The 72,089-nt window shown below is 34.5% G+C and overlaps 5 protein-coding genes and 1 pseudogene across 7 annotated transcripts; 4 read left to right on the forward strand and 2 right to left on the reverse strand.

The window, feature by feature from the left end:
* Positions 1–8,390: 8,390 nt before the first annotated feature.
* On the forward strand, positions 8,391–8,588 carry LOC126706833 (40S ribosomal protein S28-1-like). Its single transcript, XM_050406388.1, has one exon. The coding sequence runs from the start codon at positions 8,391–8,393 to the stop codon at positions 8,586–8,588; it is 198 nt and encodes a 65-aa protein (XP_050262345.1).
* Positions 8,589–11,029: 2,441 nt separating this feature from the next.
* LOC126714056 (pentatricopeptide repeat-containing protein At1g66345, mitochondrial) lies at positions 11,030–18,851 on the reverse strand. Its single transcript, XM_050414045.1, has 3 exons — positions 18,539–18,851; positions 13,334–13,482; positions 11,030–13,255 (listed from the first exon to the last, which is right to left on the reverse strand). Exon 3 carries the CDS (start codon positions 13,207–13,209, stop codon positions 11,557–11,559), a length of 1,653 nt encoding a protein of 550 aa, XP_050270002.1. The 5' UTR covers positions 13,210–13,255; positions 13,334–13,482; positions 18,539–18,851; the 3' UTR covers positions 11,030–11,556.
* LOC126700712 (pentatricopeptide repeat-containing protein At5g15280, mitochondrial-like) lies at positions 13,845–17,411 on the forward strand (annotated as a pseudogene).
* Positions 18,852–26,834: 7,983 nt separating the features above from the next.
* LOC126700723 (probable transcription factor At5g28040) lies at positions 26,835–27,641 on the forward strand. The gene has a single exon (XM_050398919.1). It carries the CDS (start codon positions 26,835–26,837, stop codon positions 27,639–27,641), a length of 807 nt encoding a protein of 268 aa, XP_050254876.1.
* A 6,182-nt stretch (positions 27,642–33,823) lies between these two features.
* Positions 33,824–39,455, reverse strand: LOC126714057 (uncharacterized). 3 transcript variants are annotated; one of them, XM_050414046.1, is made up of 4 exons: positions 39,213–39,455; positions 37,807–37,907; positions 35,391–35,472; positions 33,824–34,203 (listed from the first exon to the last, which is right to left on the reverse strand). In XM_050414046.1, exons 1-4 carry the CDS (start codon positions 39,252–39,254, stop codon positions 34,159–34,161), a joined length of 270 nt encoding a protein of 89 aa, XP_050270003.1. In that variant the 5' UTR covers positions 39,255–39,455; the 3' UTR covers positions 33,824–34,158. The 3 variants fall into 3 exon arrangements, with proteins under 3 accessions (XP_050270003.1, XP_050270005.1, XP_050270004.1); XM_050414048.1 differs by having other exon boundaries at positions 33,824–35,272; XM_050414047.1 differs by having other exon boundaries at positions 33,824–35,472.
* A 15,738-nt stretch (positions 39,456–55,193) lies between these two features.
* On the forward strand, positions 55,194–62,199 carry LOC126714058 (uncharacterized). Its single transcript, XM_050414049.1, has 10 exons — positions 55,194–55,879; positions 56,013–56,150; positions 56,609–56,797; positions 59,732–59,869; positions 59,997–60,118; positions 60,258–60,390; positions 60,475–60,604; positions 60,713–60,792; positions 60,901–61,035; positions 61,552–62,199. The coding sequence occupies exons 1-10, from the start codon at positions 55,343–55,345 to the stop codon at positions 61,774–61,776; spliced, it is 1,827 nt and encodes a 608-aa protein (XP_050270006.1). The 5' UTR covers positions 55,194–55,342; the 3' UTR covers positions 61,777–62,199.
* Positions 62,200–72,089: the final 9,890 nt, after the last annotated feature.

Consider the following 72,089-nt stretch of genomic DNA (forward strand, 5'->3'; position numbering starts at 1 on the left):
GGCATCCATCTCTTACTGAGGTAGGTCATGAAACAATCGGTCAAGAGAGGGCATGGGGTGAACCTTCCCAAAATGACCATATCTACAAACACCCGTGACTGTGCGTTACCATCGTTGGAGAGAAGGAACTTCCTAATCACCTGCCTCTTGGTAAAAACCTTCCCAGTCCAGGCATTAAGAGCGTGTGTGATCTCCTCCCACACATGGTCATTGGTAGCATGGCGATACATATTCCCAAGCAAAAATTGTCCAAATACAAGATTACATAACTCATCTACACAGTCGTCATCCCACCTTCTCAAGTCCACAGTCATCTTAAAGAACAACACACACATCTTATACGCAATCATATTACAAGTACAATACAGAAATCCCAATATTGTTAGAGGAACAAATATTGAGCATAGGATCCATATTCACAATTTCCAAATGATAAATGAAAGTGACAATTGGTAGGCTTGTATCAGATATGTATGACATTCATGTACGTATAGTACGACTATATTTATCTATATGTATCTACTTTAAGTATAGTCACATTCATCTAAGTACATTGATGACAGAAGAATTACAAATCCATAAGGCAACTATATTTATGTATCTACAAAGCTTAAATTGTATTGTAGTCAAGGGTACAACAATTTATCAAAACTTCTCTGGGCATAAAGTCATGTGTCTATATTCCAGATGGCATACAAAGTCATGCTTCTAAAGTCATGCAACTGCTACAAGTATATCAGCAACTTTTATCATATGAACAATGATGATATTTGCATCCACAGTATACAATTACAAAGTACATTGTCCATACCTCTAAAGAAATGATGATAAACCGATTACAATCCCAAAAAACTCATTTAAAATTATGAACCGATGGCAATTAGGTACATTATAAATTAAAATGATGTGTCAAAGAAAGAAGTACTAATTAGTCAAATAATTTTTGTACAGCCCCAGCAAGGTGATAGAGCAAAATTTATGAAAAGATCCACACATTGACAAGCATGACAGATGGCAGTAGTTGCGTTTTTAATTTGGATATGTTAAAGGTCCTAAACTCCTAAGCTCAATCCAATGTATCATAAAACTCTCAACATGAAGACCCAAAAAATGTATCACAAAACTCTAAAAAAATAAAGACCCAAAACTCTCAAATTGTAGCACAAAACTCTCAGCATGAAGACCCAAAGCTCTAATAAATTTACAGCAAACATCTCTGGCTTTATCAAAGTGAAGACCCAAAACTGAGACCCAAAAAAATTTCACAACAATTTCAGCTAACCCAAAAAGGGGTACCATCAAAGTCATGAAAATGCTATAACAATCACCATTCCACAACCACAACCACCATTCCAGTTTAGAAACAACAACAACACCGCCCTCATCCATAACAATCTGTACAAAATGAGAACGAGTTCTATATGGGATTCACAAGGTTAGACAAACCATCCCACCACAAAGAACAAATCCCAAAAAAAAAAAAAAAAAAAAAAAAAGACTAAAACTAGAACTAAAACTAAAACTGGAGTTCTCACACAAACACCATGGACAAGGTAGACAAGTGAAATATCCCCAAAAAATTTTCTAAAAAATCAAAAGCATAATTCCATAGGTCCAAGGGAAATTCATGTTTAAGAAAAGGAAGAGAGAGTGGTGGATCTACCTTACTGTGAGTAGACAAACCACGAATGAAGTGGTGTGGTGGTCTCGATTTGGTGGTGTCGTCGCCAGAGTTCACAGTGCCTGAGGTTGAGCGGCGTTTGAGATCTTCTTCGTCGGATGGGTTGTCGTGGGAAGGGTGAAGGACGAAGAACGAAAGGCAGATTGGAGAAGAAAGGCCGTGAATGGGGTGTGAGATTGGAGAAGAAGAAATGCACTGAAGGGTTCGGTGTGGGTGATGTTGCTCTGAAGAAATGTACTGAAGGATTTGCTCTTCAATGGCTTTTGTGTGAAAGGGAGAGGCACGTGAGTAGTAGCCGTTGGGTGGAGTGTTGAAGAGAGCAAAAGTTCTAAGGTGGATTGGACAACTCTCTGCCATGGGCCCATGTGTTTCTCAGGAAATTACCAAACCACCACTGTTACTCAGTTTCCATAACTCAAAAACACCAAAAAATTGTTTCTGGTTTCCATTACTCATCACTCAATTTAGTGAGAATTGAGTGATGAAAACAAAAACTTAGAACAAATCCAAACAGGTGTCTGTACCGTGGGACCCACCAGTTTTGAGTTATGGGGGATGAAAACTTAGTGATGAGTTGTGAAAACAACCAAATCCAAACAGCCCCTTAGCCACCAGATCCCTATAGAGGACAACTGTCTAGGAGAATATATAAACTTAGAAAGTTGAGGGGCAAAACAATGAAAATCGGCTAGAAAGACATTTTAGTATAAACTAAACTAAGCTGACAATATATTAATTTTCTATATATTTAGTTCCATTCACAAAAAGAGAGAGAGAGAGAGAGAGAGAGTCATCATATTCAAGAACAAGGCAACGTTGTCAAAGCTCATGTCATGGGAACAAATATTGTTGGAGCGGTGCTTCCATGCATGGTTGATGAGCTCTTTAAAAAATGAGTGTGAACTGTGGAGCATGGTTTTCAAATCTGGACCATTCAATGAATTGTAAAAGAAAGAGGTTCAAAGATTTTAAGGTCGAACTAAGGTCAAACTGAAGTCGAACCGTAATGACGTCATAATTAATTTAACAAATATTTAAATATAAATTAATATAAATACAAAATTTAACTAAAATAGTCCCTAAATAAATATAAAGATCTATATTTCAAATGTATTATTGATATGATAAATAAAAAAAATTAAATCAAAAGCAACAAGTATATAAGTACATAACAATGTCAAAATTGATTTACTGATTATATATTGATTTTTACTTAAATCACTAACCCTACCAAATAGTAAACCATTGTTATCAATTTGAAATCTAATATAAAATATTATTAAAATATTAAGGAGGATAGTTGATGAAGCTTAAAGCTACTGTGGTAGTAGTGCCATATACTATGTGACAGTGGGACACTAGTACTGTAATGCATGAATAGAATGAATATCAACAAAGATAAAAACTAATTATATAATAAATATATTAATCTCATTAGAAAAATGAATAAATAAATATTTAAATAGTTATGTGATCTGACGTTTGTGGTACACACGATGGGCGAGACTCTTAAGTCTCAAAGCATTTTTTACTAAGACTATGTATTACAGCTTTATCAAACAAAACAAAGATGTCTCAGCAAAATGAAAACAAAACAGTGAGAGGAAGGGAGAAAGATAGAAAAAGCCACAACCATTACTACCACTAGTTTGGACTTTGGAGAGATCCGATCGCCGGTCGTCAACTGGAGGTTGCAACGAACGACAAAGGCAGAAGCTAACTGGTAATTAGCGACTTGTGGAGGTAGATTATCGAAGATTTAGTTAGATCTTATGTTGGAAAATCTGGTTTTGCATCTCATACAAAACACACAGCGGAAGCAACAATCATGGATCTACTTCATTCATGAGAGATAACATGTAATCTTGAATTCTATAACAAAAAATAGAAAGCGTACCTTGATGCTGTGAAATTCAAAACCAAGACTTGAGAATACCTGTAATCTTCATCTCAATTCCACATGGTGTCCAAGAAGTGTGGTCTCTCAATCAATCTTTTGTACGTTGATTCTTAAAGGAAAATTCTTCTTCTTCTTCTTGTAGAGAAAAAACTTTTTTTTTTTTTTTCCTATCATACGTACATACTAACTACCTTAGTAGTTACTTTATTTAATAACTCTTATTAAATAAAAATTGATTATCTAATTGGGTTAGCCTTTTGGGCCTACCCAATTGGACTTTAGTTTGTGGCTTGAGATGGGACCAAAGGGAACAAATAAGACTCTAGCTCCAATGGGTCTTGGGTTTTTCTGTCAACTCTTAACAAGTCTAAAATTACCATTAATTATATTCAATGCCATCATAAGAATATAATTGCACCCTAGGCCTTATTAATAAATTATGTCACAAGACTTTATTATACATACAACCCCTTCATTAAAATATTCATAGTAATACAAAATCATGAATGTTGACTGCCACTTTGAAGATTACTACATCTTAATCCTTGAGTACCCGTTTTAATTCTTTATGTTATTCATCATATATTTATGAAATCCAATTTCATAAATATATACTTTAATAACTCATTATTAAAGTGGTTGGGCCAAACACTCTGAATAACCAAACTCATTAAACTTATCTTAAGGGAATATTTTATATCTTTATTAAGAGATTATGAATTCCATCTTGAGAATATATGTTCCATCAACATTAAATACGATTGCCTAACATACTGAGGTTTTGATCGTGACTTATAGATCTCACTCCTGATATATCAAAGCAACCTACACCTCATGATCAGGTTCATTATTCTCTCAGGATTTAGAATTGATGTAAATAGAAGCCGTGAAATTTATTATTCATTTGACAGTCGTTAGGAGAATAATAAATCTCACAACGGTCCAATTCAATATGTCTTAACTCTTAAAACATATCAACTAGAAGTCTCCACTTCCATGATCAAGACAAATCATCTTAATTGATATGTTATAGTCTTTGCAGATGAAATACCCAATTTCATCACCAACTACGAACTAAAATTTTGAATTTACAAAGAACTTGTGATTTATATCTTCTGTGACTAAATCACATAAATCACATACTATGCATCTCATGGACTAAGATAATGTCTCATTAGTTCATTTATAAATAGTCTCATATAATTAAACAATTTAATTATTTATGACATGCCAATAAATTGGATTTTAGGGCATAAACCCCAACATCTTATACTGCTATTTTCATTTTAGTTCTTTGTACTGATTGATTTTTCTTGGAGGTATTCTTAACAATGGTGATAAGGTGCTGTAAATACCTCCTTCTTCTTCATTTTTTTTTTTTTTTAAACTCTATCCTAAAGTGAACTGCCAGAACCGTCCACGGTTTTCAAACCCAAGCGGTTTAACCGCGGTTTGCACTGTTTACTATTTTTTTACAAAGAACGGTTTTTTAAGTTTAAAGAATCGTCCTAATGAACAGTTCACGGTTAACCTTCAAAATCATGCTGTGGAGTGTGGACTATTGATGTGAAGGGTTATGAATTTTAGTGCTTTTAAAAACAAATATTTTATTCAATTAAAAAAAAATACATTCTTCTTGCATTTGGAGATACAAGATTTCAATTTTTGTATAGATTTTATTAAGAGGAAAAGTTATTAATTTTTATAGCTACATTAATATATACATGAGATATAAAATTTAACGGAGATACAAATTTTTTTGCATATATATATATATATATATATAATAAAATTAAAAGTAAAACTTAAATACAGAATTTTAGGTATAATACATTAGATTCTCCAACTTAATTTAAATACTTGAATTGAGTAAATTTAATTATAATATCCTTGGAAAAAATATAAATATTTGTATTTTACTGGCCAATGCAACTAAGTGTTTGAATTTAATGTGTTTTTTGTATCAAAGTTTTATTCTAAAATAATTATATAAAAAAAATTTTTACCCTAAAATTAAATTTTTTAAAAATTAAAAAATAATAGAAAAAAGTAAACCCAAAAAAAAAAAAATAACATAAATGCAAAAACACCCCATTTGTAATATTTATATCCGCCAAATTGACCTCAGTGATTTACTTTCATTAGCTCTTATGGATCCAAGCCCATAATTAAAGTTATTATAAGAATTGAAAAACCTCATAAGGTATTTTTGCAATTGGTCCGCAAGCCCAGTAGTGCCTTTTCATTTTAGCCAAAAAAAAAAAAAAAAGAGAGAGGTTTTTTTCCAACCCTAGCAGAGTTGCACCTCCAAAGCCAAACTTACAAACGTTAGGGCTTTAGTCTCTCGTCTCCTCTCCTCTCCTAAGGAATGGAAGCTCTTCAACATAATCTCTGTCGTCTGTGTTAACCAGGTACGACCTTGTTTCTTTTTTTTTTCTAGTTTATCTATCATCACCATATTATTATTCGCCTTTCAATTCTATTATTCTATACCAGTTTTTTTTTTTTTTCCTCTCAGATATATCATTGCCCTTCAAAACTTATGAAAAGTCTTTATACGTGTGACATTGTTATTGGGTCTTTTGTTTTTTTGTTTCCATTGCATTTTGTTTCATCCCTTAACACCAAAACTGTATATATATATTTTCTTCTTTCTTTTACGAGAAATTACCTGTCGGATCAAGATAATATTTTCCTCTTCTTTTTTTTCTGCTGTAAATATGCTTTTTATCTAGCTATATGTGTTTGCTTCATGCTGTGTTTGATTTTATGAATATAGTTGCTTTGTAGGGCAATCAAAAAACCATGATTGAAGTTATTTTGAAAACCACATTACCTATATGCAAAAAATAGGTAGAACAACCTAGCATTGCGAATTACATGAAAAAAAAAATGGCAATATAGACTGATTAATAGCCAAAGGATAAACGTCTGAGGCCTGTAGGAATGCAACAGTAAAAATATTTTTTATCCTTTTTTTTTGTGTTTCCTCCATAGTTTTATCAGATTTTGTCACTTTTTCTTTTTTAATTGATAAGTTTTACACCCACTAAGCGGAGTGCATGACCCTCACCTTCTATTGATTGAGATTCTTTTTTTTTTTTTAATAAATATTTTATTAAAGATTTTGTGCTTAATTGATTGACATATCCTGGTGTTTTTAACGAAGATATAATGTAGACATTAAGAATCTCACCTCCCAAATATTGATGTATCAATAAGATTTTAGAGATGAATGACACTTTTGTTGCTGGAGGGAGTAGAAAATAACAAACTGTAGAGGTTTGATGTTGTACTGTTTTTTCAGGACAGTGTTGTCTCACACTCCCATTTCACACCATCCATACACACCTGATGTCCACAAATTGTGGACATTCATTGAAATAACAATTTTCATTTTTCTTTTTTATAAGTGAATATCCCATGGAATGGGCTTTTACATGTATCCATCCTCCCTTTGTGTAGCCTTGTACTAGCCAACCCAGATGTTGCTACAAAAAAATGAGTTCTAAATAGCATGTTACATTCGTGCAACATGTTTTGTTTTGGGAGTGTCATTTTAGTTAGTGAATGTGGGTTGTGATTTAATGCAACATTTGGGGGTTAGATGCCTGATGTCAGTTCCAGGATTATCAAATATTAACGGCACTTATTTACTTTCATGACAGAAAGCAAATGTTTATAATTAGGTACCTTAATAATAATTTGGTGGTTGATTCTTTCAATCTCTAATGTTTACACTTCAAATCAATGCTTTGACGCACAATTTGTTGTTAGTGCTAGCTTTTATGTGGATTGGTTTTGCAGATGGCGATGATGTTAGTTTTACTCTTCATAGTTGTTTTAATTGAACAGGTTACTTGGTATAGCAGTGGTCTCATAGTCTTTTTAGTGTTAAGATCAATGTTGATTTAACTCATAAAAAAAATAATAAATAAAAGATTATTGTTGATAGCATTCAATAGAGAAATGAATTGACAGCCAAAGTAAACCACCTTGTCAGTTGAGGAACTTCCAGTGACAAACTCATATACATTAGTTTGGTTACATTAAGACATTAGTTTGGTTTTCTTTATAGTATTAATAATTTAGGAATTAAAAAACAAAATATGTGATCCTGTCAAATGCTGAGGATACCTATATATGTGTGTGCACGCGCACGTGTGTGTGTTAAATCAATGTAAAGGACAAGAGCCTTGATCATTGAGATTTCTTTTTATCGAATTTAGGCATTGGTTTGTTTTCTTCATGGTATTGATGATAGTGGGATAATAACAAGTCAAAAGATATGAGCCTACCAAAAGCTAAGGATTATTTATTTGTGAAATCCATTTAGAGGACAAAATCATTGGTCATTCTAGACAGCTAAGTTTAATCTAGCATTTGAAGATGATGCTTTAATTATTTCATTAACATTTATATGATCATATTGTCATATCTCAATGATTAAATGTGATCATCTTTCTACTGCCTCACTGTTCTGAAGTAGTCCTCTTCTGTTTTCATGACCCAACATTTTACAAGTGGTAGCTGTTGCAATATTTTCCCATTGCTTGTATCTAATGTGTATGTAAAATTTGTTGATCTAGTTTTTTGTCTTTGTTTGGTAAGTTACACCTACACTAATGGATTTTTAACATACAACCTCACTCTCCTTACCATTATTAAGGGAGAAGGAAGTGTCAATTGAACCATAGCTCATTGGCAGTTTTTTGTGTCTTATCTACCTTTTTAAAAAAAATGTTATGTCTTTCTAATGCATTAGATTTTGATAGTTACATGTTCTCATTTTTGGCAATTAGTGGCAAAATGAATTCTGACGTGAAGTATGCAACTATGATAAAGATTATAGGGAGGACAGGATCAAGAGGGCAGGTGACTCAGGTGAGAGTGCAGTTTATGGATGAAAGCAAGCGGCAAATTACAAGGAACGTCAAGGGACCGGTCAGGGAAGGGGACATCCTCGCCCTACTAGAGTCTGAGAGGGAAGCAAGAAGGTTGCGTTGAGGGGGCCCATATTTGGCCACCCAGTTATTTCAGATGTTTAGGCTAATGCCACCATTAGGTTGTCTGTCTTCAAATAAGATTTTGCATTGAACTCAATAGTTTTGGTATTTTACTTTCACATTTCATTTTGTTGACATTTCAATATTTCGATGGCACATTCCTAAATATCAATTACATTACCAAGTAAACTTGCAGCCTTAACTAATTATGAGCTTGGTATGATAGTTTTTCACCAAAGATTAATCTAAAGATGTGGCAAGAACAAGTTTAACACATTATATGAATGCATGCTTAGTTTATATGTATGAATTATGATCATTACGATAGCCAATACAGGTGAGTTGTCGTAAAGATATGATCTGATGTATTGGATACAATGGAAACTGCGTTGTGATAGTGACTTTCCTTTAAAAAAAATGTTGTAGTCTAGCTATTATGTTCTTTGCAGAGATGAATCTGAGTGCAATAAGAAGGTGCTGTGAATCTTTGTTATGATATCCTATAATGGGAGGGAGATTTTGTGTCATTTGGTGAAAATAAAAGCTCCCTGTCAATACCAGGCCATTAAACCTGGGCATTGCTTGCTACACACTTGTTAGTGTGCATCATCCGTACACTATGCATTTTATGTGTCAACTGTGGACATACTTAAAAAATGTGGACGTGCATAGAATTATGAATATTGTGTGTCTAGAGTGTATATTAATAAATATGTATGAATATTTTCCCTCTAAACCTGCCAGATTATATAGAACTGTTAGAGAGGTGGATGGCCACCTTGGTAGGTTAGGTTTTTTAAGATGGTCATCAGCGATGGAATTGAAAAGATGGAAATATTTTATGACATTCACATTGGTGGTTTGGCAATTGATTTGATGGTCAATATTACAGATGTTAATTTTTGTTCTTATAATGCGTCTAACTTATCAGCTTGTTTTTTAATTAGAATCATTGCTGTAGGCCGCAATTGGTACTCACCATTTCTTCATTGAGAATTATGCCACTGCTATCTAATTAATGTCCAAATTTTTCTCTAGAGGATCATAAAATAGGTTTGACTTAGTTCCAATATTTTTTTAACTAAAATCTCCTTTTGTTTTAATGAAAAATTGTCACATCACCCACTAACTAAATAAAATGTGGAGATTAAAACTCATTACTACTTGTCATTGTGTATTTAAAACAAAAAAAGACTCCTAGTTAAAAAGAAAGAAAGCCAATCCCCACAAAATAAGTTAGCATCAGCCGACCACATAAGTTTTGATTTTTGAAGTTTATTTTTTTGTGCAAAATGGTTGGAATGTGTGCATGTATCAAAGTGTCTAAACTCAGAAGCCCTGCCCTCGGTAAAAGTTCCTTTCTTTATAAACAAAAGCAAGAAACCTGGCATGGTCCGGCATCCTAGAAGAAAATATACAATGAGTTTGTTAGGGTTTTTTTTTTTTTTTTTTTTTTTTTTTTTGGGGTAATTGAAAAATGTTTACGAGACTACCAATGTGGCTTTCCTACCTGAACGTAACTATAGTAGTATTCTGTTAGGATATTTCATAGTAATATCTTCTCCTTTGGTTTTGATTCTTCTACATCCACTATTTCACATCTACTTTTATGTGTTAAAATGTGAACATTCGTATGTTAATTATGAATCCAGTCTAAAATAATGAAGGTAAATAAGTCTGAAATAATATTTTCTTTTTTTATATGGTGGTTGATAATTGGGATTAGGAAAATGCATGAATTTTATCCATAGAATTTTATTTATATAAATAAAAAATCAAAGATATGAAGAAAAAAAAGTACAAATAAATCACTGAAAATGTTGTATTTTCTGAACTTCTTTGTTTGATATAGTATTTTCTTTCGTAATTTGGAATACATGACAAACCCAGACGGCTCTACAAAATTTATTTGAACTGAACATATCATAAAGAATTCATTAGGTTCAGTTGGATTCGACCAAATTATGCACAATCATGATTTCAATTGTTAATCATTCTAAAAAACAAAAACAAAAACGATTTCAATTGTTAATGTATTATAATCATTTGTCTCCACACTCCAAAGCAAGGACAAAAAAATTGCACTAACCTTTGGTGTTTGACTTTGATGCGAATCATAAAAAGGCCCTCCATTTTTCTTATTCTAATTATTGGGAAACTATACACTCATCCATTATAATTACTGATTTCATGACTTCAACCTCCACCTACTCTTATAAGACAAAGAAACTGTAATTTACTAATGTGAAATTGTGAATTAGGACTCACAAAACTGTAAGCTGAGCTTTGACTTGAATAGAAGATAAGCAAATTGTAATTGTACTACATACCAAAAAGAAAATTGCAGCCATAATTATTTTCTATGTACCAAAAGTGTAATCCGTTTATACTTAGGGAAAGAGTAAACGCTTGCCCCCAACAACTACATTAAAACTTCTGCAGTAACAAAAACATATAACCAAAGCGTGTTTTATTTCTTCTTCTTTCTTCTTTTTTTTCAGGCCACTAAATCAATCAGTAAAGGATTACCATTTCTTAGTATCAAATTACATGATTAGCACCAATAGATAATAAGATCCATTGCCTTGCAAAACTGAATCCACTAAATTATGATAAAAGAATTACATGGACAGAGATCATAGAAAAGAGCAAAAAGTCATAGGATGATCAGCACCTATCTGGACTCAGAATCATCTATTTGTGTGTGTGCATATGTGTGGTCAGCAGACTCAGCACAAGCCCAATCAGGTACTGACAAAACCATCCTTCCTGCGTTTATTAGCGTTCTCTGTGTATGGAATCCTTTCCACCTGTAGTACTACATGAACAACTTGAGCTGGTGCAATTCGGATCCAGGTCAGCAGTATAGTTTAAGAATCGCTAAAGCTAGCTTTTTAAAGTCAATAGGAGTTACTCTGTATCCCGAGTGGACACTAGTCTTCAATGTTCTCTGCACTTTAACCAGAAAGCTACGAACAACTAGGCTTCAGTCCTTGTGAAAACATTTCATCCTGAAGGTGAAGAGCCCTTGTTCTATCACCTTTTTTAGAGTGGCTTGCAATCAATATCTCGTAAATGCACGCAGTTGGGGCCAGTGAACGTTCTTTCATAATCCTCAAATATTTTTCTGCTTCCTCCACTTTCCCAGATAGGCAAAGGCTCCTGATCATTGACACATAGACCAATAATCCAGGAGACAGTGATCTGTTTTCAATTTCATAGTAGAGTTTGACAACTTCATGAAACTCACCTTTTTTGCCATAACCCTCAATCAGATGAGAGTATGTAATCTCGTCAGGCAGGAATCCTTTATCTAACAAAATAGTTAACACTGCATTGGCCTGCTCCACATTCCCATTTTCACTGAGCTTTCCTACCATCTCATTGAAAGCCCAACAACTAGGAACAAGTCTCCTCTCCAACATTTTCTCACAATTCATTAAACTCTCTTCCAATTTTCCTGCTTTAGCACACCCCTCAATGAGAAGATCAAAACATTCACTATACGGCTTCAAACCCAGATCTTCCATCTCCTTCATTAGGCAATGTGCTTCTGCTATTCTTCCCTCTTTACAATGGACTCCTATAAACAAAGTATAGATGTAAGGATTTGCTTGGAAACCTCTATTTAGCATTTCTTCATACACTTTCCACGCTGATTCCAAATTCCCAAGTTTTACTTTAGCATGAATAATTAGTGAATAAGCAATTGTATCAAGAATCATACTCCTTTGCAACATTCTCTTCAATAATACCATACCATCTTCGATTCTTCCCTCCTCTAAAATCTTTAAGATTAAACTGGTATTAACAATCACTGAAGGAGAGCATCTCTTACCATGGATCTGGTCCAATATGTCGACATATTTCTGCAAATGCCCTTCCTTGCACAATGCACTTATCATGGTTCGGATTGTTACTTCATTTGGATACGTTCTATTTTGAATCATATGCTCATAAATCTTCCAAACTAGAGGGACTTGATCAGATTTTTGAACAACATGAATTAAAGTATTGAAACTTATAAGGCTTGAAGAGAAGCCATGTTCTTCCAAATAGCGGCAGACATCAAAAGCAATCTCAAACATTCTGAGTTTAGCATAAGCCTGTACTAACAAATCAGACACAAATGGAGTTGAAACTGTAATCTTGTAACTGCTAAGTAGAGAATCCACAACTGAAAATCTCAAATGGCTCCCTGCATTTTTTTTCAAAACTGATTCAAGCAATGCTCGAGCATCCGTAAGCAGTCGTGCTTGAACCAAAATATGAATTGTGATACAATAAGACCAATTCCCATGTTCAAACTTTTTCCTTTGTGCTGACCAATGGAAGAAAGCCAGAGCCCGTTTTGCATCAGTTGGTTCCTTTAATTCCAGCAGTACCTTCTCAACAATCAAATCATTTAAGCGAACAGAATCAAAATTTTGAGCCAGAATGTCCCAATTACAGCCCTTCCTGAATGAACCACATATGGAATTGACTACGGTATCAATGTTCGCTTCTGTACAACCATGAATGAATTTAGCTACCACTGACGGAGGACTATGAACACATAGGCTACTGGAATTATTGACTGATATGGAAACCAAGGATGGTATAATTCGACGCACTGAAAGCATGATTTTGCTATCATGGATTCAATTAAGAGGCAATTTTTTTATGTCTCTGCACATTACCAATGAAATCAATAAAGCATATAGGTAGTACATTCTAACATTGTCAATCTCAGGATAGTAATCTTACCTTGGGCAAACACCACTTAGATTCACAGCATCTGGCAAAAACTAACAGATAACCAAAACATCAAAGTTTGATTTCTGTTATGATGAAAAAGTAATGGCAAGACGGAGAATGCACTACAGTATTGCTCTTTCCTCTAATAGTACACAAACCTGCCAAAAACATTAAGTCAGAATCAAGATTCAAGCAACCAGTCAAAGATTTACCACAATGATTTTGGAAACATTATATGAATCATTCTCCTATTATTTGACATAGCCTCTACTAAACTACATCTTCCAAAGCAGAATTGTTAAATTTATTTATTCAATAAAAATATTTCACTATTAAGTAATTAATATGACTATCGACTTTTTTTTTTTACTAGTAACATGTTAGGGACTTTCGAGGTCATGACTCTCTCTCTCTCTCACACAAAAATACTATTGTGCATAGGAAATCCATCTAAAACAGGAATAGAAAAATGGTGAAATTGTCCACCAACAATATATAAACTCAATGAATGCGAACAGATATGAGTAAGGGACTGAAAGTTTCTTCTGAGTTTATCTCCAAGTGATTATAACAAAGGGCCCCTTGGCCTTCTCCATCATAAATCCAAAACTCTTAGGGTACACTACAAATTGGGCACAGAAGAAATTCATCAAATCTCACACCCCAAGAGGAATTGGTTTTTCTCCATATATTTTTTTTTAATGAATAAGAACTTTTATTTAAAAGACCAACATAACAAGAAGCAGCAACTAGCTGCAAACATCAACAAACAACAAAGCAAGAGCTACAACCTAGCAACAAATAACTAGGATCAAAAACTGATACAGGGATCCTCCACAAACAGAAAAGATCCTACTAAAATTTTAATTAGATTTCACATTTTTGCACCAGAAAAACCCTGTATATAATATCAGCAATCACAGCTTGCACCAGCATCACAAATTGTAGGAAATTTTTAAGTGGGCTAATGAACAGTATAAGGGTTTTAAGCATCTCCCTTGGCCATGTGAAGTCATGGCCTTGTTGCTTGTCCATGTGGGGATGCTTAGGGAAGCTGAATTCTTGCTTTGTAAAATTGAAAGTCAAGGAATTTCATTGGATAGTCACGAAATTTTCAGTAATTTGATTGAAGCTTATGTTGGTGGGGTGAATTAGAGAGAGATGTTATTGTGTATGCAAGGTTTAGCGCCATCCATGATGCGTTGTTGTGTTCTTGATATTTTGGTTTGAAGAAGAAAATTCAATTAGCGTATCAAGTTTGTTGGGACATGTTGGAGATGAATGTTAATTTTAGTGGTGCAGAGAAAGCTAGTTTGGAGAATGTCATTAGACTACTTTGTAGGGATGGAAAGATTGAAGAAGGAAGAAATCTTGTCAAGAGGGCTGTGGTTTCTAGTTTGGAGCCTAGTAGCCTAGTTATTAATGAAATTGCTCGTGGGTACTGTAAGAAGAAGGACTTTGAGGATCTGCTGAGTTTCTTTGCTGAGATGAAGTGTGCCCCAACTGTTATTGTAGCAATTCAGGCACAGAAAGGTCAGACTTGTTTTTGCGAGAATTGGAAGATTTAGGTTTCAATACTGATGAAATAACCTTTGGGATTTTGATTGGTTGGAATTGTCATGAAGGGAAACTGAAAAATGCCTTCGTCTATATGTCAGAAATGTTGACTAAATCCCTGAAACCTAATATATGTTCCTATAATGGTGGATCAGGGGACACTGCCTGAAGGTAGACAATTTGATGAAGTGAAAATGATAGTTTGCAAGATGGCTAGCCATGGTTTTCTTCAGCTCTCTTCATTGGAGGATCCACTTTCCAAAGCATTTATGGTCTTGGGGTTCAATCCATCAGCTGTGAGGTTGAAAAGGGACAATGATGCAGGATTTTCTAAAACAGAGTTTCTCTGTAATCTTGGGAATGGTCTCTACCTAGATACAGACCTGGATGAGTATGGTAAAACAGTCGCCAGGGTTCTTGAAGATTCCATGCTACCTGATTTTAACTCACTAGTAATGCAGAAATGCGATCATGGAAATTTTAGAGCTGCATTGGAACTGGTAAATGAAATGATTCGATGGGGACAAGAAATATCTTTGCCTGTTTTCTCAGTGTTAGTTAAAGGGCTTTGTTCATCCCAGAGTTGGTTAATCAGCTTGGCCAAGAAACTCTCAATTTGCTTGTCCAAGCATACAGCAAGAAAGGATTGACAAATGGTGGGAGGCTAATATTGGACAGGATACACCAACGGCATTTAATTGTCAAGAATGAGGCCTACACTGCTCTAATAATGAGTTTATGTAAGAAAGGGAACTTGAAGGACCCTCATGGTTGCTGGGAAATTGCTCAAAGAAACAAATGATTACCAGGGTTGGAGGATTGTAAAGCTCTTGTGGGGTGTCTTTGCCAGCGAGAAATGCTTGTGGAAGCATTACAGCTTCTAGAATGTATGCTAGTTTATAACCCTCACTTAGGGTTAGATATTTTCTCTGAATTCCTTGAAACGCATTGTGTTAGAGGTTTTACAGGAGTTGCACATTTATTGTTGGATGAAATTCTAAATTATGGTTGCATCTTGGATCACACGGCTTTTAGCCATGTTGTAAGAGGGTTGTGTAAGGAGAAAAATTTTTCAGTTGTCTTTACAATATTGGACAATATGCTGGGTTGAAATTTGGCTTCATCTTAGGATATTTCTGTTTTACTAATTCCCGAGCTGTGCAGGGCTGGCAGATATGAGAAATCCATTGCCTTAAAAGAGATTGGTTTAAGAGAGCAATCTTCATATTCATTTCCTTTACATTGTGCGCTAATGAAAGGGTTTTGTATGACAGGCAACATTCAAGAAGTATCCACACTATTCCAGGATATGTTTTTGAAGGGGCTACTTCCAGATGCAGAAATTTATAACATGCTGATAGGAGCATTGTCAAGTGAAAAACATGAGGAAAGTTGAGGAGCTACTTGGTATTATTATAAGAAAAAATTTAGGCCTCTCAATCTCAAGTTACCGGAATTTGGTGTGCTTGATGCTTTTGGAGGGTAGGGTCCTTCATGCATTGAGTCTGAAAGTGCTTATGCTTGGACAAAGATATTCAAATGACCTCATCATCTACAACATTTTGATATGCTCCCTTTTTGCAACAGGGAACAGTTCACTTGTAAATAAAATATTAGATGAATTGCAAGAGAAGGAACTGCAAGCCAATGAAATCACTTATAATTTCTGAGTGTAAAGATGTATCGAGTACAGTGCACTGGCTGTCTATGATGATTTCTAATGAAATTAGGCCTAGTAATCAGAGCTTGAGAGCAGTAATTAGCAGCTTGTGTAATGTTGGTGATATTGGAAAAGCATTGCAGTTGAGTCAAGAAATGGAATCAAGAGGTTGGGTTCATAATTCAAGCATCCAAAACACAATTGTTGGGGGCCTTCTTTCCCATCGTAAGCTTCAAGAAGCAGAAGATCTGTTGGACAGAATGGTAGAGAATGCCTAATTCCTGACAATATCAATTATGATAATCTAATTAAGTGATTTTGTTGGTATGGGAGACTGAACAAGGCTGTTGATCTTATGAACACGATGCTGAAGAAATGAAATGTTCCGAATTCTACTAGTTAGGATTCAGTAATTCAAGGTTTTTGTACCCAGAATAGATTGGATGAAGCTATGGATTTTTATACTGAAATGTTGTGTAAGAATCTTAAGTAGAGCATTAACACTTCGGGCATGCTCATCCATGCCTTCTGCCAAAATGGTAGAACTGCAGAAGCTGAAGATTTTCTAATTTCTATGCTTCAGGTTGGTGAAAGTCCAACGAGGGAGATGTACTCCACTGTAATTAATAGGTATCGCTTAGAAGACAATCTCAAGAAGGCATCAGAACTCATTCAAGTGATGCAACGAAGGGGTTATGAGTCAGACTTTGAGACACACTGGTCCCTTATAAGCAATTTAAGCAATTTCAGTGACAAGGACAATTGCAACAGCAACCAGGGCTTTCTGTCAAGGCTTCTTTCTGTAAGTGGATTTGCCAGGAAATGGGGTTCCAACGCCAAGGGGTAATTCAGCAAACATGAAACTGGAATTTTGAGGCTATTCATTTATTTTTTATGTTGTAAGTAGGTTGTGCTTACAAACCTCATACCAGTCTAAATTTTAAGATTGCATTCAGTGGTGCTGGTACTCGGATGTTATCTGAGGCTATTGCAAAGTAGGTGATCAAGTTCACCAGTCTTAATTGAAAGCTCTAACTTTATTCAGAAATGTTAAACGTCAATTTTCATTTTCCATTCCATGTCATGGCCAGAATGATCAGTTATCATGTCAATAGGCTGAGTTTTTTCTGAGGTGGTCAGCTTTGGTGAGACCCCAAAATTTGAACTCATAAAATAGTGCAGTATAGTTTTGAAACCTTCCTACAGCCACCTGGCATGGAACAGTGTATTATACTAATTTTTTAACAAAGACGAAATTCCTCATGTGTTCAGTGTTAGCTTTTGTTGCAATATGTTTTTCATTGTCATTGGTGATGATGCTATTGACAATAAAAAAAATCATTTGATATAGCTGCAATCTGTTTAGTCATTTCTTCGACCACCTAGCACACGTGCCTATATAAACATAGAAACTTCAATGAAATATGTTACTGAAGATCTTCTAGAGTTCTAGAGAACCAGCTTCGAAGCCTGTCAAGTTTCTAGGTTATAATCTATTCTAAAACAAAGTTCATAAGAGGTTATGTAAAGATTTACACTTTTACAACCAAAAAAAGAAAAGAAATAAACCCTGAAAGATAATTGTTACAGAGAAACCAAATCCTAAAGAAAATATGCAGAATTAAAATTGAACCCAATCAGCAAAAATTTCAAAACAATCAATTGCACAAATGGGTGTGCAAAAACTCAATTTTGGATTATACTAATTCACCAGACAGTTCTTTCAAACAATCGTTTCAGATGGTATGCATAGAAATCCAAAAGAAACAAGGCAAAAGCGGGCATGCATAAAAAGACAACTGAATTAATTGAACCCACCAAACAATAATGCAAAAAAAAAAAAAAAAACAATCGAATCCACAAGTGGGTATGCACAAATTTCAATTCCTGGATAAATTAACTCACAAGCCAGTTGTTTGAGGCAATCAAGTTCATATTTGGAATAAATGAATAAAAAGAAAACTAGATATTCATAGAGAGATGAAGTAGTCACTCACCAATCACCAACCAGTAAGGCAAGTTCTGAACAGTCTGACATCTGGCTAACAGAGAGCCAGAGCACACCAAATCCCCAAGAATTAGAAACACAAGAAGCAGAGTAATGTACCAACCAAAAGCAGAAACCAAGGAGGGAGCTTGTTACAGGCAATACCATACTCTCTCCATTTGCTATCATTGGCCACTTCAAGTAGAGTCAGCAGCTGCTGGTTGTTACCCAGAATGGATTTGACTTCAGAGGAGTAGACTAGGAATTTACTGCTGGCACCACAAACAACCACACCTTTGCCACAACCGAAAGAAACACCTTTTTTTTTTCTTTTTTTTCTTTTTTTTTTCTTTTTTTACTATTTTGTCAATTTAGTACTACATTAACTCAATACTATGGTCTCTAAAAAACAAAAAAAAAAAAAAAAAAAAAAGGAATGGTTTGTGCCCAGTGACCCGTCGTCACCAAACACATATACATGTTAAGATACGGATGCATGTTCAAGAGTGGACGTGTGTTCGCATCACAATAAGTCCAGTGGCAATGGTCGGACACAAGCTTCCCCTCTAAAAATGGACTTCTTCCATCAATTTGTTAATGGTAAATTACTAAAAGAATAATGTGCACTGTTATGACATAAAAGTTTTACCCTTTGTTATTTTCAATTTTGTTTCTAATATTTATGATTCTCAATTTTTTTTTTTTTAATTAAGGCATGTTACAACTTACTCACATATGATTTGATTGAAATTTAAATTACCTACATGTGGTTTAAAATTTGATACTTTACCCATCCAAGATTAACTTAATTAGAATTCTGTAATCAACCTCGATTAAAAATAAGGCTAAATATGTAATTTTGCTTAACTTTTATGTCTTTCTCCCTTCAAAACATAAAACACATACAAAAACAAGACAAAACAAGATAAAAAAAAAGGGAGGGTTTTTGACATTTGAGGTGAAAGTAGCTCGTTCCGTGAGGCGGTGAGGGGGACTTCTTTACCACCCTCATCCATGCGAACAACTTGAGCAAAATTCTTTGACATCTGCTTGATGAAATCACTGGGTAAAGCAACAGCATTTCTGTGCTCATTGTCTCCAACTACTCTTGACAGCCATCAGGCCAGCTTGCTGTCTGGCCTTCCTTTCTTGCATGGCTCTCTGCCGCTCTTCATAGTAATCAAAATCATCCAAAATGGGCATATTAGTTTCAAAATTCTTGAAAATATTCAACATCTCAATACCCTGCTCCAATTTCACCTGTAATATTTCAAATAAAAACAGAATTGCAGAAACAAAAGTTGTAAGTAACTAACCTTGAAAAGAAAAGAAAAAATGCTTAAGTTCAATTTTTAATAGATTAGAATTTTTTTAATCCACATTGAAGTCTATTAACATTATTACATGTAGAACACTATAATGAACCTCATAATGAACCTCAGTCTGAAAGATAAGATTGAGGTCATATGACAAGTGGGAAAGAAGCAACAAAACAAAATTTAATTTGGGAAATCATCTGCAATCTAAGGCTTTGAAAGGGTTCCAATGGACAAGACAATAACAATCATAATGCATATTTAGCTTTGTGTGTGTGTGTGTGTGAGTGAGAGAGAGAGAGAGAGAGAGAGAGAAGGGTAATATGAGATTTGTGGAGTCGATATGTTCTTCTTGTTCAACATCTATGTGAGTTAAGAGAGATGCCAAAACCACATTTTCATTGCTAAGTGCTCAGATTTATTGTTGGTTTTTTTGTTTGATTTGTTACTTTTTTGTAATTGTTGTTAGAAGTTTTGAATATAGGTTCAAAATATTAATTTTTACAAAACCTCCCTTTTTTATTTTGTTTTGTCCTGTTTTTGTATGTGTTTTTTGTTTTGGGAAGAGAGAAACATAAAAGTGAAGTAAAATTATATATTTAGCCCTATTTTTAACAGAAATTGGTTACGAAACTCTAACGGAGCTAACCTCAGGTCGATAAAGTGTCAAATTTCAAATTATAGGTAGACTACTTAAATTTTGGTCAAACTACAGGTAGGTAAGTTGTAATATGTCATTTTAATTATGAGTTGATACATTACTTTTTCATTAGCAAATTGACCGATTTCTAATAAAAAGAATTTATTTACTACTATTCAACTCTTTATTTTAAAATAAGAGTCTAATAGTAATATTGTCATAAAATTATTCAATTCCATTCCCTCCATGTTGCTCTCAAACAAGATTACCTACATTCCATTCATTTCCATTCCTTTATTTTAAAACATCCGATCAAGGTTACTTAATTCTATTCCATTCCATTCTTTTCCATTCCTTTCCCTTACTTAAATACATTCCATTCCATTCATTTTCATTCCCTTATGATCATTCTATTTCATTCCATTCCCTTCCCTTCTAAACTCCCAAACGGAGCCTAACTTTTTAGTATTGTGTCAATTTAGTCATTGCCGTTATCTCTTGGATGAAAATTGCTGACGTGACTACAGACACAAACTATTTTACAAATATTTTACAAACTCTTGATATGGCACAATACCCATCAGCATTTTAAAATACTAAAATACACATAAAATAATAACATGTCAAATTTAAAGTATTCATTAAGATTTTAAAAATACTTAAACTAAATTAGAACACCATAACATCTCCACCCAGTTTTCACCGCCAGCATCCCTTCAACCTTTTGTTCTCTAGTGACTACCCACCCACTTGTCTAATGCTTTCTCTTAAACCAAAACTTCTTTGCTTGGAGAACACATCTACATATACAAGTATGCTATGTACATCAAAACTTGTATAAGGGTTTTAACATCTATGTGAGTTAAGAGAGATGCCAAAACCACATTTTCATTGCTAAGTGCTCAGATTTATTGTTGGTATTTTTGTTTGATTTGTTACTTTTTTGTAATTGTTGTTAGAAGTTTTGAATATAGGTTCAAAATATTACTTTTTACAAAACCCTCCCTTTTTTATTTTGTTTTGTCTTGTTTTTGTATGTGTTTTTTTGTTTTGGGAAGAGAGAAACATAAAAGTGAAGTAAAATTATATATTTAGCCCTATTTTTAACAGAGGTTGGTTACGAAACTCTAACGGAGCTAACCTTAAGTGGATAAAGTGTCAAATTTCAAATTACAGGTAGGTTACTTAAATTTTGGTCAAACCACAGATAGGTAAGTTGTAATATGCCCTTTTAATTATGAGTTGATACATTACTTTTTCATTAGCAAATTGACCGATTTCTAATAACAAGAATTTATTTACTACTATGCCCAAATTTATGTATCAAATATGGGGAGAAGTTAAAATGATATTACTCCAACAACATATAAGTAATAAGTTTAGAGTTCTTTGTTCATTTTACCCTTATTATTGTATGTATAAGTATATCAATTCTCTCACAATTTCTCATGGACACCAAATCCACAAGCATGGGACTCACCTCTCGCATGTAGAGAAATTTTTTTTTTATATCTCCCATCTATATTATTAATAACATGATTCCTTATTTGGGTTTCAATATTTTGCATACTAAAATACCATCATACAAATTCTTAAACTCTCTAAAATAACCCTATCTTTTAGTTAAATAATTTTAAATTAAGAAACACAAATTGGTTAAAAGAATAATTTACTGTTCCTAAGTTTTAGACTTTTCTTTTATCTTATCCATTCAGCCTAAAACTTAGAACACTATTTTTATCTCAATTTTAAACAGCGTCACCTTATTTCTTTCTTTAAAAAAAAAAAAAATACAAATGATTATTTATATAACACTTTTAAATATTATAACACTAAACTAAAATAATCTATATATAAAATAATAGGTGAAACAGAGAAAGTGTGAAATTGAATTCCAAATTAGAACTCTAATTTTGTGCCATGTGTCTAGAATCTGAAATTGAAGTTGAATTTTGCATCATGTGGTTAAATGTATGTGGACTCATTCTCATTAAAACCACTTCTATGTATCGGGTCAAGTGAGTTACTATGCTAATTAAGTTTTTTCTTGATTTTGTAGTCAAACGTGAAAACCAAAGAGATTAATATCGGTGATAAGAACTTAGTTTGGGTACATTGCATAATTTCCAAAAAGATAGCAAAGCCAGAGTTTGCATCTTTGTTATAAATTGCTTACAAAGTTTGCATCTTTACATTTGCACTGAGTTTCGGATTAAAGTGCTTTCTTCTTGGTTCTGACACTGAGTTTTGTTTACTATTCACTTACAAAGTTTGCATCTTTACATTTGTTATAAATTGCTAATATGTGATTAGATGCACATTATGCCTAAAATTCACTATCCTTATATTTGGCTTTTTGTTCAGGTTTGGCACCTATAACAATGAAGAAAGCACTGCTGTGGACCGATGGATGATACTTTTTGTAGGCTGCAAAGGAACTTAGTGATCAATGAAATCTCATGCGAATTGGTGAGGACCCGGCTATAGATGTCTGGATGGCAGATATGAGTCACTATGTTTTTAAAATGTTCAATGAAGGTAAAGGCTATGAACAATGTAAATTTTCCGAAGAGAGATTTATTATTCTATATTTACGCAAGTTTGGTCGCCCTCTTGGAGTGGATCACTCCACCCTATCTTTCTACTAGAATTTTTTATTCAGATTGTTATAATTTAATTCAAAATTTTATTTGAATTTTCCTATTGTTGTTACTATTATATATTATCATTCCAATTGCGTCCAATTTTACTATACACGTGTACAATCTAATTATTTTTAATTTTGCTATCATGTGCAAAAGCCAATGAGATGAAATTAATAACACATTAAACACTCATGTTTTGGGAATCGATAGTACCAATCTAAATCCACTGGACCTGCTTCGTGATAATACAACTATGAAGGATGTATAAAAACACGCACAAACTCCTCTCTCTATAAAAAGAGATTGGAGAGAATTTCTTTTATCAGCCATGGAACTTTAGAGGTTTTTTCTTCACACAAATGCCCATCATGTTACAAAATGACCCATCGTAAAACTACAAAATGAGTACAACTCTAAGGGTTTTTTTTTTTTTTTTAATTTTAAATTTTTTAAGCTGCGAAAATTTCAATCACCAATAGAGATTGAAGATTCAAAAGCGTGAATGGATCTTTTGGATAAATATTGTCACAAAAGTTCATCTTTCTGTGTAAAATATATATATATTGCTAAGTTTTTTTAATGAAATTTTTTGGTTAATAATATGAATTTAGACTTAACTGAGCCTTTTAAACATGAAAAAACTCATGTTTAATAATATATCTGTTCCCGTGCGGTAGCACGGGGCTACACACTAGTAATAATAATAATAATAAAGAAGTGCATTATTACACGCGCAAAGTACAGGTGATTAGTCTAATATAAAGATATTTATATGCAATTATTACACAAAATATCACCTTTGGCCCAGATCACCTTTATGAGTACATGATATCATAGTAAGGTACATTTGTCTCCTATTCCTTAAAAATAAAGAAGAAAGGAAAACTCTTCCAATCAATGATATCTCATTTTAAAAGATTGAGACTTAAAATAAAAAAGGTAAACTACATATTTGATCCCTATCCTTTACACCATATTTTAATTTGGTCTCTAACCTTTCAATTGTGTCAATTTAGTCCCTAGACTTCGTTTGGAAGGAGGGAAGGGAATGGAATGGAAATGAATGAAAAGAATTATTTTAGAATATTCTTCTCTTCCCTTGTTTGGGAGTTTAAGTAGGAGGGAATGAAATTGGTAGAAAGAAACACTCATTCCTCTCTATTCCCTTAAAATCTCAAATTTTCATTCCCCCAGAAATTGAGAGGAATGGGAGGGAATGGAATTAGATTTAATGATTTTTTTATAAAAATTCCCAAAATACCCCTATATATTCAACTCTTTATTTTAAAATAAGAGTTTAATAGTAATATTGTCATAAAATGATTCAATTCCATTCCCTTTATATTGCTCTCAAATAAGATTACTTACATTCCATTCATTTTCATTAATTTCCATTCTTTTATTTTAAAACATCTGATCAAGGTTACTTAATTCCATTTCATTCCATTTTTTTTCCCTTACTTAAATATATTCCATTCATTTCCATTCCCTTATGATCATTCTATTCCATTCCATTCCCTTCCCTTCTAAACTCCCAAACGAAGTCTAACTTTTCAATATTGTGTCGATTTAGTCATTGTCGTTATCTCTTGGATGGAAATTGCTGACGTAACTACAAACACAAACTATTTTACAAATATTTTACAAACTCTTGATATGGCACGATACCCATCAGCTTTTTAAAATACTAAAATACACATAAAATAATAACATGTCAAATTTAAAGTATTCATTAAGATTTTAAAAATACTTAAACTAAATTAGAACACCATAACATCTCCACCCAGTTTTCACCGTCGGCATCCCTTCAACCTTTTGTTCTCTGGTGACTACCCACCCACTTGTCTAATGCTTTCTCTTAAACCAAAACTTCTTTGCTTGGAGAACACATCTACATATACAAGTATGCTATGTACATCAAAACTTGTATCTATCTTTCTTTCATTCTTTTTGTTATTTATGGTTTTTTGAAACTCGTGGGTTCTTCTTTAATTTCATAATAATATTTTCATCTTTTGGGTATTCTATGTAGGGGAGACATGCTTTTTTTTAGCTTGGAGTGCAGGTGCTGCACTTTTTAAGTACGAGGAAGAATGTCTTTGCCAACTGCCAAGGCCACTATTCATTGGCTCGCCATTATTGCAAAGGAGTAAGAATAGCAGGTGGGTTTGTGTACTGATAGAATTTGAATGGCTTGGACTGGTTGAAAACAAACTGGCAAGGAGAAGGCCTGGTGTCGTTGGAATAGAGAAGGTGTTGTTGGATGGAGAAGACACTAATGTAAGGGAGAAGGTGTTGTCATCCTCACCGTTGGGGATTTTGGATTTTAGGGATGCAGGGATTTTGGATTTAATTTAGGTTTACCCTTGTTTAATGAAATCATGAAGCTTTCTTATCAAACAAAAATATTTGATTAGGGTTTGAAAAAAGAAAAAACATAAGGTAATCATGGGTTAGGGATTTTGATCCCAAAATTTACTCACTTAACTTCTTTCTTTTTTTAATTTAAGATTATTCTGACATGTTAGAGGTGGCAATCAATATGACAATAAACTAATTTTTTATTTTGACCGTTTGCTACGCCAACAATTTCCATTCAAGAGATAACGACATGAACTAAAATGATACAACACTAAAATGTTATGGACCAAATTGACACAATTGAAAGGTTATGAACCAAATTAAAATACGATGTAAAAGATAAGGATCAAATATATAATTTACCCAAATAAAAACTACTCCTCTCTCGTTTGAGTCCAGCAAACCATTCTAAATATTGGAAATTTGGAATTCCATATTTTACTCAACAAAGCTCTTTATTTCAATCAGTGTGCTTAGCATTGTGTGCAAAGTTTGCAAAACATAATAGTAAAAATAAAAAATTCCCCTTATATTTTTAACATGCATGTCACTTATTACCTAATTGGTCAAACTAGAGCATTTACCTTGAGTTATTGTGTCTTTGAGATGTCGAAACGTCCCCCTTAATTGATTGGTTGGATAATTGGAAACAACAAGGTTGGATAATTAAAGTATTCAACATTGAAAGGCATCCCCCAATTGGTCATTACCAAAAAGGTAAGTTGACCAAATTTGGAATCCTTAATGGACTCAGCAAATCCAACCCCTCGTCAAACCACCTATCACTTTGTGCAAAGAGAGATGCATGTCAATTAAGTTACAAAACTCTTTATGTGGACTAAAATAGTTAATTTAAGATGTGCTTGTATAAGCTTTTACGAAAAAAAAAAAAAAACATTTTGGGTTTAAAATAAACATTTGTAAAAAATTTACAAGGAGTTGTTGTTGCGAAGCATCATTTTAGATTTTAAAAATACACTTTTAAGCGCTCAAATCACTTAACCAAACAGACTCTTATAAAAAATTAGATGGTAAGTGAGGCCGTACATAATTTAACTATAATTATATAAAAATATTTGATGAAAATTGATTGAAATATAGCACTATTCTTTCATCAAATCATGTTATACTAAAATTCAGAAATATAGATTTAAAAGTTTTAAGTAATAAGTTATCCCCAAAATAGATGCATAAGAACTTCTGAATAACACCTAACAAACAAAACCAGGGGCAGGTACACCCTTAAACCATTAAACCACGAGACACAACAAAAAGTGATAGACTCGCTCAACAAGCGACGCACCCAGAGAGCGCCTAGCTCTAGCCCTGGTTTCACCCAAAGCCATGGACTCAACACCAACGACCCCGCAACCTCTCCCTCCGCTCTCCATCAAATCCTCTCCTCGCAAACTCCCCATCAAACGCAAAACCCCCCACCACCACCACCCTGACTCCTCTTCCTCTAAACCTAACCCTAATTTCCTCTCCCCCAAACTCGAATCCCCACGAGACGACGAAAGCTCCGCCGCCGCCGCCGCCGCCAAAACGCCGCCATTCAAATTCCACCGAATATGGACCGAGCCCGACGAAATCCGATTCCTCCAAGGCCTCCTCCACTGCAATTCCCAGGGTCTCTCCTTCCCCAAAGACCTCCACCTCTTCTTCGACCAGTTCTCCAATTCCATGTCTCAGCCTTACACCAAATCCCAGCTCTCCGAGAAGCTCCGCCGCCTCCGAAAGAAGTTCCGCGTCATTTCCGCCAGACTCGCCCGCGGCCTCAACCCTTCCATGCTCTCCCCTCACGATCGCGCTCTCTTCGACCTCTCCAAGTCCCTCTGGAGCCCCCAAATCCAATCCTATGATGCCACTGCCGACGATGATAATGATGATGAGGAGGAGAACGAGGAGTTTTGCGGTGGTTTGGGAATGGGCGTTGTGGGGGCAAAGGCCGTGTTGGATGTGTTTGATCAGTGTTTGAAGGAGGTTCGGGCGGTTCTCCTTCGCCGGGGGCTGCTTCTGTCGGACAATAATAAGTCTTCTTCGAAAGCTATGGACTTCGAGAGGCGGTGGCAGGAGCAAAGGGTGGCGGAATTGGACGTTTTCGCTCGCCGATTGAGGTTGGTTCTCGACAACTCTCTTCGTAGGCAATGAGTATCGGTTTTGTGTTTTTTTTGGGGGGGGTTTTGGTGATTTGTACATGTCATTGTAGATAGGTTGTCTTAGCATTTTGTGTTGATATCTTGTTAATGGATATTGCTCTTTATTAATGTATTTGATTGATTTTATCAACGTGCTTATTTTACTTCAATTTCTGATTCAAAGAGAAATTTGAGATTTGTGTTAGAGCAGGGTTTTAATTTGATCTTAGATAGAGAGGCAGAAATTGTAATGAAGAAAATCCAGACAGTGGATTTTCAATCATCCATTGTTATTTCATGTTCTGATAAATTGTAGTACAGTGCGTAAATCCGGTTACATGTTTTGTAATTTTGTAACAGATTGTGCAATTGACTGATTGATTCTCAAATATACTGAGTCTGTGACTGTGAGTGAAATTCTCAAACGATGTGTATTTTAAGACAATTAAAACACAAGATAAAAAGGGGGGGGTTGTTGTGAATCCCTTTGAATTACAAGTAATTTTGTTCTTCAGAGTTAAGGCATGTTATAGGGTTTATGTGGGAAGAATCAACATTGAGGCCATTTTGAACCACAATTTCTTGAATAGTTCTGTAGTAAAGTGCTAACCGGATGAGCTTAGTTCCTTTGTTAAACCTCTTAATTCTGTAACTTCTGTTTATGAGGTGTGCTTGGTTGGTCTGAAAATTTTAGTAATTTTTTTTAGTGAGATGCATGAAAACATCGATTCAAAGACATTTTCAATAGGAAAGAGGGATCAAGATGTTGGAATTTAACCTGCCAATTTTAATATGGAGAAAAAGATGTTAATGCACTAAACTTGCAAAAACAATACACCATCCAGTCATTTGACCACTATTCACGTTATCTTTTATTTGTCGAAATGTGTAGCATGGTGATAATTACATAAGAAATATTGATTTTTACCATTAGCAACATGTAGTTTGAAAATCCATAGAATCCTTTGAATTTTCATGAGGAAATTTTACAGAGAATGACTTATATCAAAGGGTACATTGCCTATCTGCAAGAAGGACAACCAGAGTCAATCGTTGGGTCTGACTTAGATGCTTCATTTGCTATAGCTAAACATCTTAAACATAGATCATACCTTTGGTTTTCCCCTTGGTTCAATACCTTGCATTCCTGAGAGCAGTGGCAGGGCCGCCTGTGTGCCCTCAGGAAAATGGGGAGAAAAAACTATCAATGAAAATGAGATCTAACCTTGTCATTGTTATTATTATGCTTATATATCATCAAAATGGCCAAATAAACCAAGAAACTCGGAGTTCAACCTTCCCTCTTCTTTTCTTCTTTTGTTTGACATCCCATTATATATATATATTTTTAAATGAAGGTCAAAATAATAGATGAAATTCGATGAGATTGAGCCGACGACTGAAAATAAGCTCGAAATCATCTGAGCTTAATGTCCCACATCAAGCCTGACCATTCTCATCCCATTTTCATGAAAGGAAAAAAATAAAAATAAAAATATTAAAAAAAAAATAAAAATAAAGAAGGAAAGAAAGAAGACCTAAAAAATGGGTGAATGTCCGTGGATTACCTTTGCAACTGGTTTTGGTGGTGGGGTCAATTGTCCAAAAGTTTTACACTTTTAGGAGCTAGAGATGAATCCAAATGGCTTTTCTTTAAAAAGGTGGTGGCGTCAATTGTACAAAGGTTTTACACTTTTACGAGCTAGAGATGAATATGGCTCTTCTTTAAAAAGGTTTTATTACGTTGTCATGAACAGTACACGCCTAACACTAATTTTCCTACTATTCCCTTCTAATTTTCCTACTATTCCCTTCTGATAGACAAAACTTAGATACTGTTCTTTAAGTTCTTCTCTTAAGATTCAATCATGTAGTTACTTTACTAAAAGATACACTTTCATTCCATGAGAAAAAATTTACATAGCAAAATTTTAAGATTTTAAGAGAGAAACAAGACCTAAATATTAGACTTAACATTTTCAGTCCCAACGGTGGAAATCAGGGCTGGAGCCGGTGAGGGCAAATGGCCCAAGTGGAAAAAGTCAAAGTTGGGCCTACGCATAGGGCCTAGTTTGGGATTGGGCTAATTGAACAAGTTATAGGTGATACATCCCGTTGAAGTTAGCACAATTTTTCTTTACCTTTTGTTTTATGGGTCATAACTCATAATAGAATTGAAAGGAATTAAAAATTAAAACAAACCCAAATTAGATCCATACGGATTAAACCCAAGCAAGCACAAACGTGAAAGATAAATCACACACACATGAACCATAATGGTCATAGACCTAACTTTGGAGGCGGTATCTTTATCTTGTGAGCCCACTAGCGAGCTCATAAGATAATTAGTCCTGACTCCTAACTGTGACAATTTTTTTTTTTTTTTTTTTTGTGTGACTGCCGCGGATGCATTTTCTGTGTGGTGATGTGAATGAGGCAATGGGTGGGTTAAGAATTCAAGAACATGTTTAACAAGATAGGAATTAGGAATATAAGCATTAGCATTGATGGAGCTAAATTTTTTAGCTTTTAGCTTCTTAAAAACTCACTTTATCTATTTTAACAGACCACTTTATAATACACTCAACATCAATAGTTCTATTTTTTTTAGCACTTCATTTAAATATTCTTTTTTATCATTTTTTATTCTTTCTTTATTCTTCATCTATTTCTCTCTCTTCCTCTCTGTCTCTCTCTCTTCCACCACAAGCCAACCCACCAAACCTTTCTTCCCCAATCGTAACCCACCACAAACCCACCAACCACACCACCACATCCAAAACCAACACAACCCGACCATTGATATTAAAAACGAAGAGAGAGACATAGGCAAAGGACGAACCCACCCACACCAACACCGACCCACCACCATGAACCCACCCACACCAACACTGACCCACCACCACGAACCTAAGCCATGCCATCTCTTCAATTTCAGCTAGGTAAGGACAACTAGTCACTTGGTCAGAACTTGCAACATTTTTGTGATGGTGAATTGGCATTGTTGGGATCATCACCATTTTCATCGTCATTGGAGCTTGATGAAACAGATCTAATGTGCTTGCCACAAAAATCCTTTTGTGTAGAGGAGACTGATTCGATACGTTGAGAAATAGAAATAGTACGAACCTACACTGACCCACCACCATGAACCCAAACGACGATCTCAAGGAACCCAAAGGCAAGAGTGAAGAGACGAAAGTTTTGGTTCAGTCAAGGGAGAGAAGAGGGAGGTGTTGGAGAAAAAAAAAAAGGGGAGGGACGACCAGAGAGAGAAGAGAGAAAATGGTTTTTTAATGAGAGAAGAGAGAGACAAAGAATAAACAAATAATTTTTTTTATCCCTTTGTTGCTACAATAGACTACCAAATATGGCAGTTTACCGTAACAAGTTTGTTAATATTTTTAACAATGGCACCATTGATGTAGCTTAATATTTGTTGTTTATGGTGCTAAAAATAGCAATTTGACAATACAACTCCATCAATGCCAATGCTAAGGGCATTCTTTTCTCTTCTATTCAGCCCAAATTTAACGTTTGAGGAAAATAAAAATGAGATGGAATTGATATTACCTCCTAATTCTTTCCTATTAACTATCCAACGAAAAAAAAAAGTATGATATTTCGTTATTTTCATTTGCTCCATCCCAACAAACCTTTACTTTCAGTACGTTGTTTGTATTTGTACTTTGTACCTGCTTGTCACACCCAGGGTTTGTAAATAATTTATAACAAGAGAAATTGGTTTTAGCAGCAATGATGTGCCTGTGAATGGGCCCTTTCCACTTTTTTTTTTAGAAGAAGGCCCTTTCCACTCATTTCGTTATTTAATCATCCTTATAACTTTTTTAATTTTTCTCAAAAGGATGAAGTAGGTAGAATAATTAGGGTTGACTTTAAAAGAACTCATCTAGTTGCGGAACTAATTAATGGAGTAGACTTTAGAAAGCGGACCAACGACCATGACAATACCCTTACCTACCATTAAAGAAAAAAAAAAGACTACTAGACTAGGATATTTTAAAACGAGGCTACTAATAGTAGTCTAGTATATCACTTTTCAGTACAGTTACTGCATTTAAATTATTTTCCAAAGTCGTTGGGCTAGCAGATTGAATCTCAACTGTCTTTTTTTATTTTTCTTTTTTTTTTTCAATAAAATCATATATTGAAGAAAAGAAAAGGGCCAATGACCATGCAGATTCAGACTATCTCAACCTTGCTCAACTAATGATTTGTTTGGATTGAGAAGGAAAAAGAGGGAGTAAAGTAAAGTAAATTTAACTTAAAATTAATTTATTTTTAGCTAACTTTATTTTATATCCTTCCACTTCCTCCCCCTCCTTCCCTCCTTGATCCAAACGAACCCTAAGATATTTTTGTTAAGTTAGTAAAAGAGATGGGAACGAATCTTGAGGGATTAAAAACTTCTAAAATTCTTAGAGCAATTCCATTGATTTTAAAATTCTATTTATTATATTAATTTTAAAATGAGCGAATTACATTGTCACACCATCGATTTTTTAAATAAAGTTTCTTTTCCACAAACGAATTACTTCTCTCTTATGCTACGATTTTTTTGTGCATGGTAAGATGTCACACATAACACACAATTCTCCTAAAAGCTTGTCAAAAGAATAAATCCAAATTTATTCTTCCACCTTCCTGGGTGCAATCTTCCACTTGTTTCTTCATTGTTTGACATGGTTGACGCCAATATGCCTTGTGAGTGAAGGTTTGGAATGGGTTGAAAGACTAGAGATTTACAAGCAGTGGCATGTTCAGAATGAGGGCTGGGTTCAGACAACTCCCAATATAGACCAGGAACTCTTCAAAAAAGTGAAGAATACGGTGAAAAGTCAAAATGTATCATACATAAACATTTTATCATAGATGTGGGATTAAATATACCTTCTAATTTGCAATGTTTAATCCACACTATGAAATACATCCATCTCAAATGAAGAGGATCCTAATACAGGCTATGACATATTTAGTCTTTTTAAGAGCAACTTGCTCGTTTGATAGCCTTCTTTTCCCGTCTAACACCTAATAAAATATGATAATCTGACTAGCAAGCTCCATCCAAATTGCATCCTTTTCCAGTCTAATACCAATAAAATATGATGATCTGACCAACAAGCTCCATCCAAATTGCATCAGGAACCCTATATCTCTTTCTTACCCAAAAATAAATAAATAATAATTGGGTATGAGGTGGGAAATGATGATAGATCAGGAAAACTATGTTAATCTCCCACATTGTCAATAAAGGCTTTATCATTCAAATGCCATTCCGGAAAACCTTCCACCCTCCTCTATGGTAAATTATTTCTCAATGCAAGATATGTCATGTGCTAATACCATGAAAGATATATTTAGAAACACACACACAACATAGGGAACCTTACTAAAGAAGAGTCATTTGTACTCGCCTCTAGGCAATAAAAAAATCTACGGGCAACTAACCCCATCCATCAAAACCAGTTACCGCATAATCCAAAAGCATTCACCTTTGACGGGTTAAGCAATATATGCTCATGCTCAAGAGCAAAAAAAAGCAAGATATAATGCAAAGGGTAACCTTTAAAATTTAGACTGAAAACAGTTTTTCATGTCATTTAGTGATGCAACAGGAGTGGCAAATTCCATAAACGATGCACATTCACCGTCAGGATTTCTTTTAGAAAAAAAGAACAAAGTTGTGGAAGGTTTAAGATGACCTCATTCATAGCAACAAAATGAACAACCAATTTTGAGAACTACACCAAGCTGTTTAGCTGATCATCCCAACACACCATGCTGCTAATATATATCAAGTCAAATTGCCAGAAAACTACATTAGGGTTTCAAAATCCAAAGCAAGAAAATTTAAAATTATCTCCAAGCCATCTTGAAGAACCATACACATGAGTATGATGCTCTTTTAAAAAAACAAGGAAAAAGGAAGAAGTTATATGCTAGAAAACTAGGAATAGCACAAAACTAGAAAGATTGACCTTCAAATATATTGGAAGTGTAAGTGAAAATTGTGTTGGTGTTAAGCACTAGAGATGTAATGGAACAAACTAGTACAGTTCATCTAGATCTGATTCATTTGACTGTACCATTGATGGAAAACTGGAAATATTATATAACACCCAAAAAGTTAAACACTAAAATGACTGAAAAGAGCCAAAAGAACTGAATTCCACCTTCTAAAATTAACTACTGGTTAAGAAAAAATCAAAGAGGAGATTATGGATTCAAATGTTGGGATCTCAAAGCAAATTGAAAAGAAATTCACAGAATTGTGTATGTGAACATAAATATGCTCAGTGCTCACCCTCTTTTGTTATGACACTGACAGTCGAAGAACACTCCAGTCCAGCTTTTAACCTTTTGGTTTCTTGAAGGAGCCTTTACTATTACTTGGTGATGATTGTTGATTACCTTGTACGGATTTTGGTGATTTATTTGGGTATTGTGTTTCAGATGCTACTTCAGACTGTTTTCTTTTAAGGTCTCCATTGGCCTTAAAACTTGATTTATTAGTGTTCAAACTCTCTGCTCCATCCATTGATGATCCATTTTCTCTGTAAAATCCAAATCAAAGAAATTTTTTTTTTTTTTTCTTTTTTGATAAGTAAAATCAAAGGAAAAATATCAGATGTGTCGTCAGTGCAAATAAGAACAACTCGGAAATGCATTTTTTCTCCAGATATGCATGCAAGCACATGGTCATAAGTTTATCTTCACACCCCTCATTACCTATTTGTCCGCATGGATCTATTCAATTTTTACTTACTATTGACTAATTTATCTAATCAATAAGTTGTACAGAAGATAGCCAGCATCAAATTCTCCCCAGTCCCCTTGTGAACCCAAAACAAGAAATGTAGTCTTTTTAAGAAACTACTTTCTATATAACAATTAAAATGGGTAATATTAGACATATATCCTCAAATATCATCAGACCCATATATTACCCATGAAATTATACCAAACTTGGAAAAAGTATGCAGACTAAATACAATCCCTAAATAAAACTGTACAGCCTTCTGAGGGGGGAAACTGTCATCATATACAGACAAACAAGTATTTAAATTTATTGAAACTGGGTACAGTAAATTGGCACATTTTTCAACTGCACAACAAACCAGAGCAATTATTCAATATCTACAATTTTTCAGAAGGGATGCATGCTAATTGGATTCATTGATTCTTTCATATGTTTTATGGAATGACCAAGCAATCCTAACTTCACTCAACAAAGCTTTATGCCTTCCATCACAAATAAGAATTATTGTTTTCCAATTTAGTGGCACTCCAGTTTCTATTATATGCAACAGTAACATAATCACCAAAATTTCAATATTCAAATTCTTGGATTGAATAGACAACCTCAAGTGTAGCAGAGATGCAGCATGCATTGACAGAGTGTTGAAACAGTTTTCTCAACCCAGTTTAGAGCAAAATTTAAATTTTTTTATGATAATAATCTCTAAACTTCAAAAATGAGTTGTTCAACAGCAGGTCAGTACTCATTTTTGCTACATAATTGTAGAAATAACAAAAACATAAGATAATTTGAGAAGTTAACCTACCTCAAAGATATTCCTCCACTTTGACTGCCAGTAGAAGGGGCAGACACTGGGTTTAATGCTGCTTCATTCAGTTTTTACCATGATAAGGCTTTGCATGAGGAGAACAGAAGCCAAAAGAGAAGCAGAGGAGGGGAATAGTCATTGTAAATTTTAGGTCACTTGACCTTTATACTTACATCAATAGAAGGATTAAAACTTTGAAATGACATGCGGCCTTTAATTGCTCTAGGATTTGGATCACCTTCCATTATGACCACGCTGCAATTATACAGACAGCCATCAAAATGAAACAAGTCAAAATACAAACAAAATTATGTTCGAAAATAGAAGCAAATGGAGCACTTCTAGCAGGTAGTTGCAGTTGTTCTATTTTCCACAGAATCCATTGTTTATATAATTATATCCAAGTTTCCATTTAAGTGTCAAATATTAAAGGATAAACAAGACATCAAAATGATTTTTACAGAAGATGAAGCCCTGAAACATGGGTAAACAGGATGCTCTTGCTTTACTAAGGGTACTGTACATCTTTCATGTCAGTCACCAAGCCTTTTTTAATAATAAGAAATTTTATATTAATAAAAAATCGTTATACAATGATTGAAAGAGAGAAATCCAAGGAAAAAAATACAATGAATGCAGAAAGTTACAAATAATTGAAGGCCAACACTCATCTAATAACATCCATGAAAATAAAGAACTGACAAATGCAAACTTTATTCTCTCAACAGAAAGCGTGCGTGGCTCAAATGACCTCCTATTTCTTTCCTTCCAAATGTTCCACATGACACACAATGGAACTACATTCCAAACCCTATTTTTTCTCTTTAAAAAAAAGGTAATCAAATTGCTCTTTTTCTATAACATTAAAAGCTCAAATGGATACCACAGGGCCATTCAAAGTCTGCATTGCTGTAACATGTGTCCATAGCAATCTCAAGAACATTATTATGAAATTGAACTTAACCTATATCATTCAAAAGTCATCTGAGTGATTTTATTAGCCCAACACCAAGCAATTTCTTTCTTATGGTTGTTCTACACCATCCACAAAGAGCTCAACCAATATGTTATATAGAAACTCTAGTTGAAAAGACTACAAATGTCACAAAAATACTAAGAAATTGCGGTACCATCCATAGATGTGGGTGTACACATCTTAAATAATAACAACTTTAAGAATATAAACCAGAGAATTTTGTCAGTGATTAAGTACTGGAGATCACTATTTTTTTTTTAATAAGTATTAGTAGAGATTGAAATTTCTGAACATGTTCATGTATGAATTTTCCCGTTTTGAACCCATGAAAAAAGAGCCCTAGCTATCAACTTCATCTTTTTACTAGTTGAGAAATGAAATGACATCTCTTTATAATTTTAGACATTATGGATGCTCCTAATGTTAAAACAAAAGGTGAAAGCAGGTGCTGCTTCCCTGAAATAAGACAGAACTGCCAAGAAGAGTTAATGGAAAATTAACATTCTCATCAATATCTCTATCACTCTATGTTACACAATGAGAGTTTTTTTCTAGCAACTTATGTATATCAAGGTTAATTATATTTGTAACCCACATATCCACATAATCTAGCCCCATAGAAACATTTGTAACATACAAAACTTCTAATTGAGACTGCCCATATGGTTTGAGAATTCAGAAAACAAAAGTTGATTCAGAAGTCAAGACAATCTATAATTTTATATCTAATTTTTCTTCAGCTTTTTTCTCTAAGCTTCTAGCTGTAATTGAACTTATATGCCTGATACAACCTTCCAGAAAGTGGTGCAAGATAGGGTTGTCAACTAGCAAAGATATCTCACCTATACAGCCTATAGATTGTAATGAGAATTGAACAAGCATATTGACAAATTGAAGCAAATTTCTTGTGGATATTTATGCTGTTGTGTGATCACATATTGGGTTCAATTCATCATGATCACTTCAACTATATAATCTAACATGCTGTGTTTGTCTATATGCTCAATATCATGGCAAGCCTCTAAAACAGAAGACAGAGTCACTGCATCAGACATTATGAATCCTAAATGTACAATGCATATGGCCTCTGCACCAACATATGTGTTTGGTTTTTGCCATAAGGGTCCCTAGTGTACAACGTCAAGAGGCTTAGTTGGGCATACAAAACATCGTTATTGGTAACACAAAGACCTCTGGTTTTAGCTCTTAAAAATGTCCCAATTACAGCATCTGAAACATGAATGCTAAAGGCATCTTTTTGTGAAGCAAGCATGGCTCCCTCCAAAGTATAGCAAATTAGAGAAACCACAGGGCACCAAAAAACCCTGCTAAAGTGCAAATATCAAACAGATCAAGTCCATATTACACAACCAGCAACCACAAATCCTATAATCATTCAAGATTTCAGAAACCATATTATAAGTACAGTTCAAGAAAAGGAAACAATGCAAAACACAATCTGTACTTCAATGCTAAGTCAAGCAAAGTTTTATGCACATATGAACTGAAATAAATCCACAGATGCACATCCAACAAAAACTCAAGAAGAAGAAAAAAAATAGAGAAATTCTTTATATAAATCAGAGCAAAGAAGAAAGAAGGCAGAAAACTACCACTTTCTATTAAAGGTACTAGGGGAACAGAAATTCCCATCAGGCTTGACATCTTCATCTTTCTCGGTATTTTCTTCTCTCAGTGCTGCCCTTTGCATGAACTATAAAAATGAATAAAACAATACCTCATATAAGAAGAACATAGGTGTAAAGTTGTAATTTACAACTATGTGTTTTGTTGTCTTTTATTTCGTACCAAATTTGATTGTAATTTTACTCAATCTTTTGTACCCTGTATTTATTGTGGGATTTAATTGTAAGGGTTGTGTGATAGAGAGAGAGTGTGTGAAGACACAAGCAATTGAAGACAGAAGAGTTCTCGCAGGTAGCTCGCGACTAAGCATTTCGCGAAATGATGCATGTGCCCCGCACATGACTGGAATGCGAAGAGTCAAGACAGATGGAGATAGTTGTGTTTCGCGAGTAGCTCGCAGGTAAGCCTTCCTATAAGACACTCGTGACATATTTTGTTTTGTCAGACTATGCTATCTGATACACACTTTCTATACCCACACTATATATACCCACATTACCCACAAAAGTTGAGGAGTACTTTAGAGAGAAAACTCTAGCCACAAACCTTGAGAGTTAAAGATTATTATACCCACAATCCTCTACACAATTGCTTGTAGATTTTCCTCAACTCCTACTTCTCCATTTCCATATCATTGAGAGGTTGATAGCCCAAATACTTACCACACATTTTCAGAGTGTTCAGTGAGGTTTTGATGCTGCTAGGAAGCATTGGAAGACAAGGATGACAAATGCAACATAGAGCTTGTTGCGGGATCTAGAGAGTTAGACAAAACACAGTTCCAAGAAACCTTGTTGGAGTAGAAGCCTGGAGGGCTTAGGTACATCGGGTAGATTAGGCTTAGAGGGTCTCTTGCTAACCCATGTATTCCAACTGATTGTCTAGTGGATCGATTACCGCTTGGAGGGTGGCGAGGAGGTTTTTCGCCGAATTCTTCGGTTTCCTCTTCGATAACACATTAGCCTGTTATCTTGTATTTGCATTCTTCTTCCCTACTCTTTTACCTTTCTTTTTACTGCTGAGTTATAATGTTTATGCGTTAGAATAGTTTGTTTGTTTATCCGCTCGCATTTACTCAATTTCGCACTTAGTATTAAGTTAAAGTAAAATCAATCGAGCTGTAAATTTAATTTGAGGTCTAAATAGCTCATGTGTTTTCACACATTTTCGAGCATTCAATAGGTTTACAGCACAGTGCTTGAATTCTATCTCAAACATCAAAAACTAAAGAATGTCCAGATAAATTTAAGCAAAACCCACTTCAAATCTCGAGTGAAATTTCCAAAAGTTTGCAATTTTATAGAAGCTAGTGCACTACGGACTGTCTATAAAATACAGCAAAAGGTGCAAGTTTTAAAAAATCTTGTTTTACCTTCAAGTTCCTCAGGGTGCTGGAAAGCTCGCGCTTGGCCATTTGAGTTCCTTGCTTTTCACCAGGAAAAAATTAAAAAAAAAAAAAAAAAAAAAAAAAAAAAAAAACAAACAAACAAACAAGACAATAACTTTGACTTCTCTCTGTCTCTCTCTCAATGCTGTTGAAGAAACAAGGTAGGGTTTCTCTCTGTTCTGTTCTGCCAAGAATTCAGATATAGATTTCAGAAGTGATAGGCCCGATTTTAAGTTTTTTTTTTTTAATTTTTTATTGTGACATGCAAACTCGTAAATATTTTTATTTAAAACATTAGTCATACTCTTGATGAAGAAAAAAAAAAATTGTTGATTTTGCTTCCAATCCAGCCGTTGCTAATTTTATTTTTATTATTTAAATTAATAATATTACATAAAAGGTTCATGAAAATATCTTAATATATTGATATTATTTAAGTGCCCCTGGTAAGGCTATTTTTTATTTTTAGTCTAGTGTCATAATTTTTCATTCAGCATAATTTGAAGTTTACACATTTGTGAACTATTGATGCAGCAAGAAGTTTAATGAGACTAGCGGCAAAGAATGAAAATCGAAATAGCATTGAAACCATATGTTCATGTATGGATTTGTTCATTTTTTGAAGTTAGCCTCACAATCTTGACTATATCATAATAAAAATATTGTGCTAGAAATAAGAGGTTCATTTAATGGTATACCCTTTTTTGGGTTTAATGTTATAAATTTCTATTCATTCTAATTTGAGATTTACATGTATGTTCACCCATATTATGCATTTGAAAATTACTAATACAACAGGAGTGTCATGAGGCTTGCTTTAAAAAATGAACACAGTCACACATGAAGATATGATTTCAATAGTACAGGGACTTAGAAAATAATTTAAACTTTTTCTTGGAAACATTTTAAAACATTCAAATATTTTGCAAATTACTTAGTGTTTGAATGGCTTCTATAACTAAGTTTATACAAAAAATGGAAGTAAGCACCTAAATAGAAAAGGTTCAATTTTTTTTTTTTAAGATATAGCTATTTACAAACGTGGACAACCAATCTCAAGCTTATATAAATATATTTTTAAAATGATAAGTGTCAACAAATATAGTTTACTCATAAGTCATGAGTACATTATTATGTTTGAATTTGGATTGTTTAATAATCAAGCCTAAACATGGGTTTGATCTCCAAAAAAAAAAAAAATATATATATATATATATATATATATATATATATATATTTATACTAATTGAGATTATATCATTTAAGTTAATTAGATACATTAGGAGCGGACATCATAGGTTGAAACTCTCTAAAAAAAAAAAAAATTTAATTAGATACATTAATTTTTTATGAAGTTATTTATAAATGTGGACAACGAATCTCAAGTGTATATAAATATGTTTTTTTAAATCATATGTGTCAACAAATATATTTTGTTCATGAATACATTATTATGTTTGAGTTTGGTATGTTTAATAATCTAGTGTCAACCATTATAGTTTGTTCATAAATACATTATTATGTTTGAGTTTGGCATGTTTAATAATCTAACCTAAACCTGGACTTGATCTTAACTTATTTGTTAAATACATGAATATAAATAAGCCCCCCACCCGCCCCCCCTTCTCGCTTTGATAAATCATAAAATTGTCTCGTTTACAACCCTATGTGTAAAAAATCAAGTTTGAGGTTCAATTACCAATAACCTTTAGTTCAAAAGGTATATTCTATTTCTAATGTAGGCGTTCAGATTTGAATCCCCCCCCTCACCCTTAAAATGATTTTTTTTTAATAAAAAATTTCAAGGTTCAATCCACTATTTACAAAGATAAAGAGTTCTTCTTCTTCTTCTTCTTCTTTTTTGCCTTCCCCCCCCCCCCCCCCAAAAATATGGATTTGATAATTGTTTGGGATGTTTTTGCAACAAAGGCAAAAAATGCGAGAACGACCCAAATCTCCCCTTAGGTTCTTTAAAAGTGTTTATTTCTAGAGAATCAAACCCAAAATTCCAAATGTATAATGAATAAAGGCTAATGTTGTTTTAACAAGAGAAAGATCAAAATATCATAACTGAAATACAAGAAAATGCATAAAAAAAACACAGGTTTGAAACTTCGATTCACAGTCAGCAAGAAAAGGAAATTGAGAGAGGTTGTGAGGAAGAGAGGAAAGGTTTCCCTATACCCATATTTCCACCCCTAAACTTCGGGATTGTGAGAATGTTAGCTGGCTAAATGAGCTTTTGCTCTAAAGTTTAAGCTATGTGGGTTAAACATGGTTTGTTGGTTTTTAAGCTGAAGAAAGAGTTTTATATTAAGTTTGGGAGGTTGCTTTAAGAGTAGAACATGGCTTATTCATTTTCAATCTGATTGTGGGATTTTATATTGAGTTTTAGGAGCTTTTAGTGACTAGTTTTTGGTCAATAGAAAAGGCTTTGGACCCCAAGGTGTTAAACAAGTAGTAATTTTCAGGTTTTCTTTTGTTTGGATAAAAGAAAGGCTTACTTTTATCATTATTCAGGGAAAGGCTTGACTAAGCCCCATTGACTTCCCTTTTCAATTGTTTCAAACCATTGGGAGGCTTACCTAAGTAAGGGCTAGCAGCTAGAGTTGGCCAATGAGAGCCAACTATGTTTAAAAGCAAAAATGGGTTAAGGCAAAAACTTTGGGCTACAGTCAGCTAGAGAATAAAAACTCTTTTGGGGTGTAAATTTGGGTACATGACCTCCTCCATGAGCCTGAGGTGCTACCAGTGTCCCTTGCCCACTTGATAGCATGCACAGGCTAGCTCGTGAAAAAAATCCGAAAGAAATCAACCCATACACTCCAAACCACACTTCCTCAATTTCTTCAATACGTCGCATGGGCTTAAGCCATGCTTAAAAGAATAAAAATTAATATAATACATGAATTGAGCCCATAAGAAAGTCAAGCTCGGTCGAATCGGGCTTGTAAGAAATGTATTGCAAAAATAGGTATCAACAATAATTATTATAGTTATTAATGGGAAATTATTATTGTAGAGTTGTGATTTTCAACTATGTTTTGTTGACTTTAATTCTGTGTCAAATTTGATTGTATTTTGTCAATATTCTCCCTATATATTTGTGGGATTCAATGTAGGGTTGAGTGTGAGAGTTTGGTGAAGAATTGTGAAGACAGTAAAGTTTGCAACTTGCTCGTGACGAACTTGCGAGTAGACAACCTGCGAAAGGTCACGTGAGAAACACATGCTAGATACTGAACAGTTTTTTGCCAAGCTGTATTTCGCGAGTCACTTTGCAACTTGGCCAACCCGCAAGTGACCCGCAAAACTCTTTGCCTTAATGATTTTAAATAGTGTTTTCCTTATTTCTTTACACATATTGTATAAGCCCACATTACCCACGAAATTGTAAGGAGACTTTTAAAGAGAAAACTCTAGCAATACACTTGAGAGTTAGAGATTGTAAAACCACAATCATCTACACAATTTCTTTTAGTTTTCCTTTACTCCTACCTCTCCAATTACAAATCCTTGAAGGTTCTTAATTCAAACACTTACATCATCCAATCTGAGTGTTGAGAGAAGTTTTGGTGCGTGTGCAAAGCATTGGAAGAAGCCATCGATTGACGGATGCAATTAGGAGCTAATTACGGGATCCAAATAACTAGTGAAGACAAGACTTGGTGAAGTCCATTGGGAGCTGGAACTTGGATGGTTCAAGTACAGTGGGTAGATTAAGCTTAGAGGGTCTTTTTGATATCTTTGTACTCCAACTTTATTCATTAGTCGATCATTTTGGCTTGGAAGGCCACAAAGGGGTTTTTCGCCATGTACTTTGGTTTCCTCTTCGATAACACGTTTCAGTGTTATCTTGTGTTTGCATCTCTCTTCCCTCACTCTTTGTGCTTTACATTTATTGTTTATTTTTTATGTTTATGCACTAGAGAGTTGTTCCGGTTTATTGCGTTTCATTTACTCTTATTCCGCACTTAGTTAAGTAAAGTAAAAACAATTTAGCCATAAGTTTAAAATTGGGGGTCTAAACAAGCAATAGTGTTTTGCACTATTTGAGCTTTCAATTATAATTGTGTTTGTATAGACATGGCAAATAGGCGAGTAGGGTCAGGTCAATCAGGTTACAGGTCAATCTGGTTTTAGGTCAGGTCAAGTTGACTTGTATTTTTCAAATGAAGTAATTTTTTTTTTTTTTAATTACAAAAACAAATCAATGGCCACCTTTTTAGAGAGAATGAATAAAATCAATAAAGGAAATGAATTGCACTTAATGCCACTTGTTAATATCATTCCAATTCTGACAGTTTTGAACATGAGTAAAATTCTTTATAGTTATAAATTCATGATGACAAAGTCTTCAATGTTAATAGCTCACTACCAAAATGCTTGTAATTACAAATTTACAACTTCAAAGAGAGATAGGTCTTAAGGAGCACCAAAAAGTATATTTTTTTAAGTTTATACCACTAATAATATATCATTCCCACAAAAGTTTTAAAAAATGAAAATAAATAAATGGCATGGACCATATCAAGTTATCAGTCTCCTTAAGTGCACATGTTATTGTTGTATTTAAAATAATAATAAAGTTAGATTATTTAGAAAGATTATTTAGGAGGAGTTGGAGCTGTGGAGGCATGAAGCACTGAGTAAGAGGATGGAAAACTCTTAGGTTTGTTGGTTTGGACTTTTTTTTTTAGTTTAGTAACATCAACTTAAGTTTTGTCACTTTGTGTAAATAGATAAGTAGTGTTAGTAACTTAATAATGTTATTGTTAGTATATGGTCAAATCAAATGTCTTGAACTCTCATTGTTAGTCCTATTTTAATGTTTTTCTATTTGCTTTGTTTACCTGTTTTCCTTTCATTTTAACTTTTTTTTTAATAAAAAATAAACGGGTTGTCATGTGACTCGTGTCACTATTTACTCTTATTGGCTACTGGCAAGGCAGTAGGCTATTGGCTTGCCATGCTTTGTGCTTTATGCACCTACTACCCAACGGTGTAGTCTAAATATTTTTTTAGTGAAAACAAAAAAATTTTAAATAGGTCAGATCAGGGGTTAACCGAGTCGGGTCGGGTTGACTCGCAAAAAAAGGGTCAGGTCACGTGTTGACCCGTTTTTGCTTTAGGTCAAAAAATTTGAGTTTGAGTCAAGTATTTTTTAAGTCGGGTCAAGTCGAATCAAAAAAATTTGATCCGTTTTGCCATATCTATGTTTGTATATTTATATATAACTATCTATTTTAAAATTTAAATAAAATATGATGTGACAAGATTCTGTTGCATGGTTTTCCTCCAAAATATATATATTTGCATGGTGTAAATATATGATGTTTTATAAGGAACCCTTTATCTAATTTAAACTCATTTATAAAATATATTTAAATGATGATGTGAAAAAACATGGACTTTCAAAAGCATGTGTAGAAACATTGGAATAAGCTAACAAAAAGTTAAAAGTTTTGGTTCTATATATATTGTTGCTAGCCAGTTACGCAGAGCACATAAAAGTTCAATAAAACCCGACATTCTTTATTAATTATGGTAGTTAGTATTATGCATTTATTATAATATAGAATTTAATAATTATGATGGTTATTAATAGACATTTATTATAATTGTGTGTGTATATGTAACTATCTATTCTATCATTTACATACAATATGATGTGGCAAGATTCTAATGGACGGTGTAAAATAGGAGGTTCTATTGAGAAGCCTTATATAATTTAAACTTGATTAATAAAATGCAATAGAATAATGTTGTGAAAAAATGTGGGATGTGGGCCATTGATCCCACATGGATGGGAATTGGCCACTTGGTTGTGTGATAGCCACGATTCCTACCTACCTCGATGAGGTGTTAAACAGTTAGACTCTATTTGGATAAGCGGTTTAAAAAAGTGCGTTTTCAAAAATAGCGTTTTTAAAACACAATTTTGAAAATCACAATAAAACGTTGGGCAAACTTTGTGAACAATATTAGTCTAAAATTGTTGTTTCGATTCAAATTACCAAAAAAGGCTTAGTGTTTGGTTTGTATACTATTTAGTTTGTCTACTAAATCATCATCCAAATTTCAATATATAAAAAAATATAATTAAATACAACCAATTACATGATGTATTGTTGTATATTTTTATTAGGTATAATAATAGTTTGTTATGTTCATTTAACAAATAAAGATGAAAAAGAAAAGTCATAAAAGAGTTTATGACCCATACCATTACCTGACCACCTAGGGACTCTAAATTTTGAGACTTCTAGTTTCAACCATACACGTGGTGGAGGTAGGATGGGTAATTGATAAATGTGGTTTTTGTAAAATCAAAAAGTCACTCTCTATGCTTCATAAATATGAGGGAAGAACAGAAGAAATAAAGAAAGAAGAACTGGAAGAAAAAAGATAGAAGAGTTAGGATGCTGGATATTTAAAGGAGATGAGTTAAGAAAAGTGTGAAGACTGCTTATTTATTAAGTGCCTACCCAGATGCATCTGCCAGTGAAAGCTAGTGCTGTCTGCAACTATATGGTGGTGCAGATTAGGTAAGTTGCTAAAATTACATTAAGCTTGAAGGTTTTTTGGGGGTGGGGGGTCATGGCCCCCTTGGCCTCAACATGGCTCCGCCACTGGACAGAAAGCAAGCTTGAGGGTGGCCAGTGAGGTTATTTGCTAGTTGGTGTTTTTGTCATTTAGCAAAAACTTGAGGGTGTTTTAGGTATTCAAACTTTAAAATGTATAGAGTGATTTGCATTTTCAATGAAGTTTCTCAAAAAGCTATCCTGTACCTCAATTTCAAAACGTAATATTTGACGTTTTAAATAACACAATTTCTAGTAAAATCATTATACCAAACACACGAGTACTGACGATTTTAATAAAAACGCGCATTTAGGATTTCATAACAGCCTATTCAAATGGGCTCTTAATTTTTTTTTTTTTTTCAATTAGGTAAAAGTGTATACTACACGCCTAAAGTTTGGGGTATTTAGATTTTATACCTGGAATTTCAGAATTTGGATTTTACCATCCTGAATTTATATTTAGTTTGCACCAGCAGCCTCTTTGTCCATATTTAAGTGCCTCATAAGCTTGCCACATATGTTTAGTTTGTCCAATAAATGATACTATGCCATTTTCATTCTTCCATGTCAATAAATTATTAAAAGTTTTTGGCGAAAAACACATTTTGGTCCCTACATTTTCGCACGATTCCTACTTTGGTCCCTAAATTTTATTTTTACCGCTTTTAGTCCCTGTTTAGAAAAATGCCTTCTGTTTTAGTCCTTTCCGTCAGTGCCATTGGGGCACTGACCTACGTGGCAAACGGAATTATTAAAATAATAATAAAAAATTTTATTTTGTCATTAAAAACTGCCAAGTCAGCATTTAAATTTAAAAAAATAATTTATTAAATTTAACTAAATAAAAAAATAAAAAACAGAAATAAAAATAAAAAATCACATTTATCAAGATTGAAGTGTGTCTTGAGCAAGAACAACAAGAACACTAACCCAGATTTAAGTACACAAACCCAGAACACAAGAACACAATTTTTACCCAGCAACTGGTGGTATCGGAACATATTGGAAAATCCAGAAACCAATAAAGATGGGGAAGAAGAGGGTTTGCCATTGACAGGTTGCCCACCAGAGGAAAAGACATCCCCGGAGTTTGGGAAGTCCTCCGCTGGATCATCAGCGACCATCACACTAAAGCCCATACAACCCACCTTAGCCCCGCTTGATTTAGGGTCCACTGAAAGACCATCGACAGCCCCACCCTGACCACCGCACCCATCGAACCTTGTAAGGACACCACCCATCTCGTCGGTGCCCGGAAACACCATCAAAGACTTCTCGGATGAGCCGTGGGGGTCTGATCCTTCACTATACTGGCTTCCCGCCGAAGAAAAGTGAGTCATAGTACACCCATCGGTCCTTGGGTGGTCCCCATCCAACTCACCGAGAAACCCAAGTTTCACCGAGGCGACTTGAAGAGAAGCTTCAGATTCCGGCACCGTTGCAGTCGTCGGCGACATGAAATCCCCTCGTACCATATGCTGAACATTAAGGTGTTGGTATTTGAGAGAGAAAGAGAGAGTCATGGATCTGAAAAGAAAGATCTGGAAATGTTGTGTTGTGTTGTGTTGGAAGAAAAACAAAGACAAATAATGGATCTGGACACCGTGGAAGTGTTGTGTTGTGCTGGTTTTATTTTAATTTTTTGGGTATGTGTTTTGTGTTTGTTTTTATGTTTAATTTTTTGTTTAGGTTTAATTTGATGTTCTTATTTTTTGGGTTTGAGATTTTTGAATTTTAATTTTGTGTTCTTGTGTTCTGGGTTTGTGTACTTAAATCGGGGTTAGTGTTCTTGTTGTTCTTGCTCAAGACACACTTCAATCTTGATAAATGTGATTTTTTATTTTTATTTCTGTTTTTATTTTTTTTATTTAGTTAAATTTAATAAATTATTTTTTAAAATTTAAATACTGACTTGGCATTTTTTAATGACAAAATAAAATTTTTTATTATTATTTTAATAATTTCGTTTGCCACGTAGGTCAGTGCCCTAACGGCACTGACGGAAAGGACTAAAACAGAAGGCGTTTTTCTAAATAAGGACTAAAAGCGGTAAAAATAAAATTTAGGGACCAAAGTAGGAATCGTGCGAAAATGTAGGGACCAAAATGTGTTTTTCGCCAAAGTTTTTTAAGCTACAAAAATTATGTAACATCATTTTATTGGGTAAACTAAATTTAAAAAAAAAAAAAAAAACTATTTGATATCTTATTATTTAATTTTTCATTTGATTTGATTATTTGTGGTGGTTTGATCATTTGTGTATGGTGCTATGCTTAGAATTTTTGAAAGATGTCAAGGGCCCTTGTAATACTGCTAGTTGTAGTTGTTCTAATGCTCATTTTTTTTATTATATAAATAAAAAAGTCCAACCCGTGGTTCCAACCTGATCCAAGTTCCCACTCAACCCACATGGATTAGGTTGGATTGAATTTTTTTACCAACCCAACCGTGGTAGGTTAGATTGAAAACACCTTTCAACTTGGTCCATACACAACCTTAGGCATTATTACTAGGCTATCACTTTTTTTTTTTTTGATAAAATGGGGGAGTATTATTTCATTATATATATAAGAGTTTATACAATAACAGGCCGTTCAAGTCTTAAAGGACATAGTCTACTAGTTCCAAGGTTTTCCATACCCCATACAAAAGGTACATATACAAAATCGGGACAAGTATCGTGGATTTCCAAAAGGCACTATTGTTGGTTTCCCCTCTTTGCTAAAGCATCCACACAGCCATTAGCTTCACGAAAGATGTGGCACACCTGGACGATCTAGCCGCATTCCATAAGGTTCCTACAATCAGAGAGTAACGGAATAGTATTTGGTGAGATATCATTTTTAGTAGCTAACCAGGAAAGATTTTTCATTGAGTCAATTTCAAGATGAATAAATATAAAACCCAGCTCCCATGCTAGCATTAGGCCCTGTTGAATTGCTCCTAATTTTGCAATATTATTAGAAGTAATACCCATGTTTAAAGAAAAACCTGAAATCCATGCACAAGCACTATTGCACAACAGACCGCCTGCACCAACCATTACAGGATTACCTATAACATTGCCATCCGTATTTAATTTTATAAAAGGATCTAGAAAATTGCAATTATTATATTATGGCAAAAGGAAATAGTGCGACTTGGTTTAATTAGCAACAGCCTCCAATTAAATTGTGAATGATATGTTAATTTTATCCAATATTGGAATGTCATGATTGGATTCAATTTTTAATCTTTTCCAGATTCATTCCTCAATCTTTTCCCCATATGAATTCATACTTACCAATAGATTCCATCAAAAAATTAGTAATGAAGTATAAAATTAAAATGTAAATATTGGGATTGGGAAATGAACTCCGATTCCCTTCTCTCTCTCTCTCTCTCTCTCTCTCTCTCTCTTGGGGTGGGGGTGGTTTTCTCCAGCGGCATAAGAAACAAAAAGTATGCAAGAACAAAAAAGAAAGCTCTACGTTCTGGTTGCACTTGGGGGAGGGTAGTAGGGAAAAGATAAGAACAAGGGAAGAGACAAAAATAGGGGGGGAAAGGGTGGGACATCTTTCACTCATTTGGTTTTCAAAAGAAAAAAAAAAAGATGGAAAAATAATCTTGTGGTATAATATGAACTGTTAGAAGAGTAATTTTTAAAAAAGTTTTACAAGTTCCTCCTAGTTTTCATCCAAATCAGATGGGATAATATATATTTTTAATGGTGGATCTCAGGTTGGTGTTACTTGCACCTGCCCTCTCCCTCCCTTTGTTTCAACTAAACAAAAGAAATATTGCTTCATCTACTTCCATTACTTTCCTCTCAAGCAAACACCAGTTTGCTTTCTTTCATTTCATTATTCTTCCTTAAGTCTGTTTGATGTCAACATTTTGTCATGGTAAGAGAAATTTGTGGTGTAAATCACTAAATTGTGTTTTTAATAAAGCAGTAGATTATTATTATTGTTATTATTATTTTGAGAAACATAAAGCAGTAGATAACACATGGCCCCTCTCACGGTCTCACCAGCCATCTGTGTCCATAACTCTTCCATGTTAGATAGCACGACACCATCCCATCCAGATCCTAATCCAATGTTCAGTAATAATGTAATATAAAAGCGGTACCCATTTTCAAACCGTTGGATTGAGTAGCTTGGTAAGCATGCATGGTTAACGGAATTGTCGTTATGAGAATAGGTGTTACCACTTATCACCTCTCCTTGAGGAGAAAGTATATCATCTTTCGGTAATACTAACTTAGCATCTATTTTGGTATTTCTTACCCAATAAATAAGTAACACTTGGTTCAAAAAACCACATCAGACTACTCCAATAAATTAACCACAATCTTCTATATTATTAGGAAAATAAATTAATCATTTATTGGAGTAGTTTGATGTGATTTTTTGAAACATGTATCACTCATTTATTGGGTAGGAAATACCAAAACAGATGCTGAGTTGGTATTATCGAAACATAATATACTTTTTCCTCCTTGAGAAATTATACAGTCCTCATGGTGGACCATGTCATTTATCCACCATTCCAGTAAAAGACTCTCACCTATTTAAAATTGATGAGTCAGTATTTAGTTTTTATTTAAAACTCCACAATTTTAAACAAGTAAGAGTCTTTTATTGGAGTGGTGGACCACTCACTTATCCACCAGGTGCACCTTATAATTTCTTCCCTTAGAGAAACACCACTTTTTGGAACTCTCTAATTAAGTAATTTATACAAATTATATATAATATATAAAGATAATACTTTTTTTATAGAAATATATAAAGATGGTACCTAATTTAAAAGGCTTAAGTCTATATGTTTAGATTTAATTAATTATATTATATTATATTAATCACTCTTCCGTTTCATTATTATTAAATAAAAAACTTTAATCGCATGGTAGGATCTAGATACTCAACAAAAGTGATATTACATTATTCAGGAAACAAAAATAAAGAAAAAAAGTGGTATTGCGGTGGTGGGGTTTTATCATTTTTGTAATAAGTGGCCCTAAGCATTAAATAGAGGGAATCAGGATAGGTAGTAGTGTTGCGAAACAGATCTGAGTTATGACTTCTGACTATGAGTTATGAGAGACAGAGAGTGTGATCTTTGCAGTTAGATCGACATGAGCCAACAGGAAAAAGAAACTCTCTCCAGTGGGCTATGGTGGGCCCCACGGAAAACAAAGAAAAATCCTCAATCTTATCGGGTCTTCTTCTTTCTATTCCAATTTTACCCTCCATTTTTTTTTTCTTCAAATTATGAGATACTCATCATTTGAGATTAATGTTACGGTGCAATTTCATAACAAATCTTTGGTGACAAATTGTTACTATTTTTTTTTAAAGTTGACATCACTTTTTTATCTATAATTAAAATATTTTTTATGTTTTAGAAATATTTTATTAAAAAGATGATAAAACAATAAATGTTGTTGATATCTTTTTATATTTCATATAAAAGTAGTGTAAAAATTTTTCTATTGTAATATATTAACAATTGTTCTAAGAGCATTTGTTAAAGTAACCCTTAAAATATTAGTGTTTTATGAAATGATATGTCATAAATGTCAACAATGCTGCATCTTGTAAATTCTTTAACATTGGACACATTCCAATGTCTCTATACTCCAAAATCAAAATCCCAAGTTAAAAAAAAAAAAAAAATCAAAAATTGTTTTGTCATTTTGCTCAAAGATCAAAATAGAACAGTTAGCATTCTCAACTTGTCATGTTCTCTAACACCTGTGTCCCTCTTTTATGATCTTACTTCAAATCCAATCTTATTAGGGAAGAATTATTTATGGTCCATTGTCAATGGAAGGAACTAATTCTAAAACCTGCCGATGGACTGTTAAAAAGAGAAGGATAGTCATTAGAGCATTCATAGTAGATGTGTCAACGGTACCAAATGCCAAATATTTGGCACATTTGGCACACCAAACACCAAAAAATCCCCTTTATGAGATGTTCCAAATCTCATAATTTTTGCCATATGTAAACAATACTGTTCTATTTTGGAACGGTATGGACAAAATGCTAAAAAAAAAAAAAAAGTTTTTTATTCATTTCTCTCTCATCCTTTTTTACTTTCTCTCTCTTTCCTGGTGTTTAGTGGGAGGAGTTAATATATTATTTTAATGTATAGTAAATATTATTTTAATGTATAGAATTGAATGATAAAATATCTGATAAATGAGATGTTGTAAAATAATATGATAAAATAATAAAGTAAATTTTTGGTGTGTCAAAATGACATTTTTTATAAAATATATGCTCACATAACTTTCATGTCAATATTTTATTTATATATATATATATGTATATATATATATATATATATATTTATCCGGGGAGCCTAGTCATGACATTGATTACTACTATCACAGTTGGTATCTACATCCATCAATTTAGAAAACGGGAACTAAAAATTTCAATAGGTTGTTTAATTTTCCAATAAATGTTGCTTTTTTTTTAGAAAGCAATAAATGTTACTTAATACTTGTTATTTATTTTTAAAAGATGTTACTTATCCAGGCAGTATTTCCTAAAATATGAACAGGCAATCAACATGTCATATTTTGAAGCAATCCATCTTTCATTGACACGTTCCCTCTTTTTTTTTTTGAGAATGATTGACGCGTTCCTTTCAATCTTTCATGTTTCATCTATATCACTAACTATATGACAGGAAAAAGAATCAAATAAAAAGAATATCTTCTCTATCAAATTGTGTGTGTGAAAAAAAATTGTGTGTGTGAAAAGGATCATGCAATTTTCAGCGAGGGCCAAACATAACATAACACGACTCAAAAGACAATCCTGCAAAATTCTAATATAAATTAGTTGGTAACCGCGGCTGAAAAAGTAAAGTTTAACAAAATAAAAATTTTTATTCCAAATTGTTTGGAGTTATATTTGTTTAGTCCGTTATGTGTCAAGTGATTTGTTTAAATAATATTATACATAGATAATTTTATAAATTGGCACGGTTGGAAAAGATAATTTCAAATCAATTTAGAGCAAAACTTTATCCTTAACAAAATATTGCTATCTTCTATCTATTCTTTTTCTTCTAAATATGAAATTAGTATTTATTATGATTACATTTATATATTAGACTATTTATTCAATCATTTAAAGAAATTTGTTTGATTTAATGTAAAAAATAAAAATAAAAAGTGCCTCTTAGATGATCAAAATAATTAAAATAAATATTATTGTTTTTGAAAATTTTGGTAATAGAATTTTAGTAGGAGTAGAGTTTTAAATTTTTTGATTAAGTATTAGAGTTTTACTATAAAAAAAAAAAAAAAAAAAGGCGAAACTACACTATTGGTCCCTGAAGTTTATCCTATGTGCGCAATTGGTCCCTCAAGTTTGAAGCGAGCACAATTAGTCTCTTAAGTTTTAAAACTGAGTTATATTGGTCATTTTACTAACTACTGTTAACGATGTTACTTACATTGGCTAACAGAACAATTACTTAATTTTTTTTTTAATTAAAACATGCCACGTCATTAAATTAATTAAAAACATGATTTGTTTTTAATATCAGATTTTGTTTAATTTGTAACATCTTGTCCTTGTCCAAATCGTCCTCGCACCACAATCTCTTGCGGCAGCAACATCTCGTCCTCGTCCAAATCGTCCGCTACCACATCATCGGTAATCATCTCGTTCCGATTCTTCGCTGCCATCGCCTTCGACAGCACCAGAACCTTCATCGGAGCTAACTGCCGGTGAAGATACGAGTTCTCATTTTGCTCGTTTTGGAACTTCCTGTTGCAGTTTAGAGCCTGAGGGAGCTCTCTCTCCAGCAGCCTCAGGATCACCAAAATCGCGGAGATTGATGGCTTCTGGGACAGAACCGGTCCGTCTTGGAAATTCCGGGACCGGTTATCGGTTTCCAGCAACGCCGCGAGGATTCCCGAGCTCGTTGATTTCTGTAACTTGTTAGCTAAACGAGGATGATCGTGATTGTAGTGATTGTCGTCCGTGAAGTCATTGGTCCAAAACACTTCAGCTTCATTGAGCTTGTATCCACCGCCTACGTCGACGGACGACGGTGGAGAGAAAGAGAACACAGTGAGAAATCAGTTGCTCGACGGTGACCGCCGGTGACGGTAGCTGGTAGATTCCATTGTTGATTTGGATATCAAAGAGTCTTTCACACACACACACACAGAGTTTTTAGAGAGAGACTGTGTTTTTGTTAAACAAATATCAGATTTGTTTTTAATCTCGTCAATATGATTTTTCAATTTCATCTAAAAATTAATTTTTTTAATTTTTTAATTAAAAACATGCCACATCATTAAGAAAAAAAGCCAAGTCATTATTCCGTTAGCCACATAAATAATACCGTTAACAGCAGTTAGTAAAAGGACAAATACAACTCAATTTTAAAACTTAAAGGACTAATTGTGCTCGCCTCAAACTTGAGGGACTAATTGCGCACACAGGATAAACTTCATGGACCAATAATATAGTTTTGCCAAAAAAAAACCTAACAATTAATAAGCTACTATACTTTTTTTTAGATAGTAGCTACTATTTTGATAATTAATGAGGGTATCTTCCTAAGGCCCAAATTTTATTATATTGTGCATGGTAATATATGATATAGTAAGGTTCTAGCAAGGGAGGATCTTGCTAGCAAAAATAAATAAATTATAACAGAGGATAAATTATAGAAAGTATTATCCCGAAAAGATAAAGTAAAATAATGAGTTGGAAAAATGTAAACTTCCATAACAAAGTTACTCATTGTTTGGCTCCACATGCAATAAATGTCTTTTTTTTTTTTTTTTTTTAATGGAAAATGTTCTTCCATAGTTTATTTCTGTATTCTAGGCTGTTCAACTTATCTTAATAAAAGTTTCGATGTCTTTCTTCTAAAAAAAGAGTTCTAATATTGAAAAATGTCATTTTTTTTGGATAATTGAAAAACAAAGATAAATAAAAGGATAAAGAGTTTCCATTTTTATAATAAATATAGCTATAGATGGAAATGACTTGGATCCAATGATCGAATTGTTAAAATGCGGAAACATGTCAAACACTTGTCACATATTCAAATTCGTTAAAATGCGGAAATATGTCAAACACTTATCACATTTTCACATTCATTTATATACGAAAACATGTCAAACACTTGTCACATATCCATGTTAGTAAATTGATTATTAGATTGGATATGGATTTAGATATAGAAATTTGGTGAGTTGATGGCAATTTGGTTGTTAAAGAAGAAGATAAGGTGAAAACAGGGAAAGAAGGAAAAAGAAGTCCGAAACACACGTGTCCTTTTACACAGAGACTCCCTTTCTGTGTCCTCTTCTACAAAGGCCGACCCACCCGCCTTACCCCTCACTCATTATATATACATATACACTTCTCTCTCTCGCTCTCATTGTCGTCGATGTGAACGAGACCTACAGTACCGAACCAAAACTCACCATTTAGGAGAGCGAAGAAAAGCGAGAGAAACTGAGTGAGAGTGTTTGTTTTTTTTTTTTTTTTTGAAACTATGGACGAGAATTCAGCTATAATCGAAGCGATTCTCAGAGAACAAGAGGAAGAAGATCAAGCCTTAAGGAACAAAAAAAATCACACAACCACTACCACCGCCGTCGCCGCCACCAAGAAGAGTCAAAACGACGACGAATTCGGATGGAAAACGGTGTCGTATCAGAAGCGGAATAAGAAACCGACGAAGTCTTCGCCGGAGGATACCAATTCTGCTGATCTTCTTTCCCGGCGACCTAACGGCTCTGCCTCCGGCGATGTATTCCGGTCCATCGAGAAGCACTCCGAGGAGCGCCGGCGACGTTTGGCCGAGGCTCAGCTCGCCGCCGATGCCGCAGTTGCCGTCGACGGATCGAAGCGGTATTCTGATTACGATGACGACGACAGCGACGGAGAGGTCTCCGGCGTCGCCGTGGCGGAAAATGGTGAGGTGAAGCCTAAGAAGCCGAAAAAGCCGAAGAAGCCTAAGGTGACCGTGGCTGAAGCCGCGTCGAAGATCGACGCCTCCGATCTCAGTGCTTTTCTCATTGATATCTCCGTAAGCGTTACTAAATTGTTCAAAATTTTATTTTCTGATTCACACACTGCGATCTGTTGGTTGATTCGTAGATTTTGAATTCAATTTCGTGCACGATTTGATAAAAGAAAGCGTTTTTCAAAAATTTGTTTAGGCTTCGTACGAATCGCAACAAGATATACAGCTAATGCGATTAGCTGATTACTTCGGGCGCGCATTCTCATCGGTGAGCGCGGCTCAATTTCCGTGGTTGAAGACGTTCAAAGAGTCCACTGTTGCAAAGCTCGTTGATGTGAGTTTTCATTTCGCTTCGATTCTCACTATCGTATTAATTCGCTTTAAATTTGTGTGTTATGATAACAATAAAAATGTGAAGTTTGAATATGCTTTGTGGTGAAAATGATGAACTATTCATTTGAGATTTGATTAAATGATGGAACTAAGGTATGTTATGATGTATTTTTGTGCATGCATGTTGGATTTAAGTTTGAATGTGAAGTTATAATGATAGAGTGTGTGATGATGCTGCTCTTTGAGATATATTCTTTGATGCTCAGTAAAAGTGTTCTTTTTGCTTGATCTCAAATGTATTTTCTAATCCCTATTTGTCCATTTCCTATGATTCTGTTTGGTTTCTGATTTCCTTTACTTTTGAACTGTCTAATCATTACTATTCATTGTGTCTTTTGTCTAAACTGGAATTTCAAATGGTATATTTGATATTATTCTTCATTTTTGGTTTTCCAACAGATTCCTCTTTCCCATATATCCGAAGATGTTTATAAGACATCTGTTGATTGGATCGGCAAGCAGCCTTCTGAGGCCCTTGGGTCCTTTGTGTTATGGTCATTGGATAACATTCTTGGTGAACTTATTACTCATCATGCAGCTGCCAAGGGATCCAAAAAGGCAGTTCAGCAAGCATCATCAAAGTCCCAGGTAGCTTTACGATCAGATCCGGCTTTTTTGATTCAATTATGTTGCTTGTTGCATATGAGAGCTTGGTGTTCTGTAGTTTATTTTAACTCTTGCATATCAACTGCTTTGGTTTGCACAAAATTGTAGGAGAGAAAATGTACTAAATGTTAAGAGTATGGCATCAGAGTTATCTCTCCACAAAGACATGAGATGTTGGACCTTACAATCCCCAAACCTGGGGGGATTTCTGTTGGACAAACCACTGATGTTTGCCCATTATGCAAGCAATTTGACGTGTCACATGTTTCCCCAGTTCTCAATTGGAGCATTCTGTTAGTGTTCTAAGGGGTGCTCTTAATAGAACACATGAGGCTTGTTCTAAATTTTGAAAATTAGTTGATGATGGAAGCTTTGTGCACTAGGTACGACCTTTTTTAGTTGATGATGGAAGCCATTGTAAGTGGCTGAACAACATTTACCTTGTTAAAAATTTTATTAGGAGATGTGCCAGTTGTCTTGTAGCATTTTGGGGAAGCTACCTTAATTTAAGGTTTAATGGGAACTCCAAAAAGATTATAAAGTGGGAATAGGGATTCCTTTGTCCAAATTCCCTTCATTTGATTCCATATTGATTATTGTCATATTGGTAGTCAGGCTAAATGGCATTATTAGGGCATCTGTGGCTTTAAGCAGTTGTATTCGCATGCAATTACTAGGCAAAAGAGTGGTAGTCTTTATATTGATTTTCTGGTTTCTTTGATTGTTTAAATTGAAGTTGCCAACTATGTCACTGCACATGCTGATTAAGTGGAAACCGCATCTATGTTGGTTATAATTAGGTAATTGACATTACAATTATCTCAATCAAGAATGAGGAATCTTAATTTAGATATCTATGTGTTAACCGTTTAACCCATTAATGTACTTATTAAGGAAAAGATTGATTTCTTGACATTAGACTCGTTACCTAACTACCCCAATTGTATGGGAAGGGAGAGAAGGTTGGGTCAGCCTCCCTCTCTATCTCCCCTGCCCAAAATAAAAACCCATTCAGTCGATCATTTGGTGTGCTCTGTCCTATGCTATGTGCCAGCTTCAGATGTTAAAGCATTGAAATCATTCACACAGGTTACTCTTATATTGGGATTTGCCTTAAGCTTACTTGGTTTAGTGCTGTAAGCCTGTAGCTCAAAGATTTACTAAACTTGCAATTGAAGTAAATGTTTAGGTCCACAGTCTCAATCGAATCTAAATACAAATGAAGTTCACAAGTAAGCATATACAGTGTTATAGAAGGATGGTTAACTTGTGTTCATAGTTGTAGCAGCACAAGACCCCACAAGCCCATACCTCACTAGAGTTTTTGAAGGAAGACTACAAGTGTTTGATGAAACTACCTAATGGAACATGAATAAATTGTGATAATGCAGATTAAGAGTCTTTGTTTTCCCCCAACCTTGCAATCTATGAATTTAAGATAAATTAGACCTTTCTTACAGGAATGTTAGGCTACTGATTTCGTTAGACTGATTTGTCACAACAGGATTTGTGTGTCATGATAGTCTATATCTTTACACTGCAGCAAAACATTTCTTTATTCCTAATATGTTTAATAATAAGTTAATAGCACTGATATTTATTGTAAATGATGGGAATATTTGTTTCACAAATTAGAATTGCAAACAAAATTGCTATTCCATGAGTGGGACTGTTATGTGGTTTGGTTGTGTTGCATTCCCCCTTTTTTTTGGCTAGAGTTGTCAACAATTGTGATTTGGAGTAGCATCTAAAGCTCATGTTTTTCTTCTTATAATCACCATCATCAATATTAATTTATATGTTAAATTAGCCTGTTTGATGTGGCTAATTTGGAGGGAACGAAATACCCGCACTTTTGAGGATGTTGAGAAATCTATTGATCTTTTGAAGTCTTTGCTAGTTGGGACATTGTTTGGGTGGTCTCGTATTTGGGGTTTTACGCAATGTATTTCCGTATTTGATTTCCAGCAATTTGTTTCTGTTTCTCTGTGGATTTTTTTTTTTGGTATTTGTATCTGTTTCAAGTACAGTCTGTTCATCATCGTGAACATGATGTACTTTTTTATTAATGAAAATATCTATTACCTATCAACAAAAAAAAAGTATATGTTAAATGGTTAGTTTGATAACATATATGTTTAATTAAATAATCAACAATTTCTCTGTAATATTCATCACATAAAGTAGTTATTGGATATGTTACCTTGCTTCGAAATATGTTTATTGCATAGAGTTGCAGTTGGATTTACATAACATTTATCATCTGAATCACTCAAACACATCTATGCTGGCTTCTCTAAGGTTAAACAAAGAATAGAATAGGGTCAAGTTGGTGGTTGGTCCAGTTTCTTGTTTCTTCTTCAAATTCTAGTCTCTGCCGCTTTTAATTTTGGCAGAATTTATTTAAAAAAAAAAAATGGTAAAGGAACAACTTAAGTAGACAGGCAATGTTTGGCTTTCTAATTCTCAAAAATAAATACTCCTAGCCCCTACCTTTTCCTCTCATCCCTTTAGTGAAATTGATTCTTTATTTCATTAAAGTTTATGTAACAATTTTATAATTTTTCATAAAAGTATCCACAAAAATATGGTAGTTATTTTTTCCTGTCTGTGTTGTTTGGAGACTCAATACTTGACTCAGTCACCTTTGACTGTCACATGTTTCTCTTTAAAATTAATATTCCTGAGGTTCTCTTTCTCAAAACAATAGTGATTTTGAGGACCCTTATAATGGTTGGAAATGGTGACTTATCCCCTTATTATTGAGTTGTGTCAGTGCACATGAAATGACTCTTAAAAGGTCTACGCTATACTTTGAGCTTGTGATTTTTATTTAGATGCTGTTAACAATTTATAGATCTTATGGTTGGCTTAGTGAGTAATTAATTTAAAATTTATATGATATTGGAACTGCAGGTTGCCATGTTTGTTGTTCTAGCAATGGCACTGCGACGAAAACCAGATGTGTTGATCAGTCTATTGCCTATAATTAAGGAAAGTCCAAAATATCAAGGACAGGATAAGCTTCCAGTAACTGTTTGGGTTATTGCTCAGGTGAATGTGGTGACAGTGGAAAATTAATATTCCTACTATTAATATTAATCATTCTTGTTATTATTATTATTTTTTAAACTAATATAATAGGAATTTTAAGCCAGGAATTGGGTTTTGGTTTTTATAGGCATCTCAAGGAGATATAGTTGTTGGGTTGTACATGTGGGTTTACTTTCTCTTGCCTATACTGTGTAGCAAGTCAGGCTGTAATCCACTGTCCAGAGACTTGATTTTACAATTGGTGGAGAGGTTAGACACATTTGAGAATGAAAATAACATCTATTTGTTATCTTATACATATTTTCCTTTTTGGATCTAAACCATATCTACATTCCTAATTATGGAGCTTCATCTTCTCCTCATTTTTTTTTTCACCCCTTGAAACTAGAATTTTATATTCCCCAAAAGCTCGGACCATTCTATTAAATGGTGCTGTCAGAAAAGGGGAGCGTGTGGTACCACCATTATCTCTTGAGCTTTTGATGAGATTCACCTTCCCAGCATCATCAGCCCGGCTAAAGGTGGGTATTTTTAAGAGAGATTTGCTGCATATTTCCTTATGGTATGTAATTTTTTAATGTATTTGTAATCTTTGTTTTGCTTAGGCAACTGACAGGTTTGAAGCTGTTTATCCAACTTTGAAAGAGGTTGCCCTTGCTGGTTCTCCAGGAAGCAAAGCAATGAGGCAAGTTGTACAGCAGATTTTGGAAATTACACTCAAGGCTGCTGGAGAAGGTAGCGACAAACTCATAATAGACAAATTTATTTATATAGACTAGTAAAAGTACATGAATCTAGGATTATGACTTTGTTCCAGAGCTTGACTTAGAAACTCACCTGCAGGCATCCCTGAGCTATCAAGGGAAGCAGGTGATATTTTTATTTGGTGTTTGACCCATAACCCTGAATGTTACAAGCAATGGGTGAGCATTTAAATCTTATCATTTATGCCTTTTTGCTTTTCTAATTCGAAACTGTTATCCCTAATTATGCACATATTATTGAATCTTGTGTCTTTGCTTTGGAAACAGGATGTGCTTTATTTGGATAATCTTGAAGCTAGTGTTGTTATTCTGAGAAAGCTGTCTGAAGAATGGAAGGAGCGGTCTGCAAAACATCCTACCTGGGACACTTTGAGGGAAACTCTTCAGAGCTTTAAGCAGAAGGTAAACCTTTTTCAGATATTATAGAGAGAATAGTATGTTGGTTTGAGGACATTGAAATCCCTGTCACATAATTCTATGTTTTTTCTGCTTGTTAAAAACATAGTAAACTCTAAAGATATGGGCCTAGAGTAGCAGCATGTTTCTTATCTTCTCCTTCAACCTCCAAGCAGACCTCCATGGCTCTCCCTCTCTTCACCCAAAGAGGCTGAGGGAAGTAAAAAGCACTTAAGACTCTTATCAACCTCCTTTTTCTTTTTATGTTTTTGGATAAATAAGAGCCTTATATCAACCTTGGTTGTTGTGATTACCATCTTAAGGATTATGTTGGATAGTCCAAATTTCTTCTGCCTATGATTCCATATACTGAGTTCATCTGGTATTTTTTTTGACTTGAAAGGTCTTTTGACTTTGGGATTTAGCTGATTAAAAGTAATTCACTATAATAATGGCTGATTACATGTAAGTGAAAGTAAACTAGTACTGTTGCTCACTTGTTTCATTTTTGTGGCTATTTAGAATGAAAAAGTTTTGGCAAAGGGAGATGCTGCTACTCACCATGAATTGTTGAAGGATGCAGACAAGTACTGCAAGGTGATTTTGAGGCAATTGTCTCAGGGACATGGATGCATGAAGAGCATGGTCTTTGTGTCAGTTGTACTGGCTGTAGGTGCTGCTATTATGTCCCAAAGCTTGGAATCTTGGGACTACAAGAAACTGTCAGAAATGTTGAACTTCCCTTGAAATGTTCCGAGTTCATTCATGCAGAGTTTAAAAGCACCATTTACAGGCAGTACATGGTGCGCACTATTGCCATGTAGGTTTAATTATGTCCGGCATAGTTCAGTTCTGCAGGATGGCCTGTAACAAAATGGGCCCCAAGAATGAGTAATTTTATTTCAATATCGTGACTAAATTCTGTTGGGTTTTAGTGAAATCAGAATAGGAGCAGCAGCCACCCCCCCAACATGCGTGGGTGGGCTGATCATTTACAGAGTGTTGATGTGTCTGGTTTTCAGTTGTGGGACAGGTCAATGACTTGTTTTCCTTTCATAATGACTAATTTATAGTGGCTTTCTTTTCTGTTAATTTTGAACATGCAAAGTGCCTATACACAGATGGAAATTAATGGTGAAATCAATATATGCTTGACATGAGTTTCAATTCCATACACTCCTTTCTTGGTTAAATTTCTGGCAGTCAGATTGTTATGAGGTCTTTGTGAAAATCCTGGGTTGTGTGAAGGAAGTATAACTTTACACAAGGTTATACTTTCTTGGCAGCACATTAACCTTTTATGTCTGGATTGGGGGGAGATAGCTGGAGAAGAGCAGTAAAAAGTTTTCGCTCTTCCTCTCTTCTCTCTCATTCCGTTCCTAACATATACAGTTAAAGATGCAAAAGGTGCGTCTATGGTTTTTAAAGAGGTATCACTTTCTAGGCAGCTTGCTGGGACAACAATTAGCTGCACCTGCACCTGCACCTTCAGTTTCAAGGAAAGGTTGAGTTTTGTTTGCGGCAAAACTAGAGCCATCTATGGCAACCTGCTTTTCTCCTTGGTGGAAACAAATTTTTCATTGGAGCCTTGAGGCTTTTCTTAGCAGCACTGTTGGGACACATGCCCTACCATTTAGGCTATTTGCTAAAATATTGAGCCAGTGATAATCAAATGCCTGAGTGCTTGACAATTATCTTGGCCTATCAGCGGCCAAAATGTCCGACGTGATTGCAGGCAGTCCTTGTCCTTGTGGAGCATTATAGTGTGCCTTCCGGGATTTATGGGAGTTGATGAGTAAGATTTTGGTTTTCTTGTGGTGGTAAAGCCATCTTTTAATCCTGGAATTTGGGCCCAAGAGCCTCAGTCTGGACTTCTGGTTATGGTAGGGGTGTGCAAAAAACCCACCGACCCGTCAAACCCGACCCAACCCAACCCAACCCGACCCGCTGGGTTGGGTCGGTTTTTAAGGCTTGGTGGGTTGGGTTGGGTTACAAAAAAAAATTTTATGGCGGGTTGGGTTGGGTTTGGGTCATAAAATTACAAACCCGCCAAACCCAACCTGACCCATCCATATTTAATATATATTTAAAATATATTTTTATATTTAATAATTTTTTTTAAAAATCAATTGTAGGGCACTTATGTGTGTGTATATATATATATATATATATATTTAAATATATATTATATATTTAATAATTAAAAAAAAAAACAGTTGTAGAGCAGCATTTCCTTAATTCCTCCTACTAATACTAATTTAATATATATATATATATAAAATATATTATATAATTAATAAATTTTTTTAAATAGCCAGTTCTTCCTATTTTATATAAAAACCAATTAGTTCACACAAATCCTAATAAATTACTATTGTTGTTTAGTCATTAGTGTTGTTTGCCTTTAAGGAGTTGCATTGATACTAATCTTTAGGTTTTTTTAATATTTTAATATTTTTTTTTTCTACTCAATTTGATAATAATAAAAAAAAATTTCAAACCCATGGGTTCAACCCGACCCAACCCAACCCATGTGGGTTGGGTTGGGTTGGGTTGGACTTATGTGATGGGTTGGGTTGGGTTGGGTTTTTTTTGACCCACCATGGTGGGTTGGGTCAAAAAATCCCTTCAACCCGACCCAACCCGACCCATGCACACCCCTAGGTTATGGTATCAAAGCTTTGCAACTTGGAAGAAAATTTCCTTATGGTCTTTGAAGATGCTGAGTCATTGATTCACTTGGCCTTGCTTCTAGGGGTGTTCATCAAATTGCATAAATCGCAAAAACTGCACCAAAACCGTCCACAAAATGGCATAACAGCATTGCACCGCATGGTGCAGTGCAGTTTGCGGTTTTATAATAAGAAAACCGCACAAACCGCACTGCACCTTCTCTATATATTAATATATTTATTTATTTTTAATATTAAATATATTATTAATAGTTTAATAACCCTAATTTTCCAAAAAAAAAAAAAAAGTTTGATAACCCTAACAAGTATTGACTAGAAAAGCCAACCCAAAATAAAGAAAAACTAGCTCAATAATTTAAAACTTGCCCAAAAAAAAAGGGAAAAATTAGTTTTGGACTGGGTAGGAAAAACCTAAAATTTGAAAAATATACCGACTTCAAACTTAATCTTATACATAGCATCACACATGTGACTGCAAAAATGAGGTGTGGTGTGGTTATGGTTTTGGCTAAATTCTAAACCACACCACACCGCACATGTGACTGCAAAAATAAGGTGCAGTGCAGATATGGTTTTAGTTAAATCGCACCGCAAGGTGCAGTGCTAAAAATAACTTAAAACTGCACTGCACCGCACCGCGAACACCCCTACTTGCTTCCATACCAACATTTTACAACATCAAATTTTATTTCAAGGCATAGATCTTATTGAGGGTTTCATTTGATAATATTGAAAATTTTTATTCTATCGAAACCTTAGTTTACCTCTAGGAAAGCAAATTTTGCCTCAGGATTGAATTAGGGTCGAAAGTCTTTCAATTATAAAATGCTCGGTTAGAATTAAAGTCCATAGGGAAAGTGAGGAGTTTGCATGTCTCAGCCCACATGCATCATTTACAGGGGTTCTGGACCGGACAACCATCTTTCCTTGCAACTTTTTAAATTAGGTGTACAGTAAGTGTCAGCTAGATGATTAGGACATAATGGAGGAACAAACTTTAATAGAGTGCAAGCAGCTACCATAAATTGGAAAGTGCTAGAAATCGTTGGCGTGGGTGAATGCGTTTCAAACACTTCTGCTTTTTGTTTCTTGTGCCACATTGATTAGGAGTGAGCAATCTTTAGTGTTTATAAGTTATTGCCTACCTCAAATAACATCTTGAAGTAGTGGGCGTAGTGTTGGACTTGGCCTTGTCCATATCACACACCTGTGTGATAGGCCTAGCTTGATACGGGTATGTGAAAAATTAAAAAAAGTTTTGTTTTAGGTGACCATTGGACATTTATTGTGCTTAGTGGCAGTTGGGCTTTGGCCCGTTTGAGTGGACAATGATCTTTGGTCCAGTTCTTGCCTTTTTTCTTTATTTCTTTTGGGCTTGTTGGGCATTTGTTGTGCTTAGTGGCAATTGGGCTTTGGCCCGTTGGAGTGCACAGTAACTGTTTGGTCCAGCTCTATCCTTTGGCTTTTATAACCCTAAAATACCTCTAATTTAGCTTAAGCCCTTTGCTTTACTCTCCACCTTTGCTCTACTCCTCTGCTCTTCTTCTTCTTCTTCTTCTCTCACAAATTTTTCTGCTCTTGGTTTTGGGTTTAAGGCAAATATAAGGTTCTTTTTTGGTTTTTTGTGAATGGGAGTGCGTCCATCTCGAAGATTGTTGCTATAATCTAATCCTAGGGATTTGTTCGGCCAAACAAGCCATTCGCATCGAGTTCTACTTTGAGTAGCAAGAATCAACCTATAAGGACAACGCCATTGTGTGATTCTATTGCTTTGTGAGATCTTTCTAAACTCTCTCTTAATCTTTTTTTCTATTGCTAATATTTAGGGTTTTTATTGTTGAATTTATTTTCAGCCCGTTGGACATTTATTTTGCTTAGCGGCTGTTGGGACTTGGCTTGTTGGAGTGTGTAACGACTGTTTAGTCCAGCCTTATCATTTTTTTCTCTCTTTCTTTTCAACCGGTTGGGCATTTATTGTGCTTAGTGGCCATTGGGCTTTGGCCCGTTGGAGTGCACAATGATTATTTGGTCTATCCATTTCCTTTGGCTTTTATAACCCAAACATGCCTTTTATTTCTCTTGAACTCTTAGCTCTGCTCTCATTTCCTCTCTGTTTTGCTCCTTTGCTCTTCTTCTTCTTCTCCCACAATTTTTTTCTGCTTTTGGTTTTGGGTTTAAGGAAAGGCAAATATAATGTTGTTCTAGGTTCTTTGTGAATGACAGTGCATCCATCTTCAAGATTGTTGCTATAGTCTAATCTTGGGAGTTGTTCAGCCATGGATACAATTTACATCGAGTTCTAATCCTGGTGGTACGAATCCAAGGGTAAAACCGGGAATTTTACTTTTGGGGGGGGGGGGACTAACTATCACATTGATTCACAATTAACCAACCCCCCCCCCCCCCCCCCCTAAAAGTACCACACGGTACATGCACACACAATCCCCCCCACACATAATTCATAGATTTTTAAAGGGAGAAAGAATGGATGAACTGGTGTTGAAGCTTCCAAAGGAAGCCAATGCTAAAAGAGTACAAGTCAAAGCTAGAAAAATGAATAGTGTGATTTGGGAAAGGGGAAAGAGATTGGACATGTATACCAAGGTCCAATTATTTTCTTGTGGAGGCCAAGTATTTAAAAAATATTATTTTCTTGTGGGGGCCAAGTCTTCATAAAATATTTGTGAGTCCATATATTTACCTACTACTACTTAATTTTTCAAAATTTTGTAGGGGCCTTGCCCCCCACAATGTCAAGCATGGTTCTACCCCTGTACGAATAATTCTTTAAGGACAATAGCATTGCTTGATTTAGCTTTGTAAGATATTTCTAACTCTCTCTTTACATTTTTGATATTGATAATTTTTAGGGTTTCTATTGTTGAATTTCTTTTCATCTTGGGCATTTATTATGCTTAGTTGCTGTTGGGCTTTGGCCCACTGGAGTGCACACTGACCATTTGATCCAGTCATCTCCTTTTTCTTTCTTTCTTTTCAGTCAATTGGACATTTATTATGCTTAGTGGCCGTTGGGCTTTGGCTTGTTGAAGTGCACAGTGATTGTTCAGTCTAGCCCTCTCCTTTGCTTTATAACACTAGCAAGTCTCTTATTTCTCTTAAACTCTCTACTTTGCTCTCACTCTCTACTGTTCTATTATGCTCCTCTGTTCTTCTTCTTCTTTTCCCACAAATTTTTTTGCTCTTGGTTTTAGGTTTAAGGAAAGGCAAATATGAGATTGTTCTTGGTTCTTCATGGTTGGGAGTGCATCCATCTCAAAGATTGTTACTATAGTTTAATCCTAGGGAGTTGTTCTGCTAAAAGACCTATTTGCATTGAGTTTTACTCGGGTAGCACAAATCATCCTTTGAGGACAATGCTATTGTGTAATTCTATAATTTTGTGAGATCTTTCTAAACTCCCTCTTTAAATTTTTGCTATTGCTATTATTGAATTTATTTTCTGTCTGTTGGGCATTTATTATGCTCAGTGACCATTGTGCTTTGGCTCGTTCGAGTGCACAATGATTGATTAGTCCAACCATATCCTTTTTTCTCTCTTTCTTTTTATCCCGTTGGGCATTTGTTGTGCTCAATGGCTGTTGGGCTTTGGCTCATTGGAGTGCATAGTGATCGTTTGGTCTAGCCCTCTCCTTTGGCTTTTATAATCCTAACAAACCTCTTATTTCTGTTAAGCTCTTTGCTCTGCTCTCACTCTTTGTTCTACTCCTCTGCTCTTCTTTTTCTTCTCCCATACATTTTTCTACTCTTGGTTTTGGGTTTACAAAAAGACAAATATAAGGTTGTTCTTGGTTTTTTGTGAATGGGAGTGCATGCATCTTAAAAATTGTTGCCTCTCTATTTTGCTCTTCTTCTTCTTCTTCTCCCATAGATTTTTCTACTTATGGTTTTGGGTTTAAGGAAAGGCAAATATAAGAGCACGTTTGGTAGATTGGAACAGTAATTACATAGGAATAAGAATAGGTATTAAAAGGAATACAAGACGTTGTAATGTAATACTTATTACTATTCAATTGTTTGGTGACAACACAATAATAGAACCTTGGAGACAATTGAATGAAAGAATTTTAAATCAAACTTAAGATATATTTTAGTAAATATCTTACTTATATAATTATATTTTCTAAAAAATAATATTTTTTAAATTTGAAAGAGAGATTATTATTTTTTTAATTATTTTTTTCATAATTGTTATGTGCATATGGAAAGTTTGTTTATTTGGAAATGTATTAATTTCTAAAATTAATACATATGAATAACTATTTATAAGGAATGATTATTCCCTGTAATAAAAACATAACCAAACTACTGAATAGCTAAACCGTATAAATAACTATTACATTACAATACCTATTACAGTCTACAAAACATACCCTAAGGTTATTTTTGGTTCTTTGTGGTTGGGAGTGCGTCCATTTCTAATTCTGGGGGTTGTTTGGCCAAGAGACCCATTCCCACCTAAGTCTACTCTAGGCGGCACAAATAAACTTTTATGGACAATGCCATTATGTGATTCTATACTTTTGTGAGATCTTTCTAAAATATTTTTTAAAAATTTTTGCTATTAATTGCTAATTTTTGAATTTTCTGCTGTAGAATCAAAACTTGTTCTTCATAGCTATATTTTTCCAACATAAATAACGTAAAGAGAGAGCTAAAGTTTGAGGTTTCAAAGCTTGGTAGAAGAGGAAATCCGTTTTGTTGGCTAACAGCTGTAGAAGAGGAAATCTGTTTTGTTGGCTAACAGTTGTAGGCATTTTCTGTTTGCATCTCTAATAGTTGATATAAGTCACCATTAGTATATTTGAAAGAGGCTCCATATCTAAATCTTGCAAAATTTCAAAAACTTTTTATTCATCTCGATACTACAGGTACCATCAACCATGTCTCTATAGCTTAAACTCTTATGAAGTTTTGATAACTAGCACATGTAATGGGTGTGGGACTGCATAATTTTTATTTATTTATTTATGCTTATAACAAGTGGAAGAGGGTGATTAAGCCTAGGTTCTCCCATCCCAACAATGTCCTGTGTGTGAATAAGTAAATTAAACAAGAAACAGATAATTCTGTTCTTTTCATTTTTCCTAAAATTGTTTGATATTTTCGAAGAAACAATTACCCTTTAGGATTGGAGTTAGGCTACTGGTTGTGTTGGGATAAATCCCCGTCTATGTGTGAATTAAATTTAGTACAACCCAAGCAACAAAGAAAATAGAAATCTACGGAAGTGATAAAAAAATCAACCAACACGAACACCAATAAATTACGTGGAAAACCCTCCAGTGTAGAGGGAACCATGGGGCAAATCCGATTAATCCATTATAATAAAATAGAGATTACAACACTCAAGTTATACCCAAAACCTAAGTTCACAATAAATTGGGAAAATACCATAATACCTCTAGAAACAAATACAACCTCACCACAAAAGCTGGTAACAAGATCTTCCACATTGAATACTTCAATTCTCTATGATTGTAGCTCCCAAATAATTGTTTTAGAGAAAAACCCCAATTTATTTTTCTTGTGTCTTGAGCAAAAGAAAAATCACATCTTCTTTTTTCCCTCAGTGCTGCACAAAGCACTATTCTTTTTCCTTCAATCGGCTTCAAAACTGTGTTTCACTCTTTAGTCTCTTTCAATCTCTCTCTCTCTCTCTCTCATGAAACCCACATATACAAGCTTTATATAAAAGCTTTTACAACCTGACATTCCTAACATAATTAGGAATAGAAGTTTTTGACTTCTTGTGTAATTGATACACCTATTTCTATATGAAATAGGATTCTATGTGGGTTGGACTTCTAGGTGCCGTGCACGTCAACAGTCTCCCCTTCCAACCCATCGATGAAAGAGATCTTCATCCCAACTCTTCAGTTAGAATTCATGCCGGCTGCTTCAGCACAAAGGTCAAGCTTCTCTTTGGTCACAACCAACTCATAAGTCTTATTCTTGTGCAAAGAATTCATCTCTTCTTGCATAGCCTTCATCCAGCTATGCTTGTCCTTATAAGACTCAACTTCTTGAAAGCATTCTGGCTCCCCCTCATCAGTAAACAAAACATACTCAGAAGAGGGATATCTAGTCGATGGACGACGCTTCCTAGTAGACCTCCTCACTTGAGATTCTTCCATCTCTAGTGGAACAGGCTGCTCCCCCTATTCAACATCTTCAATATCTTAAGCACCATCACCATCAACTCCTACTGGCTCATCACCATCGATTGCTATTGATTCATCACCAAGATTCTCATCTTGCACCTCTTCCCTATTTATGGCATGATTGGAGGAAGAAGAGGTAGGTGTAAGGTCGGGAACACCTACAATAGCATCCTTTGTCTTTTCAGTTTTCTCAAGGTTTGCCAAATTTTCATTCTCATGAAAAACCACATCTCGACTTTTGATCATCTTCTTTTTCTCAGGATCCCATAACTTGTAGCCAAATTCTGCATCTCCATATCTAAAAAATATACAAGGAGTGGCTTTGCTATCAAACTTCAATCTTTGTTCCTTAGGCACATGTGCAAATGCCTTGCACCCAAATACCTTCAAGTGAGAGTAATAAACATCTTTCCTAGTACAAACTCTCTTTGGAATATCAAACTCCAATGGAATTAATGGAGATCGATTAATTAGGTAGCACGCAGTTTGAATAACTTCACACTAGAATGACTTAGGCAGATTAGCCATTCTTAACATACATCTGACCTTTTTAACAATAGTGCGATTCATCCTTTTTGCCACACCATTTTGTTGTGGGGTACTGGGAACTGTTTTCTCATGTCTAATACCTTTGTCGGAACAGTAACTCTTGAACTCATTAGACATATATTCACCTTCGTTGTCGGTACAGAGACACTTTAAAGGCTTCCCTTTCTTTCTTTCCGCCATGGCATGGAATTTCTTGAAGTGCTTAAATACTTGGTCTTTAGTTTTCAAAAAATACACCCACACCTTTTGTGAAGCATCATCAATAAAAGTAACAAAATACTTATTACCACCTAAGGACTCCACATTAATGGGACCACATATATCAGAATAAACGAGATCTAACATATTGGGCTTTCTAGTAGAGGGAATGTGAAAAGACACTCTATTTTGTTTTCCAAATAAACAATAATCACAAGGTTTAAGTGACATACATTTGGAAAAAGGAATGAGAGACTTCTTTGCCAAAATCTACAACCCCTTTTCACTCATGTGAGCCAGCCGTCTATGCCACAAGTTAGGCGTAGAATCTTCCTGAGTTGCACTAACAACATCTTTGCACACCTTTACTTGTGTCTTGTAAAGTGTACAACAAATCTTCCCTTTAGCAAGCACTAATGATCATTTGGAGAGTCTCCATTTACCATCTCCAAAATAGTTGCCATAGCCTTCTTTATCCAGAATATGGGTAGAAATCATATTCAAATGCATATCAGGCACATGTCGCACATCCTTCAATGTCAAGGTGTATCCAGTGTTAGTCTCAACACAAACATCTCCAATTCCCGCAATGTCAGCATAATTGTTATTGCCCATCTTCACCTTTCAAAAGTCTCCTGCTTTGTATGAAGTAAAGAGCTCCTTTCTTGGAGTGACATGATAGGAAGCAGCTGAGTTAATCACCCATTCAACATAAGGATGTGAAACATTGTAGCATTCATCATCTCCTATAGAGAGCACCACATCTTCAATTGTCGAGGTAGTAGTGGTATTCTGTTCCTCCGCCTTATTTTGATTTTTCTTATCTTTCGGTTTATTCTTCCAAGCCTTGTAGTTTCTTCTTATGTGACCTTCTTTGTCATTGTAGAAACACTTTTGAATTTTCCTTTCGATTCTGATTGACTTTTGAATTTACCACGCCCCTTAGAATTTCTAATCTCATTCCTCCCCTTGTTTTCTGTGACAAGAGACTGTGCATTATCCTTGCCCATGTCTTTTCTTCTTATTTCTTCATTGAACAAGCTATCCTTGACCATTGCAAGTTGTAGCACACCATTTGGAGCAGAGTTACTAAGTGACACTACCAAAGTCTCCCAACTGTCAGGTAAGGAATTCAGAAGTAATAAAGCTTGAAGCCTATCATCGATTATCAGCTTCATTGTAACCATCTAATTCACCAAGTCTTGGAACTCACTCAAATGTTCAGCAATGGATCTCCCTTCTTTAATCTTCAAATTCACAAGCTTTCTAGCCACAAAAGCTTTATTTTGAGTTGTCTTTCTTTCATAGAGACCCTTCAATTTTTTCCCAAAGAGCTTCTGCATTAGTCTCTTGAGATACATGATGAAACACACTCACATCGATGCATTGTCTAATACATCCAATGGTCTTTCTATTTAACTTCTCCCAGTCTTTATCA

Source organism: Quercus robur, chromosome 2 (assembly GCF_932294415.1).
Source record: "Quercus robur chromosome 2, dhQueRobu3.1, whole genome shotgun sequence".
NCBI lineage: Eukaryota > Viridiplantae > Streptophyta > Magnoliopsida > Fagales > Fagaceae > Quercus > Quercus robur.

What these genes read in the sequence shown, in the direction of transcription:
- LOC126706833 (XM_050406388.1), top strand. Translation starts at nt 8,391, where the DNA reads ATGAATTCTGACGTGAAGTATGCAACTATGATAAAGATTATAGGGAGG.
- LOC126714056 (XM_050414045.1), bottom strand. Translation starts at nt 13,209, where the DNA reads ATGCTTTCAGTGCGTCGAATTATACCATCCTTGGTTTCCATATCAGTC.
- LOC126700723 (XM_050398919.1), top strand. Translation starts at nt 26,835, where the DNA reads ATGGACTCAACACCAACGACCCCGCAACCTCTCCCTCCGCTCTCCATC.
- LOC126714057 (XM_050414046.1), bottom strand. Translation starts at nt 39,254, where the DNA reads ATGGCCAAGCGCGAGCTTTCCAGCACCCTGAGGAACTTGAAG. An exon ending in GCACCCTGAGGAACTTGAAG is followed by an intron (nt 37,908 to 39,212) that starts GTAAAACAAGAT and finishes TCATTTTTATAG; the next exon opens with TTCATGCAAAGGGCAGCACT. An exon ending in GTTTTAATCCTTCTATTGAT is followed by an intron (nt 34,204 to 35,390) that starts GTAAGTATAAAG and finishes TGGATTTTACAG; the next exon opens with AGAAAATGGATCATCAATGG.
- LOC126714058 (XM_050414049.1), top strand. Translation starts at nt 55,343, where the DNA reads ATGGACGAGAATTCAGCTATAATCGAAGCGATTCTCAGAGAACAAGAG. An exon ending in ATTTTACAATTGGTGGAGAG is followed by an intron (nt 60,119 to 60,257) that starts GTTAGACACATT and finishes CCTTGAAACTAG; the next exon opens with AATTTTATATTCCCCAAAAG. An exon ending in CTGAATGTTACAAGCAATGG is followed by an intron (nt 60,793 to 60,900) that starts GTGAGCATTTAA and finishes CTTTGGAAACAG; the next exon opens with GATGTGCTTTATTTGGATAA.